Here is a 72,089-nt window from a genome sequence, read left to right on the forward strand (position 1 = left end):
TTTATATGTGAAGCCATTGCTTTGCATAAGATCATTACATGATCTTTCATGATTTTGTTCTTTTATGATTCTTTTCTTTAGATCATGGCATGAAGCAAGGCCCTTAACTAAAACACTCTTTATTACATGACTCAAGACTCGAATACATTGGGGGGGTAACACAAAGCAAAACTCAAGCCTAGATCATACTAAGAACTTTATTCTACTAGAGAAATATAAAACCAAAAAGGACCGAACTAAGAAAAAGGTAAAGGCAAAAGATGTGATGGTGATACAATACTGGGGCAACTCCCCCAAGCTTGGCACAAGCCAAGAGGAGTGCCCATACCCGTGCTTAATTATCTTCCTTCGAAGGTGATGGTGGTGGAGTTGTTGCACAGTTCTTAAACTTGTTTAATTTCCTCATGAGCGCAAGATTCTACTCCTTCAGATCGTTAATTTCCTCCTCAAGCCTCAACATCCTTTGGCACAATTCTTGCTTACTCTCGTGCAAAAGTCGAGAAGGGGTTAACAAAATCTTAGGCTTCTTCCTTGAGTCAGGGAGGCTCGACTTCTTGAACCCTACACGTGTGTTTCCAGATAGGGGTAGAGGAGCCTCCTCTTCATCGAAACGTGTTCCTTCCTTCCCCTTGGGATCATAATCTTCTTCATCATCTGTGGTCCAACCATAATGATCCAAGTCCCCATAGACCTTGGGGTTAGCAAGGTAATCCTCCACATAGCTCTCCCCCTTTGAATTTTAGAAGACATCTTGCCCTAAATCTGCTGCTAAAACAAGCTCGAATTGAAAACAGAGGATATTTGCGTGATACGAGGGTCAGACCTTTCGAGAGAATATATAATGAATTTTTACCGACCGAAAGGAGTATTCCACAAGAAAACAGAGTCCGGGAGCACACGAGGTGCTCACAAGCCACCCAGGCGCGGCCAGGCGGGTAGGCCGCGCCTCGCAAGCGTGTCGCCTCCTCGTGCGCTTTTCGGACTATTTTAATTTTTTCTATTATTCTAAAAATTCCAAAACAGAGGAAAAATTGCTACTGGTAAAGTTTTGGAGTCGGTTTACTTACCGAATCACATACCTCTTTGTTTTTTGAGTCTGAAACAGGCTGATAAATATCCCTTATGTACTCTGATACGTCTCCAACGTATCTATAATTTTTGATGGTTCCGTGCTATTATCTTGTCAACTTTGGATGTTTTGTATGCATGAATATGCTATTTTTAATCTTTTTTGGGACTAACCTATTAACTCAGTGCCAAGTGCCAGTTTCTGTTTTTCCGTGATTTTGACCTTTTTCATAGGAGAATATTAAACGGAGTCCAAACGGAATAAAACCTGCGGAATGATTTTTTCCATAACAGAAGATACGCACGAGACTTGAGAACCAAGGCAGGGGACCTCGGGGGAGGTCACAAGCCCCCTAGCCCCGGCCTGGGGGGCGGGCCTAGCAGGCTTGTTGTAGCGACCCGACTCAATACGAGTCAAGCCTCTCGTGTTTCTGTAACATCCCAAGATCATGCTGGTACACACGCAGTACATCAATGTATATATCGAGAGTTCAATCACACAGCTTTATTAATCGAAATCTCATAACGAGTACTTTATTACAATAATGAATTACAATAAAGTGGCTGAAGGCCATCTCATGAGATATCTAACGAAGGCTAGCGGAAGCATGAGGTAGGCGAGTTCATCCGACTCCAGGGCATGTCGCCGAGCGTAGATCGTAGCCTCACTCCTGGTCCGAAAAGTACTCTGCAACATGATACGTTGCAGCCGTGTAGGTCAGCATATGGAATATGCCGGCAAGTCATCAAAGAGAGGGGTGAAATAAAATCCAACTATTTCTACATGCATATGTGGCAGGTGGGACTATAAGTTTTAGCATAAAGCAAATTTTCTCCTACAACAAGAGAGGGCTGAAAAGCAAAATATTACTACATTGTTTGTTGTTAACGATATGGTTCTGCCAACCAATTCTCGTACCCGAGTTGTCGATAATTCCCACATCATTATTAAGTTGTGTTGAGAGTTCAGGATAATTTCAATGCCTTCGGCTCAAGTTGTCCATGACCGTGGACACGGCTAATCGATTAGGTTTTGGCACTTTGCAGAGTTTTGTACACGTTCCCCACAAGATTTGATCTCCTCCGGGTATGTCCTCGCACTTCAGGGTGTCTGAAGACCGGATGATCAAAACATGGTCTTTCAACGGGTCCCTCTGAATCCCTGTCGGTGCCCATCCAATCCTACCGTTCTTCTACATCTCCTAGCACCGCCTGTCCAGAGTCGCCGTGTTGTCCAACCAAGCCAGAGCCCATAATGACTTGTGGCTGTGCAGGTAAGCCTTGGGTCTTGAAGCCTCCGTCCGTTTCTTCGAGCCTGGGTGAAGCCTTCCGCAATATGTCATGGCACGTCTCCAAGCATCCCGGGGTCGTCCACTGGTTTCTCTAGGGAGCCCGTCAAAACCGTCCTTCACCCAGAGTTGCATTTCTTAACGAGGTCTTGAAAATCTTGACTTAACCGGTCTTGGTTATTTAAATATTCTCGCATCACGCGTGTTATGCACTCAACCATAATCCCGTCTACTCAAGCATAGCAATATGAAATTTGTCGTCCCGGGCCAAGTATCGGGGTTGTTGTGTGCCTACCACATGATACTACAACCTATAACTATAATTTCCAAGTACCTACTCAGCATGCAATTGGGCAAAGGGTGTAACTACCATGCATAGAAAACATAAGCGATAGTAGGATCAAAATGACTTGCCTTGCTGATAGTTGTCTTGATCAAGCGCTTCTAAGTAGCAAGCTTCACACTCCGGGTGATCTACCGATACAAACAAATACACATCATAAGCACTACAATCATCAACAAGTAAAATAACATCACAAGCACAAAGTAGCTATGGCATAAAGTGAAGGAATTCACTTCACCTAACTAAGGCAAAAATTGTTTCCGTTAAACCCCAAGTAAAAAAATATAAACAATTTTGAAATTCATACTACAGAAAGATATAATCACCAGGAAGCAATAGCGAAAAGAATCAAATAAAAATCTATTTTTAAACACCTGGAATAAGCAAAACAAGGTTTAAACTAAATCTGATCGAATTCAAATTTGAAAATTTCAAACCTAGACAAATAATATGTTTTTGATAACTACAGAAAAATTGTGATCTACTGGAACAAGTTTCAACTCCATTGGAATTCTGGATCAAAAGTTATGATAAAAACAAGATTGAAACTTTCTCTATTTTGGAATTAATACAGAAAAAGAAAATCTGAATTCTATCGGATAGGGGTACATGTGGCAGTCTCTGCTTGGTTGCGGGGGTGTTTGCTGCGAGAGTTACTAGCACACGGCTCCAATATAACAAAAACGCTTCGGCTAAGATTAAGTGGGGTAAAAACCGGCTCGGTATTTTAACTAAAACCGAAGGGGTACGGGGTTCTAATCTGCACCGTAGATTAAAGATCTAATGGATACAGGGGAGATGGGGTGGCTCACTGTGGGTTGTAGGAGGCTGGGGTGAACTCCGGCGAGGCAGGAGGTGGTGGTCGATGGGGAGGGGCCACCGGCAGGCTCCGGCGGTGTCTAGGGTGACAGGGACGTTGCGGGGAAGCTCCTCCGTCCTAGGGAAGCGACGGCAAGGCGGGAGATGGCCGGGGGCGTCGTGCTCGAGCTCCTCGAGTTCCTGGTGGCGTCTAACTTCGGCAAGGTTGGGGTTGAGGCGTGGCGGCGTGGGAGCACGGGCTAGGGTAAAAATGGGTTGCGGGGGCAGTGGGGGATCTCGTGGCGGCGTCGGTTGGGGCGGGGAGGCGCGGTGGTGGTCGGGGCGAAGTGGAGTTGTTCCTCTGGTGCGTGGCTCCGGCGAGGCAGCAGGGGGCTGGGGCGAGGCCTGGCGGCGTGGGGAGGAGGGGCCGAGGGGGGCTCAGGGCTGAGGCTTAAATAGGGAGAGGAGGGGCTCAAGGGAAGGAAGGGGTCGCGGATCCGAGTGAATCCCGGTGAGGCAGCAGCTCGTGCCATGGAGGGAAGGAGATCGCGGGGAAGAAAGGAAGGAGACCGAGGGGGAGAGAGATCGGGCGTTGGGCCCAGCGGCAAAGAGAAAGAAAAGAGGGGCTCGGGGGCTCGGTGGCCTATTCCTAAGAGGATTCGGTCCCGGGTCTGAGGGGATCTGGCCAAAGTATCGCCCCGGGAGGTTTCCTTTAACAAAAATTACCTTCCCGTTTTTCGTATTTTCTCAAAAACAGCAAGGAAAAATAAATAAAAGGAAACCAAATAAAATAATTAATATAGGGTATTATATACCAAAATGATCACAAAAATATTTCCTAATTGTTTATCATTTTTCCAAAACCAACATAAAAACTTTAAAAAAAAATGTTTTTTCAGAAAAACCCCTTATGCTATATTTTCTTTTTGGCAAAATATTTTCCCCATAAACTTGGGTTTTTCTTGGCTCAAATATTTTCTAAAGTTCCATTGATTTTGGAGGGTCATTTTTCTCCGCTCTTTCTTGCTTGCAAGAATTATGTCGGGGCATTTCTCGTGGGAAGAAAATAGAAAAGCAAAAGCAAATATTTGAAGGGATTCAAATGCAAAATTTTATTGCAAACAAAATGCATAGATGCTTAGCTACATTTGTAGAACATTCCCAATTAGGAAAATTGGGATGTTACACTTGTGGGCCCCCCGTGGCTCCTCTGCCCTACCTCTTCCGCCTATAAATTCTCTAAAAATCCAAAACCACCAGAGGGAGCCAAGAAAATACTTTTCCGCCGCCGCAATCTTGTGTCTCCGCAAGATCAATTCTGGGGACCGTTCTGGTGCCCCGCCGGAGGGGGATTCGGACACGAAGGGCTTCTTCATCAACACCATTGCCTCTCCGATGATGCGTGAGTAGTTCACCACAGACCTTCGGGTCCATAGCTAGTAGCTAGATGGCTTCTTCTCTCTCTTGGATCTTCAATACAAAGTTCTCCATGATCTTCATGAAGATCTATCCGATGTAAACTTTCTTTTGCGGTGTGTTTGTCGAGATCCGATGAATTGTGGATTTATGATCAGATTATCTATGAATATTACTTGAGTCTCCTCTGATCTCTTATATGCATGATTTCGTATCCTTGTAATTCTCCTCGAGTTGTGGGTTTCGTTTGGCCAACTTGATCTATAATTCTTGTAATGGGAGAAGTGCTTGGTTTTGGGTTCATACCGTGCGGTGTCCTCACCTAGTGACAAAAGGGGTAACGAGGCACGCATCGTGTTGTTGCCATCAAGGGTAAAAAGATGGAGTTTATATCATATTGCATGAATTTATCCCTCTACATCATGTCATCTTGCTTAAAGCATTAATCTGTTTGTTATGAACTCAATACACTAGATGCATGCTGGATAGCGGTCGATGTGTGGAGTAATAGTAGTAGATGCAGACAGTATCGGTCTACTTGTCTCGGACGTGATGCCTATATGTATGATCATTGCCTTAGATATCATCATGACTTTGCGCGATTCTATCAATTGCTCAACGGTAATTCGTTCACCCACCGTAATACTTGCTATCATGAGAGAAGCCTCTAGTGAACACTATGGCGCCCGGGTCTACTTCACATCATATTTTCAGATCTAGACTTTTACTTGGTTGCACTTTCCACCTTCAGTTCTCACCTTGCAAATAATCGTGAAGGGATTGACAACCCCTTTATAGCGTTGGGTGCAAGTTTGTTTGTTTTTGCGCACGTACATTGGTGCCTCATCTTGATACTCCTACTGGATCGATGCCTTGGTTCTCAAACTGAGGGAAATACTTATCGCTACTGTGCTGCATCACCCCTTCCTCTTCAAGGGAAAAAACTACGCAAGCTCAAGAGGTAGCATACTCCTCTAGAGTTATGGTATTAATAATATTGCTTTCATTATTTATGGGAGTACGTGAGATATAATGCTTGATTCTTTGCCCATTTACAACTCTTGGAAAATTACCTTCCGTGTTGTTGATCTTTATGGCGCCGGAACGATATACTTCCTCAACAATGTAAGAACCTTCCCATTTAGAGAGAAGCTTGCCTGCAAAAAATCTTAAACGAGAATTGTATAGCAAGACATAATCACCTACATTGAACTCACGTTTTTGTATCCTTTTATCATGCCACCTCTTAACTTTTTCTTTAAACAACTCGACATTTTTCATATGCCTAAGTTCTCCATTCATCAAGTGAGCTAATATCAAATAACCTCTTCTCACCAGCAAGTTTGAAATCAAAGTTGATCTCTTTGATTGCCCAATAAGCCTTATGCTCTAGCTCAAGAGGTAAATGACATGCCCGTGGGATTCTTATAAGCAGTTCTATAAGCCCACGGTGCATCATCAAGCTTCTTAGACCAATTCTTTCTAGACGTATTAATACTCTTTTGCAGAATTAGTTTAATTTCTCTATTACTTAGCTCTACTTGACCACTGGACTGAGGATGATAGGGAGATGCAATTATATGGTTGACGTCATACTTAGCAAGCATTTTACGGAAAGCACCATGAATAAAATGTGAACCACCATCAGTTATTAAATATCTAGGGACTCCAAATCTAGGGAAAATAATTTCTTTAAGCATCCTAATAGAGGTGTTATGATCAGCACTACTAGTTAGCATAGCTTCTACCTACTTAGTAACGTAATCAACAGCAACTAGGATATGAGTATACCCGTTGGACTTTGGAAAAGGTCCCATATAATCAAAGCCCCAAACATCAAATGGTTCAATAACAATTGAATAATTCATAGGCATTTCCTGACGTTTACTGATATTACATATTCTTTGACATTCATCACAAGGCAAGACAAACTTACGGGCATCCTTGAAGAGAGTAGGCCAATAGAAACCGTATTGCAATACCTTGTGTGTAGTTCTATCTCCCGCATGGTGTCCTCCGTAAGCCTCGGAGTGACACTTCTGTAGGATATGTCCCTGTTCATGCTCAAGTACACAATGTCTAATGACACCATCTACTCCTTCTTTATAAAGGTGAGGATCATCCCAAAAGTAATGTCTCAAATCAAAGAAGAATTTCTTATTTTGTTGGTATGTGAAACTAGGTGGTATATATTTGGCAACAATATAATTTGCATAATCAGCATACCAAGGTGTACTACGTGAAGCATTGATGACATTCAATTGTTCATCTGGAAAGCTATCATCAATAGGTTGTGGGTCATCAAGAACATTCTCCAACCTAGACAAGTTATCTTCTATGGGGTTCTCAGCACCGTTCCTATCAACAACATGCAAATCAAATTCTTGTAGCAAGAGAACCCATCTGATAAGTCTAGGTTTAGCATCTTTCTTTTCCATGAGATACTTAATAGCAGCATGATCAGTGTGAATAGTAACTTTGGAATCAACAATGTAAAATCTAAACTTTTCACATGCAAACACGACTGCTGAAAATTCCTTTTCAGTAGTAGCGTAATGAATAACATTCAATTTCTTATCTACTCTTTGTCCTAGAACAGCACCAACAGCATAATCACTAGCATCACACATAATTTCAAAAGGTAGGTTCCAATCAGGTGGTTGAACAATAGGTGTAGTTATCAAGCCCTTCTTAAGTATTTAGAATGCTTCTTCACAATCATCATCAAAAACAAATGGAATATCCTTTTGCAAGAGATTGGTAAGAGGCCTAGAAATCTTAGAGAAGTCTTTAATGAACCTTCTATAGAAACCAGCATGACCAAGGAAACTTCTTATACCTTTGATGTCTCTAGGGCATGGCATTTTATCGACCGCATCTACTTTAGCCTTATCGACTTCAATACCTCTTTCAGAAATTTTATGTCCTAAGACAATGCCTTCATTAACCATAAAGTGGCACTTCTCCCAATTCAATACAAGGTTGGTATCTTTACATCTCTGCAAAACTCAACAAAAAGACAATAAATGGAGAAGTCATCCATGAAAACCTCAACAATCTTTTCAAAGTCAGAGAATACAGACATCATACATCTTTCAAAGGTAGCAGGTGCATTACATAAGACAAAAGGCATACGTCTGTAAGTAAAGGTACCGAAAGGGCAGGTAAAAGTGGTTTTCTCCTGATCAAATTGTGCAACAGGTATTTGGGAGAAACGAGAATAACCATCTAGAAAGCAGAAGTGTGTGTGTTTAGACAATCTTTCTAGTATGTGGTCAATAAAAAGCAAAGGGTAATGTTCTTTCCTATTGGCTTTATTCAATTTCCTAAAATCAATTACTATCCTATAGCGACAAACAATTCTGTGTGGGATCAATTCATCCTTATCATTAGGGACGACGGTAATACCTCCCTTCTTAGGGACGCAATGCACCAGACTTAACCAATCACTATGAGCAACACGATAGATAATACCTGCTTCGAGGAGATTTAGTATTTCTTTTCTTACTACCTCTTTCATCTTAGGATTTAATCTTCGTTGATGATCGACAACTGGTTTGGAATCAGGATCGATTTTAATTTTATGATGGCATAGAGTGGGACTAATGCCCTTAAGATCATCAAGAGTATATTCAATAGCAGCACGGTGCTTCCTCAGAGTTTTCAATAATTTCTTTTCTTCATGCTCTGAAAGGATAGCACTAATAATAACAAGATATATCTCTTTTTCATCAAGATAAGCATACTTAAGAGTATCAGGTAATTGTTTAAGCTCAAACACATGATCACCCTTTGGTGGGGGTGTATCTCCAAGCAGTTCAACAGGCAAATTATTCTTAAGGATAGGATGTTGTTCAAAGATAACTCTATCTATCTCATTCCTTTCATCCATATGCATATCATTTTCATGCTCAAGAAAGTATTGCTCTAAAGGATGAGTAGGAGGCACAACAATAGAAGCTAGGGAAATATTTTCATCCTCACTAGACAATTCTTTTTCATGAGGTTGTCTACCAAACTTGGAGGAATTGAATTCATGTGACACACCTTAAAAGCCAAAAGTGACAGTTTGCTTCTCACACTCAATATGAGCATTGACAGTATTGAGGAAAGGTCTGCCAAATATGATGGGACAAAAGCTATCTTGTGTGGTAGCAAGAACGAGAAAATCAGCAGGATACTTAGTTTTACCACCCAAGACTTCAACATCTCTAACAATTCCCAAAGGGCAGATATTATCTCTATTGGCAAGCTGAATAGTAACATCAATAGGTTCCATCTCGACAGGTGCAATCTCGTCTTTAATTTCATCATATAAAGATCAAGGTATTGCACTAACACTAGCACCCACGTCACATAAACCATGATAACAATGATCTCATATCTTAACAGAGACAACAGGCATGCCAACAACAGGCCTATGTTTGTCTCTAGCATGGGGTTTAGCAATTCTAGCAGCATCTTCACAGAAGTGAATACCATGCCCATCAACATTGTCGGACAGGAGATCTTTGATAATAGCAATGCTAGGTTCAACTCTAATTTGCTCAGGGGGTGTAGGTGTTCTAATGTAGCCCTTACGTATCACAGTTGGAGCTTTAGCATGATCCTTTATTCTAACAGGGAAGTGTGGTTTCTCAATGTAAGCACTAGGAACAGTAGGATCATTATAAGCAATGACTTTCTCTTCAACTGGATTGGGTTTAACTACATTGACTTCTATCGGAGGATGATATTTAAATCACTTCTCTTTAGGGAGATTAATATGAGCAGCAAATGATTCACATAATGAAGCTACTATCTTAGAGTCAAGTCCATGTTTAGCGCTAAAATCACAAAATGTATTTGTTTCAACAAAGGATTTAACACAATCAAACTTAAGATTCATACCTGAATCCTTACCTTCATCAAACTCCCAATCTTCAGAGTTGCGTTTAATTCTTTCCAATAAATTCCATTTGAAGTCAATATCTCTCTTCATAAAAGAACCGGTACAAGATGTGTCAAGCATCGTGCGATTATCATGAGAAAGCCGATCATAAAAGTTCTGAATAATAATTTATCTCGAGATCTCATGGTTGGGGCATGAATATAACATTGATTTAAGCCTCCCCCAAGCTTGAGCGATACTTTCTCTATCACGAGGCCAAAATTTATAGATATAATTCCGATCACGATGTACCAGATGCATAGGATAAAACTTTTGATGAAATTCCAATTTCAATCGGTTGTAGTTCCATGATCTAGTATCATCACATAGCCTATACCATGTCAATGCTATATCCCTCAAAGATAAGGGAAAGACCTTCTTCTTGACCTCATCCTTGGGCAAACCTGCAAGCTGAAATAAACCACAAACTTCATCTACTGTAAAAGGATTAGCCAACAGTTTCTCTAGCATACCCGAAGGAATTTCATAATAAATATTTCCAGTAGGTGCAGTAGGTTGAGGAGCAACTCCTTGTGCTTCCGTTCGAGGTGAAGATACCCCAAACAAGCTCCTAAAAGGATTAGTTTCCATAGTGACAAGTGACAATAAATTTCAGCACACTATATAAATGTTTCCTTCCCAAATTCCACTTACCAAAGGCGCTTCACTCCCCGACAACGGCGCCAGAAAAGAGTCTTGATGACCCAAAAGTGTAGGGGATCTATCGTAGTCCTTTCGATAAGTAAGAGTATCGAACCCAACGAGGAACAGAAGGAACTAACAAGTGATTTTCAGCAAGGTATTCTTTGCAGGCACTGAAATTATCGGTAACAGATAGTTGTGTGATAAGATAATTCGTAGCGAGTAGCAAGTAACAATAGTAACAAAGGTGCAGAAAGATGGCCCAATCCCTTTTGTAGCAAGGGACAAACCTGGACAAACTCTTATATGAGGTGAAGCGCTCCCGAGGACACATAGGAATTTCTGTCAAGCTAGTCTTCATCATGTTCATATGATTCGCGTTCGCTACATTGATATTTTGATATGTGGGTGGACCGGTGCTTGGGTGCTTCCCTTACTTGGTCAAACATCCCACTTATGATTAACCCCTCTTGCAAGCATCCACAACTACGAAAGAAGATTTAAGACAAAGTCGGACCATAGCATTAAACTAGTGGATCCAAATCAGCCCCTTACGAAGCAACACATAAACTAGGGTTTAAGCTTCTGTCACTCTAGCAACCCATCATATACATATTACTTCCCAATGCCTTCCTATAGGCCCAAATAATGGTGAAGTGTCATGTAGTCGACGTTCACATAACACAACTAGAGGAAAGATAACATACATCGCATCAAAATATCAAACGAATACCAAATTCACATGACTACTTATAGCAAGACTTATCCCATGTCCTCAGGAACAAAAGTGACTACTCACAAAGAATAATTATGTTCATGAACATAGAGGTATTGAATAGCATTAAGGATCTGAACATATGATCTTGCACCGAGTAATCCAACTAGCATCCACTACAAAGAGTAATTAACACTACTATCAACATTACAAGTACCAATCGGAGTCGCGAGATGGAGATTGGTTACAAGAGATGAACTAGGGTTTGGAGATGAGATGGTGTTGATGAAGATGTTATGGAGATGAGTCCCCTCCGATGAGAGGACTGTTGGTGATGACGATGGCGACGATTTCCCCCTCTGGGAGGGAAGTTTCCCCGGCCGGATGGCCGTGCCGAAGCTCTAGTTGGTTTTGCTCAAGTTCCGCCTCGTGGCGGCGGCGTCTCTTCCCGAAAGCCTCCTCCTCCTTTTTTCTGGGATGAAACCCTCCTTATAGCAAAAGATGGGAGCCGGAGGGGCAACAGGGGGCCCACAAGCCACCCACGCGCGGCCAGGAGGGTAGGCCGCGCCTGGCAGTCTTGTGGCCTCTTGGTGGCTCCCCTCCGGTACTTCTTCCGCCCAGTATTTTTTATAAAATCCAAAATAATTCCTCGTTGATTTTCACGGCTTTTGGAGTTGTGCAGAATAGGTATCTCAAACTTGCTCCTTTTTCAGACCAGAATTCCAGTTGTCGGCATTCTCCCTCTTCATGTAAACCTTATAAAATAAGAGAGAAAAGACATAAGTATTGTACCGTAATGTGTAATAACAGCCCATAAAGTGATAAATATCAACATAAAAGCATGATGCAAAATGTACGTATCACCCAACAATGGCATCATGAGCTAGGACTATGCGTAGATGACATCACGAGTAGAACACAAAGGAGATTGTGGGCGTTGATATTCAGATTGCTTCCCTCCTTAATATTTTCTTGGTTTGGCGGTACTATGGGATGAAGCGGCCTGGACCAACATTACTCATCCGTGCATGAGAGACCGGTTCCATCCACAGACATGCAACTTGTTGCGTAAAGATGGTTGGCGGGTGTCTGTCTCTCCTACTTTAGTTGAATCTAATTCGACAGAGGCGGTCCTTGTAGAAGGTTAAATAGCAACTTGCATATCACTGTTGTGGTTTTTGCGTAGGTAAGAAGCGTTCTTGCTTGATACCCTTAGCAGCCACGTAAAACATGCAACAACAAATTAGAGGAAGTCTACCTTGTTTTCTAGGATATGCCCTAATATGATAAGGCCAAAGACATGATCATATATATTTGATGTATAAGATGATCATGTTGTAAGATTTAAATATCGACTTGCATCTCGATGCTACGGGAACTGGCAGGAGCCATAGGGTTGTCTTTAATTATTGTATGACCTTCGTGTCACTCATTAAGCGGTAGGTAATGCTTTACTTTATAGCTAAATGGTAGGAATAATAGTACAAGCATGGTTGGTGATACGTCTCCGTCATATCTACTTTTCCGAACTCCTTTGCCCTTGTTTTGGACTCCAATTTGCATGACTTGAATGGAACTAACTCGGACTAACGCTGTTTTCAGCAGAATTTCCATGGTGTTGTTTTTTGCGCAGAAGTAAAAGTTCTCAGAATGACCTGAAAATTTACCGAGATTTTTTCTGGAATTTATGAAAAATACTGGCGCAAGAATCAGCGGAGGATGTGGAGCGTGGAGCCCACAAGCCCACCAGGTGCGGGCCCCCCTCCCTGGTCGCGCCTGGCAGGCTTGTGGAGCCCACGACGCTCCAACGCCTCCAAATCCAGCTCTATTTAGTCCGTCTCGCCCGGAAATAAATCAAGGAGAAGAGTTCATCGCGTTTTACGATACGGAGGCGCCGCCACCTCCTAGTCTTCATCTCGAGGGCACATCTGGAGTCCGTTCTGGGCTCAGGAGAGGGGAGATCGTTGATGAGGATTGATCCCTAGTATCCACTATGTTCTCAGATTGATGTTGCTACTACTTTGCCATGATTAATGCTTGTCACTAGGGCCCGAGTGCCATGATTTCAGATCTGAACCTATTATCTTGTCGCCAATATATGTGTGTTTTAGATCCTATCTTGCAAGTTGTAGTCACCTGCTATGCGTTATGACCCGGCAACCCCGGAGTGACAATAGCCGGAACCACTCCCGGAGATGACCATAGTATGAGGATTTCATGTATTCACCAAGTGTTAATGTGTTGGTCAGGTTCTTTATTAGAAGGAGAACATTAATATCCCGTAGTTTCCATTAGGACCCGCTGCCACGGGAGGGATGGACAATAGATGTCATGCAAGTTCTTTTCCCTAAGCACGTATGACTACATACGGAATATATGCCTATATTAGATTGATGAACGGGAGGGAGTTACTTATCTCTCGATGTTATAACTGTTACATGATGAATAGCATCCGGCATAATCATCCATCACCGATCCAATGCCTACGAGTTTTTCCTACTGGTCCTTGCTACGTTACTTTGCTGCTTCTGCTATCACCCTATTTGCTACTGATACTTTGTTGCAGATACTAAATCTTTCAGGTGTGGTTGAATTGACAACTCAACTCCTAATACTTGAGAATATTCTTTCGCTTCCCCTTGAGTCGAATCAATAAATTTGGGTTGAATACTCTACCCTCGAAAACTGTTGCGATCCCCTATACTTGTGGGTTATCAAGACTATTTTCTAGCGCCGTTGCCGGGGATGCACAACTATATTCTATGAGTCACTTGGGATTTACGTCTGCTGGTCACTATGAGGAATCCGATAGATCCAAGAACTAAAGTCTTTCCCTCACCTACGAGGACAGGTAAGGAACTGCCATCTAGCTCTGCACTTGATTCACCTTCAGTTATGAGTAAGTTTGCGACACCACCTCCTGCTAGAAATCTTGATATGTCGCTTGTGCTTGATGATTCTACTTCTGCTGCCCATGATGCTTATGATGATGCTATGCTTGATACTCCTTTGCCTGATGATGCTATGCTTGATACTGCTTGGCCACTAGGTGCATTCCTTGATGCACAAATTGCTAGAGTTGCTGCTAGATGTGATGATACTTCTGAAACTGCTGATACTATTGAAGTAGAACCTGCTATTATGGCTGAATTGCCTGAGCGTTATGTTATGGAGGGAGAGATAGCTGAGGATTTTCTTGTGTGTAAGGATAGCTATGATGTTGAGAAATTACTACTCAAGTGGAAAGAAAAGTCTTTGAACGCTAGGATGAAATACGACCCGAAGTTTGCTACTTCGCCTATCTTTGTGACCGATAAGGATTATGAATTCTCTGTCGACCCTGAGTTAATCACTTTGGTCGAATCTGATCCTTTTCACGGTTATGAGTCTGAAACGGTTGTAGCCCATCTTACCAAACTGCACGATATAGCCACCCTATTCACTAGTGAGGAAAAGATCCGTCACTACTATATCCTCAAGCTGTTTCCTTTCTAGCTAAAGGATGATGCTAAGACTTGGTTCACTTCTCTAGCTCCTGGTTGTGTGCGTAGCCCCCAGGATATGGTCAACTACTTCTATGAAAAATATTTCCCTCCCCATAAGAAGCAAGCTACCTTGCAGGAAATATACAACTTTGCTCAAGCAGAAGAAGAAAGTCTCCGACAAGCTTGGGGGAGGCGCGTCGAGCTACTGAATGCTTTGCCTGATCACCCTCTTGAGAAGAATGAAATACTTGATATCTTCTATAATGGACTTACCGATGCTTCTAAGGACCACCTAGATGGTTGTGCTGGTTGTGTTTTTAGGGAACGAACTGTAGAACAAGCTGAGATCCTATTGAATAACATCTTGTGCAATGAGAATGCTTGGCCTATTCCCGAACCACCTCCTACGCCAACTCCAAAGAAAAGAGGTATTCTATTTCTCAGTCCTGAAAATATGCAAGAATCTAAGAAATCTATACGAGAGAAAGGTATTAAATCTGAAGATGTCAAAAATCTAACACCTATCGAAGAGATCCATGGTCTTGATAACCCGATACAGGTAGTAGAAGTAAATTCGCTGCGTAGATTTGATGAGAGTGATATTCCTTTTGATAAACCTGCTAGATTATGCTTGGATGAATTTGATAACTTTGTTGCCAAACAACAGAGTTCCAATGATTATGTTAGCGCACAATTCAAACAGAATGCTCATATGCTTAGTCATTTAAGTGCTTGTGTGGACAGAAATGTCAATGATCTTAAGCTTCTGAGTAAACATGCCTCTATGGTTACTACTCGGGTAGAACGAGTACTTAAAGCTCAGAATGACTTGCTCAATGAGTTGAATGACAATTTCGTTAGAGTCGTTACTAGAGGCGGTAGAATGACTCAGGAACCTTTGTATCCTGAGGGTCATCCTAAGAGAATTGAACAAGATTCTCAAGGAGTTAGCACTGATGCACCTACTCATCCTAGAAAGAACAAGAAAGATGATAGGAACTTGCACGCTAGCAACCCTGTTGCTGCTACACCTGAGAGTCCAAATGAAGTCTGTGTCTCTTATGCTGAAACACAATCTGGTGATGAACATGAGCCTAATGATAATATCAATAGTGATGTTCATGATGATGCTCAGCCTAGCAATGATAAGGATGTGGAGATTGAACCAGTTGATCTTGATAACCCACAGCCTAAGAATAGAAGATACAATAAGAATGACTTCACTGCTAGGAAGCATGGTAAAGAAAGGGAAGCATCGGTTCAGAAACCCATGCCCTTTCCTCCCAAACCATCCAAGAAAAAGGATGATGAGGATTTTGAGTGCTTCGTTGAAATGATTAGACCTCTCTTTCTGCAAGTGCGTTTGACAGATATGCTCAAAATGTCTCTGTATGCTAATTACATGAATGATATTGTGACTAATAAGAGGAGGATACCTGAGGCTAAGATTTCCACCATTCTTGCTAATTATACCTTCAAGGGTGGAACTCCTAAGAAACTAGGTGATCCCGGTGTGCCTAATATACCTTGCTCCATTAAAGGCAACTACGTTAGAACTGTTTTATGCGACCTTGGATCCAGTTTTAGTGTTATGCCTCTCTCTCTTTATCGTAGGCTTGAACTGGATAAGTCGACACCCACTGAAATCTCTCTGTAAGTGGCCGACAAATCAACTGCTTTCCCTATCGGCATTTGCGTGGTTGTGCATGTTGTGGTTGCTAACGTCACCATCTTAACAGAATTTGTTATCTTGGATATTCCCGAGGACGATGCCATGGCGGTCATCCTCAGAAGACCCTTTTTAAACACTGCAGGGGCTGTTATAGATTACAACAAAGGTAATGTCACTTTCCATATCAATGGTAGTGAGCATACGGTGCACTTTTCGAAGAAACAGTATCGAGTACATTGCATCAATACTATCGAAAAAACTTCATTGATTCTTATTGGGAGCTTTGAATGCCCTATTCCTCCTGTTAAAATGAAGTATGATTTGTTTGTTGGGGAGATACACATCCCCATTGAGGTGACCTAGTGACTATTCAAAAATTCTCCGTCTTTTTTGCGATTCGAAAAAGTTTGTCAAGTAGAATTGATCAACCTCATTGACGGATTTCTTTTGATGACCATGAGATGGATGAATCGACGGGTCACAAACCTTTGTTCCAAGCTTTCACCTTTGGTTGCTTAGAAGAAAAATGATAGATATAGTTTAGTTTTCCCTGTTTTCTGTTTTAGCGTCCCATAGAAAAGTACCCCGAAAATAAAAGTTCTCCGAACGTCCTGAATATCAAGTATGATTTTTTCCGGAATTTTTGAAAAATACTGAGACGAAGAGCTGGTTTGGGGGCTACACCAGTGGGCCACAAGCCCTGGAGGCGCGGACACCCCCCTGGCCGCACCAACCTGCCTTATGGGGCCCACGTGCACCCCCTCCACTCATTCTAGCTCTCATCTGCTTCTCCTACCTCGAGAAAAAATCGTTTCGCAACTCAAACCCGTGTTCTTGCTCCTCTTGGTGGGATTCTAGATCTCTTTACTCAAAGCACCATTCTCCGAACTGTTTTGGGGAAATTACTCCTTGGTAAGTAACTCCTCCATTGGTCCAATTAGTTTTTGCTCTAGTGCCTTATACTTCGCGTATTTTTGCTGCCTTGGTGACCATGTTCTTGAGCTTTTCATGCTAATTTTAGCTGGTCCCAAGTAGTTTTGATGCGTAATATGGCCTCAAGGCGCTTATGGGAGTGGTTGTTATGAGTTTCGTCGAGCCTTATTCACTTTTCCTAAGAATCACTAAAAAATTAGAAATTTTTAGAGATAGAAAACGGAAAAGATGAGGAGGTTCTTAAGAGGCTCTTCAAGCTGTGACCCCAAGGATGATGGAAGTGAGAAGAAGCCCAAGTATCCGGTCCCTCGAGTTGCAGAAGTTCGAGCGTGCGAGTGGCCAAGCGATGTGTTCTTACACTCCGCCGGACTTTATGAGGACTTTTACTACTTGGTGGAGAACGCAGGCCTTACCGCCTTCATTGAAGATAAGTGTCCGCAATACCTCCTCCTCACTAATATCTTCGTACAAAGCTTTAACTTCTATCCGAGGAAGAATCCTCCTATGCTTGAGTTCAAACTTTATGATCTCCCCCAGCGCATGTCACTCCAGGATTTTTGCAATGTTTGCAAATTACCTTACGTTGGTTATATTCATGAACCTCGTCCACTGGACTTGGAGGCTTTCATCAATACAATTGTTGTAGGAGAGGAGAGGGGAGTGTATTGCGTTAGAGCTGCTAGCATTCATTTTCCCGTGCTTCGGTGCTTCTCATTATTTGTGGGAAAATGTTTGATTGGCCGTGGGAAAGCTGGGTCACTTAGTTCCCCAGATTTTGCGGTCTTGCGCGAAGCCCTTTATAACGATAAAACTTATAGCTTGGGCGCTATAGTAGCTCAACGGTTGACCACGAACTGTTCTAAAGGCATTGTCTATAGAGGTATCTATGCTACTCGTCTTGCTAGACACTTTGAGATACCTATTAGACTGGACGAGGAAGAAGAGATTCTTCTTCCGAGAGATATCTAGATTACGATAGCATGGTTCGCCATGACTTTCTTGATAGAGATATAAATAGAAGGATGATTTATAACCTGGTGTTTAGTCGGGGTACTCGTGAGACTATTACTTTGCCTGCTCCTTCTTTGTTCAATCTTCATACAGGCAGGTACATTATTATGCCCTCGGACATCTACGCATATTGTGGCTTGGCCCAACCACACGTGCCCGTGCCCAAGTCACCAGTCGTGTACAAGACACCAGTTTATCAGTGGGAGCCAGAGGAGCTCACACAGCAGTGTCATCCTCAGTCCACTCCGGAGTACCCCGAAGCTGGTTATTTCCCTGCGTGGGAGTAGACCAACTTAGGCCAAAAGCCTAAGGTTGGGGGAGTACGTGTTTCTCACCGACTTTACATTCTTGCGTATGCTTTCACTTTGTTCGTCGGTGTTCACACTTTGCCACTGTATCATCCATGCTAGTTTATTTTCTTTTTCTCATTTTCTTTTCGTGTGTCTGTCTAGTTTGAGAAAACCCAAAAAGATTTTCTTTTTCTTCTTTTGCTTCTTGGGAGCTTTCCCGTGTTTGGGTCAAGGTAGAAGACCATGGTTACAATGTTTAGTGGCTCTCGCATGCATACCTGTTTATCTGTTAAAGAGCCATATTACTTTGTCTTGTCCTTTGTGTTTGCCTGCAGATTCCAGCGTAGTCCAATGCACGAGCATGCTTATTATTGTTCACATCATTCGGTCGTGCAAGTGAAAGGCAATAATGAAGATATATGATGAAGTGAATGAGCCTGGTAAAGCTGGTATGAACTCGATCTATTTTGTTTTTGTGTCTATGACTAGCTCATCGTTCCTGATTCAGCTTTGTTGTGAGAGAAACATGTTTGCAATGAAAACTTAGAGATCATAGTTGCTGATGCCATGCTTATTCAGCTAGGAGCTTATAATGGGTTGTCTTAGGTGCCCACATGAATGTTGAGATGACTATGATGTAGTATGATACGATGGTATCCTCCTTTGAATGATTCAAGTGGCTTGACTTGGTGCATGTTCATGCATGTAGTTGAAACAAAATCAACATAGCCTCTATGATATTCATGTTCATGGTGATTTATGTCCTACTCATGCTTGCACTCAATGTGAGTTAATCTCAATGCATTTTGATGACTGTTGTCGCTCTCTAGTTGGTCGCTTCCCACTCGTTTGCTAGCCTTCACTTGTACTAAGCGGGAATACTGCTTGTGCATCCACCTCCATAAACCCAAAGTTATTCCATATGACTCCACCATACCTACCTATATGCGGTATCTACCTGCCGTTCCAAGTAAATTTGCATGTGCCACTCTCTAAATTTTCAAGAAATAATTTATTTTGCATGCCCGAAACGCTCATGTGGTGACAGGGGGCTATCAGTATCTTCCATGCTAGGCTTGTTATCCTCGATATGTGTTTATTCACTATCATTCACGAGAAAGGGGTCGGTAATTGGAATTCCCAGTTCCATGCTCAATCGAAAATATAATTGCAAACAAAACTCCCCCAGGATTAATATTGGTATGGACGGCACCCGAGTATTCGGCTAGTCGTGGAGTGTGATTGATTGGTGGAGGGGGAGTCAAAACTTTACTTTTTTGTTTGGGAACCGCCTATAGCATGTGTAGCATGGAAGATGGTGAGAACTCTTAGTCATTGCATTGACAATGAAAGCATGCCACCCAAAATTATTATCTCTGTTTTCAAAGCTTGAGCTCTGGCACCTCTGCAAATCAATGCTTCCCTCTGTGAAGGGCATGTCTATTTATGTTCCTCTTGAGTCATCCTCTCCTTATATAAGCACCAATTAGAGAGTGCCTCTGTCATTTTTATGCTTTGCTTTTGATTGATATTGAGTATGACTATGACTGGATCTTCATTGCTATGAATTACAATGTTTAGTCAACCCTTGATCTTTGAAAGTGCTCTGCATTTATGTTTTGCGGTCTCAGAAAGAGCTAGCGAGATACCACCTATTCATATTGCTTCATGCTTGTTTTGATTGAATTGTTCGTATCTGAAACTCATTATTATTTGCTCGCTAGCTGATTATGCCATTGATATTAGTTTACCATGAGACCTTTGTGTCACTTGCTTATGTGTTTAACTTCTTTGCCATGAACTACAATGTTTAGTCAGCCCTTGGTCTTTGAAGGTGCTCTGCATTTATGTCTTGCGATCTCAGAAAGAGCTAGCGAGATACCATCTGTTCGTACTGCTTCATGTTGTTTTGATTGAAGTGTTGACGTTTGAGACTTATTATTATTTGCTCGCTAGTTGATTATGCCATTGATATGAGTTTATCGTGAGACATTGATGTCATTTGCTTTGTGGTTTTCTTGTGATCTTGCTGAAATTCTGGTTATGAGTTAGACAGAGTTGTAACAACAAGATCAAACAGAGTTCATCAAAGTTTTTCTTTTGTCTCTTTCAGTTTGTCAACTGAATTGCTTGAGAACAAGCAAGGCTTTAAGCTTGGGGGAGTTGATACATCTCCATCGTATCTACTTTTCCGAACTCTTTTGCCCTTTTTTTGGACTCTAATTTGCAAGACTTGAATGGAACTAACCCGGACTAACGCTGTTTTCAGCAGAATTGCCATAGTGTTGTTTTTGCGCAGAAATAAAAGTTCTGGAATTTATGAAAAATAATGGCATAAGAATCAGCGGAGGATGTGGAGTGTGCAGCCCACAAGCCCACCAGGCCCCCCTGGCCGCGACTGGCAGGCTTGTGGAGCCCACAACGCTCCACCGCCTCCAAATCCAACTCTATTTAGTCCCTCTTGCCGGAAAAAAATTAAGGTGAAGAGTTCATCGCGTTTTACGATACGGAGACGCCGCCACCTCCTGTTCTTCATCTGGAGGGCAGATCTGGAGTCCGTTCTGGGCTCCGGAGAGGGGAGATCGTCGCCATCGTCATCATCAACCTTCCTTCACCGCCAATTCCATGATGCTCTTCACCGTTCGTGAGTAATCTCATCGTAGGCTTGCTGGACGGTGATGGGTTGGATGAGGTCTATCATGTAATCGAGTTAGTTTTGACGGGGATTGATCCCTAGTATCCACTATGTTCTAAGATTGATGTTGCTACTACTTTGCCATGCTTAATGCTTGTCACTAGGGCCCGAGTGCCATGATTTCAGATCTGAACCTATTCTGTTGTCGCCAATATATGTTTGTTTTAGATCCTATCTTGCAAGTTGTAGTCACCTACTTTGTGTTATGACCCGGCAACCCCGGAGTGACAATAGCCGGAACCACTCCCGGAGACGACCATAGTATGAGGAGTTCATGTATTCACCAAGTGTTAATGCGTTGGTCCGTTTCTTTTAAAAGGAGAACCTTAATATCCCGTAGTTTCCATTAGGACCCCGCTGGCACGGGAGGGATGGACAATAGATGTCATGCAAGTTCTTTTCCCTAAGCACGTATGATTACATACGGAATATATGCCTACATTAGATTGACGAACGGGAGCTAGTTACTTATCTCTCCGTGTTATAACTGTTGCATGATGAATAGCATCCGTCATAAACATCCATCACCGATCCAATGCCTATGAGTTTTTCCTACTGGTCCTTGCTACGTTACTTTGCTGCTGCTGCTATCACCCTACTTTGCTACTCATACTTTGCTGCACATACTAAATCTTTCAGGTATGGTTGAATTGACAACTCAACTGCTAATACTTGAGAATATTCTTTCGCTTCTGATATGTCCATTTTGCATCATGCTTTCATCTTGATATTTATTGCTTTATGGGCTGTTATATTACTTTGTGGTATCATATTTTCGCCTTTTCTCTCTTATTTTTTCAAGGTTTATTTGAAGAGGGAGAATTCAGGAAGCTGGAATTCTGGACTTGAAAAGGAGCAAATCTTAGTCCACTATTCTACACATCTCCAAATGCCCTGAAAAGTTACGTGGAATTTTTTGGGATTATATAAAAAATACTGGGCTAAAGAAGTACCAGAGGAGAGCTACCAGGGCGCCACAAGCCCTGCCACCGCCACGCCCTGGTGGCGGCTAGCAAGCTTGTGGGCTCCCTGATGGCCCACTGGCCCCCCTCTTTTGCTATATGAAGGCTTTCGTTCCAGAAAAAATCAATCAGGAGCTTTTTCGTGGTTTCGCCGCTCCCACGAGGCGGAACTGGAGCAGATCCAATCTAGAGCTCCAGCAGGACGATCCTGCTGGGGAAACTTCCCTCCCGGAGGGGGAAATCATCGCCATCGTCATCACCAACACTCCTCTCGTCGGAGGGGAGGCATCTTCATCAGCACCATCTCCTCTCCAATCCCTAGTTCATCTCTTGTAACCAATCTCCGTCTCGCGACTCCGATTGGTACTTGTAAGGTTACTAGTAGTGTTGATTACTCTGTGTAGTTGATGCTAGTTGGATTACTTGGTGGAAGAGTTTATGTTCAGATCCTTGATGCTATTCATTACACCTCTAATCATGATTATTATTATGCTTTGTGAGTAGTTACTTTTGTTCCTCAGGACATGGGATAAGTCATGCTGATAATAGTCATGTGAATTTGATATTCGTTCGGTATTTTGATATGTTGTATGTTGTCTTTTCCTCTAGTGGTGTTATGTGAACGTCGAATACATAACACTTTACCATACTTGGGCCTAGAGGAAGGCATTGGGGAGTAGTAAGTAGATGATGGGTTGCTGGAGTGACAAAAGCTTAAACCCCAGTCTATGCGTTGCTTCCTAAGGGGCTGATTTGGATCCACTAGTTTAATTCTATGGTTAGACGTTGTCTTAATTCTTCTTTCGTAGTTGCGGATGCTTGCGAGAGGGGTTAATCATAAGTGGGATGCTTGTCCAAGTAAGGGCAGTACCCAAGCGCCGGTCCACCCACATGTCAAACTATCAAAGTAACGAACGTGAATCATATGAACATGACAGAAATTCCCGTGTGTCCTCTGGAGCGTTTTTCCTCCTATAAGACTTTGTTCAGTCTTGTCCCTTGCTCAAAAGGGATTAGGCAGTTTCTGCACCGTTGCTACTACTTGTTACTTGTTACTTTTCGCTTGCTACGTTTCACCTCACTACACCATCACTTGTTACCGCTACTTTCACTGCTTGCAGTTATTACCTTGCTGAAAACCGTTTATCAGAGCCTTCTGCTCCTCGTTGGGTTCGACACTCTTACTTACCGAAAGGACTAGGATTGATCCCCTATACTTTTGGCTCATCAAGACTCTTTTCTGGCTCCGTTGCCGGGGAATGAAGCGCCTTTGGTAAGTGCAAATTGGTAATAAAACATCTATATACTGTGCTGAAATTTATTGTCACTTGTCACTATGGAAACTGTTCCTTTTAGGAGTTTGTTCGGGGTATCTTCACCACGAACAGAAGCACGAGGAGTTGTTCCTCAACCTGAGGTACCTACTGAAAATATCTTTTATGAAATTCCTTCGGGTATGCTTGAGAAACTGCTGGTTAATCCTTTCACAGGAGATAGATCTTCACATCCAGACTTGCATCTAATCTATGTAGATGAAGTTTGTGGTTTATTTAAGCTTGCAGGTTTGCCCGAGGATGAGGTAAAGAAGAAAGTATTTCCTTTATCTTTGAAGGATAAGGCGGTTAAATGGTATAGGCTATGTGATGATACTGGGTCATGGGACTACAATCGGTTGAAATTGGAATTTCATCAAAAGTTCTATCCTATGCATTTAGTACATCGTGATCGGAACTTTATTTATAACTTTTGGCCTCGTGACAGGGAAAGCATAGCTCAAGCTTGGGGGAGGCTTAAATCAATGATATATTCATGCCCCAATCATGAGCTCTCGAGAGAAATTATCACTCAAAACTTTTATGCTTGGCTTTCTCATGAAGATCGTACCATGCTTGACACTTCTTGTACTGGTTCTTTTATGAAGAACGATATTGACCACAAGTGGAATTTATTGGAAAGAATCAAACGTAACTCTGAAGATTGGGAGCTGGAGGAAGGTAAGGAGTCAGGTATGAATTTCTAGTTTGATTGCATTAAATCTTTTGTTGAGACAAACACTTCTAGAGATTTTAGCGCTAAGTATGGACTTGACTCTGAGATAATAGCTTCTCCATGTGAATCTTTTGCTGCTCATGTTGATCTTCCCAAAGAGAAGTGGTTTAAGTATCATCCTCCTGTAGAAAGCAACATAGTAAAAAACAATCTTGTTGAGGAGAAAGTCATTGCTTTTAGTGATCCTGTTGTTCCTTGTGCCTACGCTGAGAAACCACCATACCCTGCTAGGATAAAGGATTATTCTAAAGCTCCAACTGTGATACGTAGGGGTTACGTTAGACCACTTGCACCCCCTAACGAGATTAGAGTTGAACCTAGTGTTGCTACTATCAAGGATCTCTAACCGAAGACGTAGACGGGCATGTTATCAAATTCTGTGAGGACTCTGCTAGAATTGCTAAACCTCACGCGAAAGACAAATACGGACCTATAGTTGGCCTGCCCGTTGTTTCTGTCAAGATAGGAGATCATTGTTACCATGGTTTATGTGATATGGGAGCTAGTGTTCGTGCAATACCCCGTTCCCTATATGATGAAATCAAATATGAGATTGCACCTGCTGAGCTAGAACCCATTGATGTCACTATTACGCTAGCTAATAGAGACACTATCTGCCCTCTGGGAATTGTGAGAGACGTAAAAGTCCTGTGTGGTAAGACGAAGTATCCTACTGATTTCCTCGTCCTTGGTACTGCACAAGATAGCTTTTGTCCCATCATATTCGGTAGACCCTTTCTCAACACTGTCAATGCTCACATTGATTGCATTAAGCAGAACGTCACTATTAGTTTTGAGGGTGTGTCTCATGAATTTAACTTCTCCAAATTTGGAAGACAGCCCCATGAAAAAGAGTCGTCTGGTAGAGATGAAATCGTTGCTCTTGCCTCTATTGTCGTACCTCCTACGGATCCTTTAGAGCAATATCTGCTTGAGCATGAAAACGATATGCATATGGAGGAGAGAGATGAGATAGATAAAATTGTCTTAGAACAATATCCCATTCTCAAGAATAATTTGCCTGTTGAACTGCTTGGGGATCCTCCCCACCAAAGTATGCCTATCTTGATGAGAAGGAGACATATCCTATTATTATTAGTGCTCTCCTCTCAGAGCACGAAGAGAAGAAGTTACTAAAAACTCTGAGGAAGCACCGTGCTGCTATTGGATATACTCTTGATGATCTTAAGGGTATTAGTCCCACTCTATGTCAGCACAAGATTAAAACCGATCCTGACTTTAAACCAGTTGCTGATCATCAAAGGAGATTAAATCCTAAGGTGAAAGAGGTCGTTAGAAAATAAATATTAAAGCTTCTGGAAGAAGGAATCATTTATCCTGTTGCTCATAGTGATTGGGTAAGTCCAGTACATTGCGTACCTAAGAAGGGAGATATCACCGTCGTTCCTAATGATAAGGATGAACTGATCCCACAAAGGATTATTACTGGCTATAGGATGGTGATAGACTTCCGGAAACTAAACAAGGCAACCGGGAAAGATCATTATCCTTTGCCGTTTATCGACCAAATGCTACAAACACACACACTTTTGCTTTCTAGACGGTTATTTAGGTTTCTCGCAAATAACAGTTGCACAATCTGATCAGGAGAAAACCACTTTCACCTGCCCCGTCGGTACCTTTGCTTATAGACGTATGCCTTTTGGCTTATGCAATGCACCTGCCACATTTCAAAGATGTATGATGGCTATATTCTCTGACTTTTGTGAAAAGATTGTAGAGGTTTTCATGGATGACTTCTCCGTTTACGGGTCTTCCTTTGGTGATTGCCTCAGCAACCTTGATCAAGTCTTACAGAGATGCGAAGATACCAACCTTGTCTTGAATTGGGAGAAGTGTCACTTTATGGTTAATAAAGGTATCGTCTTAGGACACAAAATTTCTAAAAGAGGCATTGAAGTTGATAAGGCTAAAGTTGATGCAATTGAGAAAATGCCTTGCCCCACAGATATCAGAGGTATACGAAGTTTCCTAGGTCATGCTGGTTTCTATAGAAGGTTCATTAAAGACTTCTCTAAGATTTCTAGGACTCTTACCAACCTATTGCAGAAGGATGTTCCTTTTGTTTTTGATGAGGATTGTGAGGAAGCCTTCGAAATACTTAAGAAGGCTTTCATAACCGCACCTATTGTGCAACCACCTGTCTGGAACTTGCCCTTTGAAATCATGTGCGATGCTAGTGATTATGTTGTTGGTGTTGTTCTAGGACAAAGAGTTGACAAGAAGTTGAATGTCATTCACTATGCTAGTAGAACTCTAGACAGTGCCCAAAGAAACTATGCCACTACGGAGAAGGAATTTTTAGCAGTCATGTTTGCATGTGAAAAGTTCAGATCTTATATAGTTGACTCCAAAGTCACTATTCACTCTGATCATGCTGCTATTAAGTACCTTGTGGAGAAGAAGGATGCTAAGCCTAGGATGATGAGATGGGTTCTCCTGCTACAGGAATTTGATTTGCATGTCGTTGACCGAAAGGGTGCTGATAACCGTGTAGCAGATAACTTGTCTAGGCTAGAGAATGTCCTTGATGACCCATGACCTATTAATGACAGTTTCCGTGATGAGCAATTAAATGTCATCCGCACTTCACATAGTGCACCTTGGTATGCCGATTACGCAAACTATATCGTAGCCAAAGACATACCACCTAGTTTCACCTATCAGCAAAAGAAGAAGTTCTTCTTTCATTTGAGACACTACTTTTAGATGATCCTCACCTTCATAAGGAAGGAGTAGATGGTGTTATTAGACGTTGTGTGCCTGAACATGAACAGGGACAGATCTTGGAGAAGTGTCATTTCGAAGCCTACGGAGGACACCACGCTGGAGATAGAACTGCCCATAAGGTATTGCAATCAGGTTTCTATTGGCCCACTCTCTTCAAGGATGCTCGTAAGTTTGTCTTGTCTTGTGACGAATGCCAAAGAATAGGGAACATCTGTAAGCGTAAGGAAATGCCTATGAACTATTCACTTGTCACTGAACCATTTGATGTCTGGGGCTTTCATTATATGGGACCCTTCCCGAGTTCCAATGGGTATACTCACATCTTAGTTGCTGTGGATTACGTCACTAAGTGGGTAGAAGCTATCCCCACTAAAAATTCTGATCACCACACCTCTATTAAGATGCTTAAAGAAGTCATTTTCCCAAGATTTGGAGTCCCTAGATATTTGATGACTGATGGCGGTTCACACTTCATTCATGGTGTTTCCCGCAAGATGCTCGCTAAGTATGATGTTAACCATAGAGGTGCAACTCCTTATCATCCTTAGTCTAGTGGTCAAGTGGAGTTGAGTAATAGGGAGATCAAATTGATCCTACAAAAGACTGTCAATAGATCTCGAAAGAATTGGTCTAGCAAACTCGACGATGCACTATGGGCTTATAGGACTGCTTATAAGAATCCCATGGGCATGTCACCGTATAAAATGGTTTACGGTAAGGCCTGCCATTTACCTCTTGAGCTGGAACACAAAGCTTATTGGGCAATCAAAGAGCTTAACTTCGATTTCAAACTTTCTGGTGAGAAGCGGTTGTTTGATATCAGCTCATTAGATGAATGGAGGGCCCAGGCATATGAGAATGCCAAGTTGTTCAAGGAAAAGGTTAAGATATGGCACGACAAACGAATACAGAAACGAGAGTTCAATGTAGGTGATTATGTCCTGCTATACAATTCTTGTTTAAGATTCTTCGCAGGCAACCTTCTCTCTAGATGGGAAGGTCCTTATGTTATCGAGGAAGTATATCGTTCCAGTGCCATCAAAATCAATAACACGGAAGGAACTTTTCCTAGAGTGGTAAATGGGCAAAGATTCAAGAATTATATCTCCGGTACTCCCATAAATGTTGAGAGCAATATCATCAATGTCATAACTCCACAGGAGTACATAAGGGATGTTTATCAGCCTGTTTCATACCCTGAAAACGAAGAGGTGTCTGTTTCGGTAAGAAATTGGACTCCCATGCTTTTCCAATAGGAAATTTCCTCCCTTTTGGAATTTTTGGCAAATTATAAAAATAAAAAGCAGTCCGAAGAGCGCACGAGGCGTCCACAAGCTTGGAAGCCTCCACCTACCCCCCCTGTTGGCGGATGGAGGGCTTGTGGGCACCTCGTGTGCCTCCCAAACTCCATTTTCTTGCGGAGCACTCCTTCTGCCCCAGAAAAAATCAATATATATTCGCCCGAAGGTTTTGATCTCCGTATCGCGCAGTTTTCCTCTGTTTTCGTTTCGAGCGTGTTGTGTGCCGCAGATTTAGAGCAAAGATGTCTCAGGAATCTGTTGGGGAGAATAATCTTCCCCAAGTTCATGAAGAAGTAGATGCTGATCTAAAAAGGGTAGAAGTCACGGAAGCCAGAGACCAAGCTAAGGAGAAAACCCAAGCTAGGGAGGAAGTTCAACCTATGTTCAACATTGAAGACGTTGAAGGAGTATATTTTCTCCAACCCTTCCTCCACGTCTGTCTCCATCCTTTATTGAACTCTTGAGGTTTTGCGAAACAACTCGTGCTCGCAATATTTCCCTTTCTCGTGAAGTTGTTTTGCTGGAAAACCATGTCACAGATCTCAAAGGTATAAATCAAAGATTGATAGCTCTCTTGGACTCAAAGGCAACAACTCCACCACCATCACCACCAAAGGAAGACAACTAAGCATTGGTATGGGCAATCCCCTTTGCTTTTTCCAAGCTTGGGGGAGTTGCCCTTGTGTCGTATCACCTTTATATCTTTTGCTTTTACCTTTGTTTTAGTTCTTTCCTTTTCAGTTTTTATTTCTTCTCTTAGTGGAATAAGTATTTAGTGTTTAGTTTGAGTCTTTTGCCTTGTGTCTCCCCCGATGTATTCGAGCTCGTGAACTATATAGTAAAGAGTATCTTAGTCAAGGGCTTTGCTTTATGTCGTGATCAAAAGTATGAAAAGAACGATAGCTCGAAAGATCATGAGATGATCTTATGGGAAGTGATAGCTTCACATATGACACGTATGATGATTGAAACTTGTTGAGAATAAATCAACATAGACCTCAGTCATTGTTGCAATTAATAAGAAGTAATAAGGAAAGAGAGGTTCACATATAAATATATCATCTTAGACACTTTTTACAATTGTGAGCACTCACCAAACTATTACATGCTTAGGAGTAGATGTTGGACAAGGAAGACAACATAATGAATTGTGTTTGCTTGGTTCCAAACAATGTTACATGATTAGAGATCCCTTAGCATGCGATGATTGCTTCCACCTCATATTAGCCAAAACTCCCGTACCAAGTAGAGATACTACTTGTGCATCCATAAACCTTCAACCCAATTTTGCCATGAGAGTCCACCATACCTACCTATGGATTGAATAAGATCCTTCAACTAAGTTTTCATCGTTGCAAGCAATAAAAATTGCTCTCTAATATGTATGATCTATTAGTGTGTGGAAAATAAGCTTTGTACGAACCTGTGATGAGGAAGACATAAAAGCGACAGACTGCGTAATAAAGTTCTTTATCACGGGAGGCAATATAAAGTGACGTTCCTCCACACTAAGAGGACACGCATTCAAACCTCAAACGCGCCTGACAACCTCTCCTTCCCTCTGCGAAGGGCCTATCTTCTACCTTTACTTTTTGCCCTTGTAAGAGTCATGGTGATCTTCACCAATTCCCTATTTTTGCCTTTGTCTTGGCTACCGTCACATGCTTGGGAGAGATCTATATTCATATATCAACTTGGAGTTGAGAACTTATGCTTTATTATTGTTGACTTTACCCTTGAGGTAAATAGTTAGGAGGCAAAACTTTAAGCCCCTATCTTCCTCTGTGTCCAGCTGAAACTTTGACACCATGAGTACCATGTGAGTTGTAACAATTGTGGAAAACAAAAGAGATGATTGAGTATGTGGGTTTGCCTTACAAGCTCTTATTTGACTCTTTCTGATGTTGTGATAAATTACAATTGCTTCAATGACTTTGGACTCTTGTTGGTTACTTCTCGGTAAGGTTTTTGCTTCATGCTTTGCTTTGTGAAGGAATTGTTACTTTCCCATAAGAATCTTTAGGATGTATTGCTGTTCTATGTGTGATCATGATGCCCTCATGTTCGTATTATGTTTTTTCGACACCTTCGTCCCTCAACATGTGGACATGTTTATGGAACTTGGTTTTCGCTTGAGGACAAGCGAGGTCTAAGCTTGGGGGAGTTGATACATCCATTTTGCATCATGCTTTCATGTTGATATTTATTGCTTTATGGGCTCTTATATTACTTTGTGGTACCATATTTATGCCTTTTCTCTCTTATTTTGCAAGGTTTATTTGAAGAGGGAGAATTCAGGCAGCTGGAATTCTCGACTAGAAAAGGAGCAAATCTTAGTCCACTATTCTGCACATCTCCAAATTCCGTGAAAAGTTACGTGGATTTTTTTGGGATTATATAAAAAATACTAGGCTAAAGAAGTACCAGAGGGAGGTACTAGGGCGCCACAAGCCCAGCCACCGCCACCCCCTGGTGGCGGCTAGCAAGCTTGTGGGCTCCGTGACGGCCCACTTGCCCCCCTCTTTTGCTATATGAAGGGTTTCGTTCCAGAAAAAATCAATCGGGAGCTTTTTCGTGGTTTCGCCGCCGCCACGAGGCGAAACTGGAGCAGATCCAATCTAGAGCTCCGACAGGACGATCCTGCCGGGGAAACTTCCCTCACGGAGGGGGAAATCGTCGCCATCGTCATCACCAACACTCCTCTCGCCCGAGGGGAGGCATTTTCATCAACATATTCATCACCACCATATCCTCTCCAATCCCTAGTTCATCTCTTGTAACCAATCTCCGTCTCGCGACTCCGATTGGTACTTGTAAGGTTACTAGTAGTGTTGATTACTCTTTGTAGTTGATGCTAGTTGGATTACTTGGTGGAAGAGTTTATGTTCAGATCCTTGATGCTATTCATTACACCTCTAATCATGATTATGATTATGCTTTGTGAGTAGTTACTTTTGTTCCTGAGGACATCGGATAAGTCATGCTGATAATAGTCATGTGAATTTGATATTCGTTCGGTATTTTGATATGTTGTATGTTGTCTTTTCCTCTAGTGGTGTTATATGAACGTCGACTACATAACACTTCACCATACTTGGGCCTAGACGAAGGCATTGGGGAGTATTAAGTAGATGATGGGTTGCTGGAGTGACAGAAGCTTAAACCCCAGTCTATGCGTTGCTTCGTAAGGGGCTGATTTGGATCCACTAGTTTAATGCTATGGTTAGACGTTGTCTTAATTCTTCTTTCGTAGTTGTGGATGGTTGCGAGAGGGGTTAATCATAAGTGGGATGCTTGTCCAAGTAAGGGCAGTACCCAAGCGCTGGTCCACCCACATATTGAACTATCAAAGTAACGAACGTGAATCATATGAACATGATGAAACTAGCATGACAGAAATTCCCGTGTGTCCTCGGGAGCGTTTTTCCTCCTATAAGACTTTGTTCAGGCTTGTCCCTTGCTACAAAAGGGATTGGCCACTTGCTGCACCGTTGCTACTACTTGTTACTTGTTACTTTTCGCTTGCTACGTTTCACCTCAGTACACCATCACTTGTTACCGCTACTTTCAGTGCTTGCAGTTATTACCTTGCTGAAAACCGTTTATCAGAGCCTTCTGCTCCTCGTTGGCTTCGTCAGTCTTACTTATCAAAAGCACTACGATTGATCCCCTATACTTGTGGGTCATCAGCTTCCCCTTGAGTCGAATCAATAAATTTGGGTTGAATACTCTACCCTCGAAAACTGTTGCGATCCCCTATACTTGTGGGTCATTAGTTGGCGCGACAACCTCGATAGCAGGACAATGATGGAGATCATGATGATGGAGATCATGGTGTGGTGTGCGTGACGATGGAGATCATGCCGGTGCTTTGAAGATGGAGATCAAAAACACAAGTTCATGGCTATATCATGTCACTTTGTGATTTGCATGTGATGTTAATCCTTTTGTGCACCTTGTTTTGCTTAGGACGATGGTAGTTATAAGGTGATACCTCACTAAAATTTCAAGATAAAATAGTGTTCTCCCCGAGTGTGCACCGGTGCGACAGTTCGTCGTTTGAGACACCACGTGATGATCGGCTGTGATAGACTCTACGTTCACATACAACGGGTGCAAGAGAGTTTTGCACACGCGGAACACTCGGGTTAAACTTGACGAGCCTACCATGTACAGACATGGCCTCAGAACACAAGAGACCGACAGTTCGAACATGAGTCATATAGTTGATATGATCAACATGAAGATGTTCACATTGAAACCAACTCATCTCACGTGATGATCGGACTTGGGTTGGTGATTTCGGATCATGTACCATTCAAATGACGAGAGGAATGTCAAATTGAGTGGGAGCTCTTATGTAATATGATTAATTGAACTCATTATCATGAACATAGTCAAAAATATCTTTGCAAATTACGTTGTAGATGATTAGCTTGCACTGTAGCTCCCCTGTTTTTGATACGTTCCTAGATAAAATTAAGTCGAAAGATGATAGTAGCAAGTATGTGAATTGGGTCCGTAAACTGGGGATTGTCCTCATTTCTACATAGAAGGCTATGTCCTCAATGCACCGCTCGGTGCGCTACCCGAAGCATCGTGTGTGGATGTGACGAACATCTGACATACACGTTTTGATGACTACTTAATAATTCAGTGTGCGATGCTTTACGACTTAGAATTGAGTGACTCAAGATGTCTTGAACATCGCGGAACATATGAGATGTTCCAAGAGCTGAAATTGGGATTTCAGGCTCGTGTCCGTGTAGAGAGGTATGAGACATCGGACAAGATTCTTTGCCTGCAAAGTAAAGGAGAAAAGCTCAATCATTGAGCATGTGCTCAGATTGTCTGAGTGCTACAATTACTTGAATCAAGTGGGAGTTGATCTTCCACACAAGATAGTGACTGACATGGTTCTCCAAAGTCACTACAACCAAGCTACTGAGCTTTGTGATGAACTATAGCATACCAGGGATGGAGAAGATGATCCTTGAACTATTCTCCACTATGTTTGATATCATGAAGGTAGAAATCAAGAAGGAGCATCAAATGTTGATTGTAAGTAAAAACCACTAGTTTGAAGAAGGGCAAGGGAAAGAAGGGAAACTTCGAGAATGACAAGTCAGTTGTCGCTCCAATGAAGAAACCCAAGGTTGAATCCAAACCCAAGACTATGTGCTTCTATGATGAGGGGATGATTGATACGTCCATTTTGCATCATGATTTATTGTACCTTTTTACTTTGTTCATGTCCATTATTCCAAATTGTTATGCAATTCTTATGCCTTTTTCTCTCTGATAATGCAAGGAATATCACAATGAGGGAAATATCTCGAAACAAGGATTCTGGACCAGAAAATGGAAGAATAGGCAAAGAAATCACCACACTCCAAATGACCTAGAATTTCATGGAGAATATTTTTGGAATATTTAAGAATTTCTGGAACAAAAATACACCACACGAGGGCTGCCAGCTGGGCACAAGCCAACATAGTGCGGCCCAGCCCCTGACCGTGCCCTGATGACTTGTGGGGCCCTTGCTGGCTCGCCAGCGTCCATCTTTATCATATATGGTGTGTTTTACCCTAGAAAAAATCAAGATATTAATTTCGGGACGAAGCGCCGCCGTCTCGAGATGAAACCCAGGCAGAGGCCCTTTTTCTCTCGGGAGGGGGAGATCAAAGGCATCGTCATCACCAACACTTCCTCCTTCGTGGGAGAACCAATCTTCATCAACATCGACACCAACACCATCTCATCTCGAACCCTAGTTCATCCCTTGTATTCGATCTTTGTCTCAAAACCTCAGATTGGTATGTGTGGGTTGCTAGTATTGTTGATTACATCTTGTAGTTGATGCTTGTTGGATTAATTGGTAAAAGATATTATGTTCAGATCCTTTGTCACCATCATTATACCTCTGATCTTGAACATGTTGATGAGGTGTGAGTAGTTACTATTGTTCCTGAGGACATGGATAAGTCTTGTCACAACTAAGCATGTGAAGTTGGCATTCCATCGATATTTTGATGATATGTATGTTGTTGCTTCTCTTAGTGGTGTCGTGTGAACGTCGACTACACGACACTTCACCATGTTATGGGCCCAAAGGAAGGCATTGCAGAGTAACAAGTGGATGATGGGTTGCGAGAGTGACGGAAGCTTAAACCCCAGGTTATGTGTTACTTCATATGGGCCTGATTAGGATCCACATGTTTCATGCTATGGTTAGATTTATCTTAATTCTTCTTTCGTAGTTGCGGATGCTTGTGCGAGGGGGTAAACATAAGTGGGTTGTTTGTTCAAGTAAGAACAACACCTTAGCACCGGTCCACTCACATATGAAATTATCAAAGTAGCGAACGTGAATCAATTCAACATGATGAACATGACTAGATAAAAATCCCCATTTGTCCTCGGGAGCACTTTCTTCACATAGGAACACTTTACGGCCTGTCGTTTGCTGTAAAAAGGATTCGGCTACCTTGTTGCACCTTAGTTACTATTGTTACTTGTCACTTGTTACAAAATATCTCGCTGCTAAACTATCTACTACTGTCACTAATAGAACTTGTAGAGAATAACTTGCGAAAAAGTGGCTATCATTTCCTTCTTCTCCTCATTGGGTTCGACACTCTTACTTATTGAAAGGACTACGATTGATCACCTATACTTGTGGGTCATCAATGATCACTCACGCGGAACTGCCCTAGACACTTGGTAGATAAGAAGGGTGGCGACGTCAATAGAAGTATATTAGCTATACGTTTTATTGACGTGTACTTTACTAGTACCCCTAGTAGCACATGAGTATTAGATACCGGTTTAGTTGCTAAATGTTAGTAACTCGAAATAAAATCTACAGAATAAACGGAGACTAGCTAAAGGCGAGGTGACGATGTGTGTTGGAAGTGTTTCCAAGGTTGATATGATCATCGTCGCTCGGTCCCTCTACTTTCGGGATTAGTATTGAACCTAAATATTGTTTGGTGTTTGCGTTAAGCATGAACATGATTGGATCGTGTTTATTGCAATAAGGTTATTTATTTAAATAGAATAATGGTTACTTTGTTTACTTGAATAATATCTTCAATGGTCATGCACCTAATATGAATGGTTTATTGAATCTCGATCATAGTGATACACATGTTCATAATATTGATGCCAAAATATACAAAGTAGTAATGATAGTACCACTTATTCGTGGCACTGCCAATTAAAGTCATATTTGCGTGAAACGCACGAAGAAGCTCCATGCTGATGGATCTTTGGACTCACTCGTTTTTTAATTCGAGACATGCGAACCATGCCTACTAGTGTAAACGCATTCAGAAACTCCATGCAGATGGATCTTTTGGACTCACTTGATTTCATATCACTTGAGACACACAAATCATGCCACATGGGCAAGATGACTGAAGGCCTCATTTTCGAGTGAGATGGAACGAACAAGTGACTTATTGGAAATAATACATTTTGATGTATGCAGCCCAATGAGTACTGGAGCATGTAGTGGATATGGTTCTGTTCTTCCTTGACTGATAATTTGAGTAGATACATATGTATTTACTGGATGAATCATGAGTCTCAAGTGTTGAAAAGTTCAAGCAATTTCAGAGTGGAGTTGAAGATCGCCGTGACAAGAGGATAATATGTCTATGATGTGATCGTAGAGATGAATATCTGATTTGCGAGTTTGGTATTCATTTAAGACAATGTTGTAATATAGTATGTATTATGAAATAATAAATTTGAACCTATTTATGATAGTACTTAAGGTGTTTGATCTCCTTACTATTCTAGGAGATCTCATGAGGTTTTTGTTTAGTTTTGTGTGTTGAAGTTTTCAACATTTGGGTGAGATCACGATAGATAAATGAATAAGGAGTGGAAAGACCCTAAGCTTGGGATGCCCAAGGCACCCCAACTACATATTCAGGAAGACCCAAGCATCTAAGCTTGGGGATGCCCACGATGATTGATACGTCAATTTTGCATCATGATTTCCTATTGATATTTATAATGTTTCAAGCATTATTTCACTATATGATGAAATACTTATTCATTTTTACATAGGATTCCAAGTGACCTAAAAAATTATCAAGATTTTTTGTGAAATATACAATAATTATTCGAGCAAAGAAGTACCATAGGCGGTGCACGACGTGCCCATAAAGCAACAGGGCACGACCACCCGTGGGCATGCCGTGATACCTTGTGGGTCCCACGGGTGCTCTCTCATGCCCATCTTCTTCTATATGAAGGGTTTTGACCTAGAAAAAATAATAAGAGGAATCCTTTTAGGACGAAGCACCACCATCTCGAGGCGCAACCTGGGCAGGAGCACTTTTGCTCTCCAGCACAGCGATTCTGCTCGGGAAACATCCCTCTGGGAGGGAAAAATAGAAGCCATCGTCATCACCAACACTTCCTCGTTTGTGGGAGGACAAATATTGATCAACATATTCACCAACACCATCTCATCTTAAACCATAGTTCATCTCTTGTATTCAATCATTGTCCCAAAACCTTAGATTTGTACTTGTGGGTTGCTAGTAGTGTTAATTACATCTTATAATTGATGCTAGTTGGTTTACTTAGTGGAATATTATATGTTCAGATCCTTAATGATATTCAATACTCTTTTGATTTTGATCATGAATATGCTTTATGAGTAGTTACCTTCATTGTTGAGGATATTTGATAATTCTTGTTGTAAGTAAGCATGTGAAGTTGGTATTCATTCGATATGTTGATGATATGCACATTTCTCTTACTTTAGTGGTGTCATGTGAACGTCGACTACATGAAACTTCACCATACTTGGGCCTAAGGGAAGAAATTGTGGAGTAATAAGTAGATGATGGGTTGCTAGAGTGACAAAAGCTTAAACCCTAGTTTATGCATTATTCCGTAAGGGGCTAATCTGGATCCATATATTTCATGCTATGATTGGATTTATCTTAATTCTTATTTCGTAGTTATGGATGCTTGTGAGGGGGGTAATCATAAGTGGGTTGTTTGTTCAAGTAAGAAGAACACCCAAGTACCTGTCCACCCACATATCAAATTATCAAAGTAGCGCACTGATGACCCACAAGTATAGGGGATCAATCGTAGTCCTTTCGATAAGTAAGAGTGTCGAACCCAACGAGGAGCAGAAGGCTGTGATAAACGGATTTCAGCAAGGTAATAACTGCAAGCACTGAAAGTAGCGGTAACAAGTGATGGTGTAGCGAGGTGAAACGTAGCAAGCAAAAAGTAACAAGTGACAAGTAGTACCAATGGTGCAGCAAGTTGCCCAATCCCTTTTGTAGCAAGGGATAAGCCTGATCATACTTTTGATCATGGCACAAAGCAAAGCCCTTGACTAAGACACTCTTTATTATATAGCTCATAAGCTTGAATACATCGGGGGAGATACAAAAGCAAAAGACTCAAACTAAAAACTAAAGACTTATTCCTCTAAAAGAAGAAGAAAAAACTGAAAAGGAAAGAACTAAAACAAAGGTAAAAGCAAAACATATAAAGGTGATATGATACCAGGGCAACTCCCCCAAGCTTGGCAGAAGCCAAGGGGATTGCCCATACCAATGCTTAGTTGTCTTCCTTTGGTGGTGATGGTGGTGTTGTTGTCGCCTTTGATTCCAAGAGAGCGATCAATCTTTGATTTATACCTTTGAGATATGTGACATGGTTTTCCAGCAAAACAACTTCACGAGAAAGGGTACTATTGCGAGCACGAGTTGTTTCGCAAAACCTCAAGAGTTCAATCAAGGATGGAGACAACACGTGGAGGAAGGGTTGGAGAAAATCTACTCCTTCAACGTCTTCAATGTTGAACATAGGTTGAACTTCCTCCCTAGCTTAGGTTCTCTCCTTAGCTTGGTCCCTGTCTTCTGTGACTTCTACTCTTTTCAGATCAGCATCTACTTCCTCATGAACTTGGTGAAGATCATTCTCCCCAACAGATTCCTGAGACATCTTTGCTCCAAATCTGCGGCAGAAAGAGGCTCAAAACGAAAACAGACGAAAACTGCGCGATACGGAGATCAAAACCTTCGGGCGACAATATATTGATTTTTTTTCTGGGCCGGAAGGAGTCCTCCGCAAGAAAACGGAGTCCGAGAGGCATACGAGGTGCCCACAAGCTTGCCCTCCGCTACCAGGGGGTAAGGGGCGGTGGCAGGGCTTGTGGCCGCCTCGTTCGCTCTCCGGACTGCTTTTTATTTTTCTAATTTTCCAAAAATTCCAAAACGGAGGAAATTTCCTATTGGAAAAGCATCGGAGTCCAATTTCTTACCGAAACAGACACATCTTCGTTTTCAAGGTCTGAAACAGGTTGATAAACATCCCTTATGTACTCCTCTGGAGGTATGACATTGATGATATTGGTCTCAACATTTATGGGAGTACCAGAGATGTAATACTTGATTCTTTGCCAATTTACCACTCTAGGAAAATTTCCTTCCGTGTTATTGATTTTTATAGCACCAGAACGATATACTTACTCGATAAAATAGGGACCTTCCCATTTAGAGAAAAGCTTGCCTGCAAATAATCTCAAACGAGAATTGTATAGCAGGACATAATCACCTACATTGAACTTTCGTTTTTGTATTCGTTTGTCGGCCATCTCTTAACCTTTTCCTTGAACAACCTGGCATTCTCATATGTCTCGGCTCTCCATTCATCTAACGATCTGATATCAAACAACCGCTTCTCATCGACAAGTTTGAAATCAAAGTTGAGCTCTTTGATTGCCCAATAAGCTTTGTGTTCCAGCTAAAGAGGTAAATGACATGCTTTACCGTAAACCATTTTATACGGTGACATGCCCATGGGATTCTTATAAGCAGTCCTATAAGCCCATGGTGCATCGTCAAGTTTGCTAGACCAATACTTCCGAGATCTATTGACGGTCTTTTGTAGGGTCAACTTGATCTCCCTATTACTCAACTCCACTTGAACACTAGACTCAGGATGATAAGGAGATGCAACTCTATGGTTGACATCATACTTCGCTAGCATCTTGCGGAAAACACCATGAATGAAGTGTGAACCGCCATTAGTCATCAAGTATCTAGGGACTCCAAATCTTGGGAATATGACTTCTTTAAGCATCTTAATAGAGGTATGGTGATTAGCATTTTTAGTGGGGATAGCTTCTACCCACTTAGTGACGTAATCCACAGCAACTAAGATGTGAGTATACCCATTGGAACTTGGGAAGGGTCCCATATAATCAAAGCCCCAGACATCAATTAGTTCATAGGCATTTCCTGACGCTTACTGATGTTCCCTATTCTTTGGCATTCGTCACAAGACAAGACAAACTTACGAGCATCCTTGAAGAGAGTGGGCCAATAGAAACCTGATTGCAATACCTTATGGGCAGTTCTATCTCCAGCATGGTGTCCTTCGTAGGCTTCGAAATGACCCTTCTGCAAGATCTGTCCATGTTCATGTTCAGGAACACAACGTCTAATAACACCATCTACTCCTTCCTTATAAAGGTGAGGATCATCCCAAAAGTAGTGTCTCAAATCAAAGAAGAATTTCTTCTTTTGGTGATAGGTGAAACTGGGTGGTATGTATTTGGCTACGATATAGTTTGCATAATCGGCATACCACGGTGCACTATGTGAAGTGCGGATGACATTTAATTGCTCATCACGAAAGTTGTCATCAATAGGTAGTGGGTCATCAAGAACATTCTCTAGCCTAGACAAGTTATCTGCTACAGGGTTATCAACACCCTTTCGGTCAACGACGTGCGAATCAAATTCCTGTAGCAGGAGAACCCATCTAATCAGCCTAGGCTTAGCGTCCTTCTTCTCCATGAGGTACTTAATAGAAGCATGATCAGAGTGAATAGTGACTTTGGAGTCAACTATGTAAGATCTGAACTTTTCACATGCAAACACGACTGCTAAAAATTCCTTCTCTGTGGTGGCATAGTTTCTTTGGGCACGGTCTAGAGTTTTACTAGCGTAGTGAATGACATTCAACTTCTTGTCAACTCTGTGTCCTAGAACAGCACCAACAGCGTAATCACTAGCGTCACACACGATTTCAAAGGGCAAGTTCCAGTCAGGTGGTTGAACAATAGGTGCGGTTATCAAAGCCTTCTTAACTATTTCGAAAGCTTCCTCACTATCCTCATCAAATATAAAAGGAACATCCTTCTGCAAGAGGTTGATAAGAGGCCTAGAAATCTTAGAGAAGTCTTTAATGGACCTTTTATAGAAACCAGCATGACCTAGGAAACTTCGTATACCTCTGATATCTGTGGGGCAAGGCATTTTCTCAATTGCGTCAACCTTAGCCTTATCAACTTCAATGCCTCTCTCAGAAATTTTGTGTCCTAAGACAATGCCTTCATTAACCATAAAGTGGCACTTCTCCCATTTCAAGACAAGGTTGGTTTCTTCGCATCTCTGTAAGACTCGATCAAGGTTGTTGAGGCAATCATCAAAGGAAGACCCGTAAACGGAGAAGTCATCCATGAAAACCTCAACAATATTTTCACAAAAGTCATAGAATATAGCCATCATACATCTTTGAAAGGTGGCAGGTGCATTGCATAAGCCAAAAGGCATACGTCTATAGGCAAAGGTACCGAAAGGGCAGGTGAAAGTGGTTTTTCTTGATCAAATTGTGCAACAGGTATCTGCGAGAAACCTGAATAACCGTCTAGAAAGCAAAAGTGTGTGTGCTTTGCTAGCCTTTCTAGCATTTGGTCGACGAACGACAAAGGATAATGATCTTTCCTAGTTGCCTTGTTCAGTTTCCGAAAGTCTATCACCATCCTATAGCCGGTGATAATCCTTTGTGGGATTAGTTCATCCTTATCATTAGGAACGACGGTGATACCTCCCTTCTTAGGTACGCAATGTACTGGACTTACCCAATCACTATGAGCAACAGGATAAATGATTCCTGCTTCTAGAAGCTTTAATATTTCTTATCTAACGACCTCTTTCATCTTAGGATTTAATCTCCTTTGATGATCAGCAACTGGTTTAAAGTCAGGATCGGTTTTAATCTTGTGCTGACATAGAGTAGGACTAATACCCTTAAGATCATCAAGAGTATATCCAATAGCAACGCGGTGCTTCCTCAGAGTTTTTAATAACTTCTTCTTTTCATGCTCTGAGAGGAGAGCACTAATAATGACAGATTATATCTCCTTCTCATCAAGATAAGCATACTTAAGAGTATGAGGTAACTATTTAAGCTCGAACACAGGATCACCCTTTGGTGGGGGAGGATCCCCAAGCAGTTCAACAGGCAGATTATTCTTGAGAATAGGATATTGTTCTAGGACAATTTTATCTATCTCATCTCTCTCCTCCATATGCATATCATTTTCATGCTCAAGAAGATATTGCTCTAAAGGATCCATAGGAGGTACGGAAATAGAGACAAGAGCAATGATTTCATCTCTACCAGATGACTCTCTTTCATGGGGTTGTCTTCCAAACTTGGAGAAGTTAAATTCATGAGACACACCCTCAAAACTTACTGTGACAGTCTGCTTAATGCAATCAATGTGAGGATTGACAGTGTTGAGAAAGGGTCTACCAAATATGATGGGAAAAAAGCTATCTTGTGCAGTACCAAGGACGAGGAAATCAGTAGGATACTTCGTCTTACCACACAGGACTTCTACGTCTCTCACAATTCCCAGAGGGAAGATAGTGTCTCTATTAGCTAGCGTAATAGTTACATCAATGGGTTCTAACTCAGCAGGTGCAATCTCATCTTTGATTTCATCATATAGAGAATGGGGTATTGCACTAACACTAGCTCCCATATCACATAAACCATGGTAACAGTGATCGCCTATCTTAACAGAAACAACGGGCAGGCCAACTATAGGTCTGTGTTTGTCTTTCGCGTGAGGTTTAGCAATTCTAGCAGAGTCCTCACAAAATTTGATAACATGTCCATCTATGTCTTCGGCTAAGAGATCTTTGATAATAGCAACACTAGGTTCAACTCTAATCTCCTCAGGGGGTGCAAGTGGTCTAATGTAACCCCTACGTATCACAGTTGGAGCTTTAGAATAATCCTTTATCCTAGCAGGGTATGGTGGTTTCTCAGTGTAAGCACAAGGAACAACAGGATCACTAAAAGAAATGACTTTCTCCTCAACTAGATTGGTTTTGGCTATGTTGATTTCTACAGGAGGATAATATTTCAACCACTTCTCTTTGGGAAGATCAACATGAGCAGAAAAAGATTCACATAGAGAAGCTATTATCTCATAGTCAAGTCCATACTTAGCGCTAAAATCTCTAAAAGTGTTTGTCTCAACAAAAGATTTAACGCAATCAAACTGGAAATTCATACCTGACTCCTTACCTTCCTCCAGCTCCCAATCTTCAGAGTTGCGTTTGATTCTCTCCAATAAATTCCACTTGTGATCAATATCCTTCTTCATAAAAGAATGGGTACAAGAAGTGTCAAGCATGGTACGATCTTTATGAGAAAGCCGAGCATAAAAGTTTTGAGTGATGATTTCTCTCGAGAGCTCATGATTGGGGCATGAATATAGCATTGATTTAAACCTCCCCCAAGCTTGAGCTATGATTTCCCTGTCACGAGGCCAAAAGTTATAAATAAAGTTCCAATCCCGATGTACTAAATGCATAGGATAGAACTTTTGATGAAATTCCAATTTCAACCGATTGTAGTCCCATGATCCAGTTTCATCACATAGCCTATACCATGTCAACGCCTTATCCTTCAAAGATAAAGGAAAGACTTTCTTCTTTACCTCATCCTCGGGAAAACCTGCAAGCTTAAATAAACCACAAACTTCATCTACATAGATTAGATGCAAGTCTGGATGTGAAGATCCATCTCCTGTGAAAGGATTAGCCACCAGTTTCTCAAGCATACCCGAAGCAATTTCATAAAAGATATTTTCAGTAGGTACCTCAGGTTGAGGAACAACTCCTCGTGCTTCCGCTCTTGGTGAAGATACGCCGAACAAACTCCTCAAAGGAACAGTTTCCATAGTGATAAGTGACAATAAATTTCAGCACAGTATAAAAATGTTTCCTTACCAATTTCCACTTACCAAAGGCGCTTCACTCCCCGGCAACGGCGCCAGAAAAGAGTCTTGATGACCCACAAGTATACGGATCAATCCTAGTCCTTTTGATAAGTAAGAGTGTCGAACCCAACGAGGAGCGGAAGGCTTTGATAAACGGATTTCAGCAAGGTAATAACTGCAAGCACTGAAAGTAGCGGTAACAAGTGATGGTGTAGCGAGGTGAAACGTAGCAAGCAAAAAGTAACAAGTGACAAGTAGTAGCAACGGTGCAGCAAGTGGCCCAATCCCTTTTGTAGCAAGGGACAAGCCTGAACAGAGTCTTATAGGAGGAAAAACGCTCCCGAGGACACACGGGAATTTCTGTCATGCTAGTTTCATCATGTTCATATGATTCGCATTCGTTACTTTGATAGTTTGCTATGTGGGTGGACCGGCGCTTGGGTACTGCCGTTACTAGGACAAGAATCCCACTTATGATTAACCTCTCTCGCAAGCATTCGCAACTACAAAAGAAGAATTAAGACAACGTCTAACCATAGCATTAAACTAGTGGATCCAAATCAGCCCCTTACGAAGCAACGCATAGACTGGGGTTTAAGCTTCTGTCACTCCAGCAACCCATCATCTACTTACTACTCCCCAATGCCTTCCTCTAGGCCCAAATATGGTGAAGTGTTATGTAGTCGACGTTCACATAACACCACTAGAGGAAAAACAACATACAACATATCAAAATACCGAACGAATATCAAATTCACATGACTATTACTAACATGACTTATCCCATGTCCTCAGGAACAAAAGTAACTACTCACAAAACATAATCATAATCATGATCGAGCTGTGATGAATAGCATCAAGGATCTGAACATAAACTCTTCCACCAAGTAATCCAACTAGTATCAACTACAAAGAGTGATCAACACTACTAGCAACATTACAAGTATCAATAGGAGTCGTGAGACGGAGAATGATTAAAAGAGATGAACTAGGGATTGGAGAGGAGATGGTGCTGAAGAAGATGTTGATGAAGATGCCTCCCCTCCGACGAGAGGAGTGTTGGTGATGACGATGGCGACGATTCCCCCCTCCGGGAGGGAAGTTTCCCCGGCAGGATCGCCCTGCCGGAGCTCTAGATTGGATCTGCTCAAGTTCCGCCTCGTCGCGACGACGAAACCACGAAAAAGGTCCCTCCTGAATTTTTGTGGACCAAGACGCTTCATATAGAAAAAGAGGGGGGCTAGTGGGCCGTCAGGGAGCACAAAAGCCCTCACTTCGCCACTAGGGGGTGGTGGCGGTGGCAGTGCTTGTGGCGCCCTCGCAGCCCCCCTCCAATAGTTCTTTCGCCAGTATTTTTTATATAATCCCAAAAAAATCCAAGTAACTTTTCACGGCATTTGGAGATGTGCAGAATAGTGGACTAGGATTTGCTCCTTGTCCAGTCCAGAATTCCAGCTGCCTGAATTCTCCCTCTTCAAATAAACCTTGGAAAATAAGAGAGAAAGGGCATAAATATGGTACCATAAGTAATATAACAGCCCAAAAAGCAATAAACATCAACACGAAAGCATGATGCAAAATGGACGTATCACGCACGCAAATCAAGTAAACATGATGAACATGAATAGACGACAATTCCCATGTCTTGGGGATATAACCCTGAGTTATAACCCACCCTATTGGCCCGGGTCATAATATGACGGCTTAAGGACTACACTCAAGGTGGGCCTTGGTGCTCCTAGAACAGTGTTATAAGGCAGCTTAGAGAGTAAGTCGGCAGGCCGCCCAAGACATGAAGATGGCGACAGACAGCCGATGAATCGGAGAGTCGCCGAGAGTTACCTTACTTCGGAGGAAAGGCGACTTAGAGACATATCGGGTCACAAATCATAACACGAACCGTACACTTCTAAAGCCCTGGGTCTCGACCTGTATATAAAGGCCAGCCCCTGAGGTCAATAGGGTTAAGTTACAATCCATCGATAGCTAGGTCAAGCGAATCCACTCCCTTGTAATTAATTCCATCATTCATATACACAAAGCAGAACGTAGGCTTTTACCTCCATCGGAGGGGCCGAACCTGGGTAAACTCGTCTCTCGTTCCCGATCAACCCCTTTGATTCGCCACATAGTTGCGATGACTTCATCACTAAGTCCTTTCACGAGGACATCTCTCGTGACAAAACCACGATACCATGTGTCCTCAAGACCACTTTGCTTTATATAAGGGAACTTTTCGGCTTGTCATTTGTTATAAACATGATTTTGCCACCTTGCTGTACCTTTATTACTATTGTCACTTGTTACAAATTATCTTGCTACAAAACTATTTATCATTGTTACTTACACCACTTGCACAGAATACCTTGGTGAAAACCGTTTGTCATTTCCTTGTGCTCCTCATTGGGTTCGACATTCTTACTTATCAAAAGTATTACGATTGATCCCCTATACTTGTGGGTCATCAAGACTCTTTTTTGGCGCCGTTGCCGGTGAGTGAAGCACCTCGTGTAAGTGGAAATTGGTAAGGAAATATTTTTCCTAAGTGTTGACATTTACTGTTACTTGTTGCTATGGACGGTCACCCTTTGAGTGGCTTGTTCAGGGCATCTTCGCCTCGAAGGGAAGTGGAAAAGGATGCTCCTCAGCCTACTGAACCGACTGAGATTATTTATTATGAGATTCCTTCTAGTTTGTTAGAGAAACTACTAGCTAGGCCTTATGATGGTACAACTCATCCTGATTATCATTTAATATTTGTTGATGAAGTTTGTGGACTCTTCAAGGTTGCAGGTTTGGCTAGAGACAAAGTTAAGAAAAAAGTTTTCCCTTTATCTTTGGACAGAAAAGCAATGATGTGGTACATGATATTGGATGATATTGGATCGTGGGACTGGAATCGCTTGAGGCTGGAATTTCATGAGAAGTTTTATCCTATGCATCTAGTTCATCATGATCGGGATTTTATTTATAATTGTTGGCCTCGTGAAGGAGAAAGTATTGCTCAAGCTTGAGGGAGGCTTAAATCTATGATGCACACTTGCCGCAACCATGGACTCTCAAGAAAAATTATTATACAAAAATTTTATGCTCGACTTTCTCATGATGATCAAGTACTACTCGATTCTTCTTCTACTCGTTCCTTTACGAATAGGACTATTGAATTCAGATGGGATCTCCTGGAAAGAATCAAATGCAACTCTGAATATTGGGAAGTTCACAAAGGTAAAGAGTGAGGTATAAGCCTTAAGTTTGATTTTGTTATATCTTTTGTGGAAACTAATACCTTTCGTGAGTTCAGTCATAAGTATGGATGAATCTGAGATGGTAGCTTCTTTCTGTGAATCTTTTGCTACTTATGTTGATCTCCCTAAGGAGAAGTGGCTTAAATATCATCCACCCACTAAGAAACAATTAGTGGAACATGTTAAGATTAAGAAGGAAGAATTAATTGTTAGTCATGTGGACCCAATTTTTCCTACCACTTACATTGAGAAACCACCTTTCTGTGTTAGAATTAAGGAACATGCTAAGGTTACAATTGTTGTAAATAAGAGCTACATTAGAACACCTACACCCTTTGAAAAAATAATTGTTGAGCCTAATGTTGTTATGGTTAAAGATCTTCTAGTTGATAATTTGATGGTCAGGTTATCTACTTCCATGATGAAGCTGCTAGAATTGCAAAACCTGTTAGAAAAAAACATCATGAGCTAGATAAAAATAAACCAGTTATTGGCATGCCTATTGTTTCAGTTAAAATTGGAGATCATTGTTATCATGGCTTGTGTGACTTGGGAGCTAGTGTTAGTGCCATACCTATTTCCCTCTATGATGAAATCAAGAATGACATAACACCCTATGAACTTGAATCTATTGATATTACTATTAAACTTGCAAATCGAGACACTATTGCATCGCTTGGGATTGTTAGAGATGTTGAAGTCTTGTGTGGAAAAATTATGTACCCAACTTATTTCCTAGTACTTGGTTCAGAACAAGATAATTTTTCTCCCGTTATATTTGGTAGGCCTTTCTTGAGTACTCTTAATCTTGAAATTAATTGTTTAACTGAAAAAGGTTAAAGTAGAATTTGGCGATGTATCTTATGAATTTAATTTCTCCAAGTTTAGTAAGAAACCTCATGATAAGTAATTACCTAGTAAGGATGAAATAATTGGTCTTGCCTCTATTCTCGTGCCTCCTACCGATCCACTAGAACAATATTTGCTAGACCATGAACATGATATCCATATGAATGAAATAAATGAGATAGATGATATATTTCTTAGACAAACACCTATTCTTAAACATGACTTACTAGTTGATATTTTACGGGATCCCCCTCCACCCATGGGAGATCCCGTGTTTGAGCTAAAAACTTTACGTGATACCTTGAAATATATTTATATCAATGAGAAGAAGATATATCATGTTATTATCAGTGCTAACCTTTCACAGCATGAAGAAATGAAATTACTTAAAACTCTGAACAAGCACGGGGCTGCTATTGGATATACTCTTGATGATCTTAAGGGCATAAGTCCCACTCTATGCCAGCACAAGATTAATATGGAGGCACATGCTAAACCTGTCATTGATCATCAATGCCGCTTAAATCCCAAAATGAAAGAAGTGGTGAGAACTGAAATACTAAAGCTTCTCGGGACATGTATAATCTGTCCTATTGCTGATAGTAAATGTGTAAGTCCCGCTCATTGTGTTCCTAAGAAAGGAGGTATAACAGTTGTTCCTAATGATAAGAATAAACTTATTCCACAAAGAATTGTAACTGGTTATAGGATGGTGATAGATTTTAGGAAGTTAAATAAAGCTACTAGGAAAGATCATTACCCCTTGCTTTTTATTGATCAAATGTTGGAAAGATTATCTAAGCACACACATTTTTATTTTCTTGATGGATATTCCGGTTTTTCTCAAATACCTGTGTCTAAGGATGACCAAGAGAAAAATACTTTCACGTGCCCTTTTGGAAATTATGCTTATAGACGTATGCCTTTTGGTTTATGCAATGCACCTGCTACCTTTCAAAGATGTATGACTATTATATTCTTTGCCTTTTGTGAAAAGATTGTAGAGGCTTTCATGGACGATTTTTCCGTTTACGGGACTTCCTTTGATGATTGCTTAAGCAACCTTGATCGAGTTTTGTAGAGATGTGAAGAAACTAATCTTGTCTTGAATTGGGAGAAGTGCCACTTTATGGTAAACGAAGGTATAGTACTTGGGCATAAAATTTCTGAGCGAGGTATTGAAGTAGATAAAGACAAAGTTGATGCAATATAGAAAATGCCTTGCCCAAAAGATATCAAAGGTATAAGAAGTTTCCTTGGTCATGCTGGTTTTTACACGCGCTTCATTAAAGATTTCTCAAAAAATTCTAGGCCACTGACTAATCTTCTTCAAAATTATATTTTGTTTGTTTTTAAGATGATTGTATGGAAGCCTTTTAAATACTTAGGAAAACCTTGATTACTGCACCTATTTTCCAACCACTTGATTGGAATTTACCGTTTGAAATTATGTGTGATGCTAGTGACTACGTTGTTGGTGATGTTCTATGGCAAAGAGTAGACAAGAAATTGAATGTTATTCATTATGCTAGTAAGACCTTAGACAATGTCAACAAAATTATGCCGCCACTAAGAAGGAAATTTTAGTAGTTTTGTTTGCTTGTGATAAATTTAGACATTACATTGTTGACTCAAAAGTTACCATTCACACTGATCATGCTGCTATTAAATACCTAATGGAAAAGAAGGATGCTAAACCTATGCTTATTAGGTGGGTGATTTTACTATAGGAGTTTGACTTGCATATCGTTGATAGGAAGGGAGTTGAAAACCCCGTAACAGATAACTTGTCTGGAACGGAAATGTTCTTGATAACCCACTGCCAATTGATAATAATTTTCCTGATGAACAACTTGTTGCTATAAATACTTCACAAAATACTCCTTGGTATGCTGATTATGCTAATTATATTGTCACTAAATACATACCACCTAATTCACATACCAACAAAAGAAAAAAAATTATTCTATGATTTACGACATTACTTGTGGGATGACCCACATCTTTATACAGAAGGAGTAGATGGTATTATTAGATGTTGTGTACCTAAGCATGAATAGGGACAAATCTTACGGAAATGTCACTCTCAGGCTTATGGAGGGCACCATGCTGGTGACAGAACTGCACACAAGGTATTACAATCTGGTTTTTATTGGCCTACTCTTTTTAAAGATGCTTGTAAATATGTACTTTCATGTGATGAATGTCAAAGAATTGGTAACATTAGTAGACGCCACGAAATGCCTATGAATTATTCACTTACTATTGAACCATTTGATGTTTGGGGATTTTATTATATGGGACCTTTTCCTTCCTCTAATGGCTACACACATATTCTAGTTGTTGTTTATTATGTTACTAAGTGGGTAGAAGCTATTCCTACTAGTTGTGTTGATCATAACACTTCTATTAAAATGCTTAAGGATATTATCTTCCCGAGGTTTGGAGTCCCTAGATATTTAATGACTAATGGTGGTTCTCATTTTATTCATGGTGCTTTCCGTAAACTCTTAGCTAAATATGATGTTAACCAAAGAATTGCATCACCCTATGACCCTCAATCTAGTGGTCAAGTTGAATTGAGTAATCAAGAAATAAAGTTAATTTTGCAAAAGGCGGTTAATAGATCTAGAAAGAATTGGTCTAAGAAACTTGGTGATGCTCTATGGGCTTATAGAACCGCCTACAAGAACACTATGGGGATGTCCCCTTATAAAATGGTTTATGGGAAAGCTTGTCATTTACCTCTTGAGTTGGAACATAAAGATTATTGGGCAATTAAATAAATTAACTATGACTTTAAGCTTGCGGGTGAGAAAAGGTTATTTCACATTAGTTCACTAGATGAATGGAGGACACAAGCATACGAAAATACCAAGTTGTTTAAGGAAAAGGTTAAAACATGGCATGACAAAAGAATCCAAAAACGAGAATTCAATGTAGGAGACCTGGTGCTTTTGTACAATTCTCGTTTCAGACTTTTTGCAGGTAAGCTTCTCTCCAAGTGGGAAGGCCCTTATGTGGTTGAAGAGGTCTATTGTTCAGGTGCTATAAAGAATGATAACTTCGAAGGCAAAAACCCGAAGGTGGTAAATGGTCAAATAATTAAGCACTATATCTCAGGTACGCATATTTCAAGTTATGACTCCGAAAGAACACATAAGAGAGACCCTCCGGAACGCTCCAGAATGCTGAAAGGGGTAGGTACAAGATACGGTAAGTAAACTAACTCCAAAAGTTCCAAAAAATTAATTTCTATCATTTTTCGTATTTTAGAAAAATTACAAAAATAAAATGGAATCAGGAGGACTCACGAGGGAGGCACAAGCCCTTGGTTGCGCGTTGATGGCTTGTGGGGGCCCATGTGCCCTCCGGACTCCGATTTCTTCCAAAACACGTATTCTGGCCTAGAAAAATCATTATATATACTCCCGTATGTTTTGACCATCACATCGCGAGTTTCTCCTGTGTTCTTGTTTCGAGTTGTTTTTTTGACAGATTTAGATCGTTATGACTTCACCAAGGCCATCCAAGGACAAGTTTTTCGAGAAGGTCATCAACCCCTACCTATCGGAGGTGATGAAGCACCCTCAAGCGATTGAGATGAGTGATGGGTTGCTTCACATCCGGGATGTTCAAGGTCCCAAGAAGGAGGGAAGCGAGAAGGCGAGGCCTGGAGCGGTGGAGCAGGAGATCTTCAAGTGCCAAGGGATGGTTGAGCGCGGTCTGAGTGCTAACCACTCCATGACCACAAATTTCATCTCGGAGAACAAGCTGGACACAAAGAGCGTGGGGGAGGTTCTTTCCAAGCTCCAAGAACGGATTGACCGCCTCCAAGATGAAATCTATGAACTCCAACTCCAGAACTGTGAGTATGAATCTAGGTTTAAAAGGATGAGCTTCGCCGCTGATTTCAGGATCCCGGAGACGAGGGTTTCTTTCTTGTATGGGGAACCTATGCCTTGGAAAATGGATGAACGCATTTTACCACCACCATCATTGAAGAACACTTGAGTACATGGATATGGGCACCACCTTTGGCTCGTTCCAAGCTTGGGGGAGGTGCCTCGGTATCGTATCGCCATCGTGTTTTATCACCACTATCTATTTTAGTTCAATCTTTAGTTTTTTGGTGATTTAGAAAGTTAAAATTTCAGATTTGCTTTGTTTAGAGTTTTTGCTTTGAGTTCTACCTATCCTTGTAATCGAGTGCGAGAGTTATATAATAAAGTTAGTTGGGATCATGTGTTGGAAATGCCCTAGAGGAAATAATAAAATAGTTATTATTATATTTCCTGTTTCAAGATAATCATTTATTATCCATGCTATAATTGTATTGCATGGAAACACAAATGCATGTGTGGATATATAGATAAAACAATGTCCCTAGTGAGCCTCTAGTTGACTAGGTCGTTGATCAAAGATGGTTAAGGTTTCCTAGCCATAAACAAGTGTTGACAGTTGATAACGGGATCACGTCATTAGGGGAATGATGTGATGGACAAGACCCAAACTATAAATGTAGCATGTGATTGTATCATTTTGTTGCTGTTGTTTTCTGCATGTCAGGTATATGTTCCTATGACCATGCGATCATGTAACTCACTGAGACCGGAGGAATGCCTTGTGTGTATCAAACGTCGCAACGTTGTTGGTGAATATAAAGTTGCTCTACAGGTATCTTCAAAGGTGTCCGTTGAGTTAACATGGATAAAGACTGGGATTTGTCACTCTGTATGACTGAGAGCTATCTCGGGCCCACTCGGTAATACAACATCACAAACAAGCCTTGCAAGCAATGTGGCTAAAGAGTTAGCCACATGATCTTGTATTACGGAACGAGTAAAGAGACTTGCCGGTAACGAGATTGAAATAGGTATAGAGATACCGACGATCGAATCTCGGGCAAATAACACACTGAAGGACAAAGGGAACATTATACGGGAGTAACTAAATCCTTGACATAGAGATTCAACTGATAAGACCTTCGTAGAATATGTAGGAGCCAATATGGGCATCCAGGTCCCGCTATTGGTTATTGACCAGAGAGTGTCTCAGGTCATGTCTGCATAGTTCTCAAACCCGCACGGTGTGTACACTTAAGGTTCGGTGACGTTTCGGTATAGTTGAATTACTGATGTTGGTAACCGAATGTTGTTCGGAGTCCCAGATGAGATCCCGGACGTCACGAGGGTTTCTGGAATTGTCCGAAAATGAAGATTGATATATAGGAATGTTGCATTTGGCATCCGGAAAGATTTCGGGCATTACCGGTAAATTACCGGCAGTGATGAATGGGTTTCGGGGTTTTAACGGGAGGGGCCACCCACCCAGGAGACGATCTAATAGGCCCGTGGGTGGTGCACCTGCCCTTAGTGGGTGATGAGGCCAGCTCAATAAACCTTTTTCGGGTGAAAGCAAAAAAAAGGAAAAGGAAAAAAAGGAAGGAGGTGGACAAGTTGGGAAGGAGTCCTCCACCAAACCGAATTGCAGGTGGACTCCTCCCTTATAGGATCGGCCGAAGCTCCTCCTTGGAGTAGGAGCCAAGCCAACCCTCCCTCTTCTTCCTCCTATATATAGTGGAGGTTTGAGAGACTTTTTGCACCCCAAGCCATTGTGCAGCCCTCTCTCCCTCCACCACATCGTGACACCCCGTAGCTAGTTCAGTACGGCACGACGAAGCCCTACCGGAGTAGCTCCACCACCATCACCGCCATGCCGTTGGGCTACACGGTAATTCTGCTACCTCTTCGTCTCTCTTGCTGGATCAAGAAGGCAGAGATCGTCATCGAGCTGTACGTGTGTTGAATGCGGAGGTGCCGTCCGTTTGGTACTAGATAGGGATGGAGTTCGTGGGACGCTTGTGATTCGGATCGCGAAGATTTTCGACTACATCAACCGTGTTTCTTAATGCTTCCCGCTTAGCAATCTACACGGGTATGTGGATCCGATCTCCCCTCTCGTAGATGATCATCACCATGATAGTTCTTTCATGTGCGTAGGAATTTTTTTGTTTCACATGCAATGTTCCCCAATATCATGTGCCTCTCCCTCACTTGCACCCATCATCTTAGCATGGCAATAAAAATAATATAAAAAGATCATATGCTTATCTCATGAGGAGTAATGACTTCACATAGAAAAGTGGTACGAGCAATAAGAAGTGTTCAAAACTAACAAGCGTTTTGTTAGTAATTGGTATGATCTATGCAAAAGTATGATAGAGAAGAGGAGATTTACATATAAATACACTATTTTGAACACCTGCTATGATTGTGAGCTCCCATCAAAATAGTATATAATGACCAAGTGTTGAAGTGGGACATGGAAGACAACATAATGATCATGGTTGTTTTCATTTTCATAGGAGTTATATGGTATTGAATCCTTTAACATGTGATGCTTTCTTAAGATCTTTCACTAGCTCTAGAGAGTTGCACTAAGTAGAGGTACTACTTGTGCATCCATAACCTTTAGACCCAGTCTCTTGCCATGAGATTCCACCATAGCTACCCATGGATTGAATAAGATCCTTCATGTAAGTCGTCATTCGTGCACAAGGCGATAAAAATTGCCACTAATCATGTAAGATTTTTTATTGCAAGGGAAAGAATGCTTTGTATGATCTCGTGATGGTGAAGCAATAAAATCGACGAAGTGCATAATAAAGTCTGCTATCACAAGAGGCAATATTAAGTGATGTTCCTTTGCATTAAGAGATTGAACATATCAAACAAATAAAAGCTCATGACGACCTCTGCTTCCCTCTGCGAAGGGCCTATCTTTTACATTCTTACAAATTTTATATTCTTCAACTCTTTAGCGGCAAGCATTATGTGTTAAGTAAAGATTCAAACAAATATATCAACTTAATGTAGATGATCATGTTCCATTACTGTTGACATTATCCTTGAGGTAAGTAAGTTCGGTGGCAAGAATAATAAAGCCCCCATCTTCCTATGAGTCCCACGGAATCACTTGTCCCAAAAATATACAATGTGTGTTAACAATCATAGAGGGCTACATTATAGTTGAATATGTGAACTTGCTAGAAATGCAAAGCTCTTACATAGACTCTTCTCTCAAATACAAAATCTATGATTATCCCAATAACTAATTGCATTGCTTGTTGGTTCTCAATAAAGATTATGCTTCCTGTTTCGTTAGTTGTGAATAGAATATTACTTGTTTAAGAGAAGTTATATGATGAAAAACTTGCTACTAAGATGTTATTATTGATGCTCTCATGCTTGTATTATGTTTTTATCGACACCACTGTCTCAAATTATGAGGACAAGTGAGGTCTAAGCTTGGAGGAGTTGATACGTCCATTTTGCATCATGATTTCTTGTACCTTTTTACTTTGTTCTTGTCCACTATTCCAAATTGTTATGTGATTCTTATGCCCTTTTCTCTCTGAATATGCAAGGAACATCACAATGAGGGAAATACCATGGAGAACATTTTTGGAATATTTAAGAATTTCTCGAACAAAGATAGACCAGAGGAGGGCTGCCAGCTGGGCACAAGCCAATAGGGTGCGACCCAGCCCCCGGCCGCGCCCTGATGGTTTGTGGGACCCTGTTGGCCCTCCGACGTCCATCTTCTCCTACATGGTGTGTTTTACCCTAGAGAAAAATCAAGAGATTACTATCGGGATGAAGCGCCGCCGTCTCGAGGCAAAAACCTGGGCAGAGGCCCTTTTTCTCTCCGATAATGCGATTCTGCGAGGGAAATTTCCTGTCGGGAGGGGGAGATCGAAGCCATCATCATCACCAATGCTTCCTCCTTCGTGCGAGAGAAAATCTTCATCAACATCAACACCAGCACCATCTCCTCTCCAACCCTAGTTCATATCTTGTATTTGATCTTTGTCTCAAAACCTCAGATTGGTACATGCTGGTTTCTAGTAGTTTTAATTACATCTTGTAGTTGATGCTTCTTGGATTAATTGGTGAATGATATTATGTTCAGAACCTTTGTCACCATCATTAGACCTCTGATCTTGAACATGTTGATGAGGTGTGAGTAGTTACTATTGTTTCCGAGGACATGGGATAAGTCTTGTCACAATTAATCATGTGAAATTGGCATTCATTCGATATTTTGATGATATGTATATTTTTGCTTCTCTCAGTGGTGTCGTGTGAACGTCGACTACACGACACTACACCATGTTATGGGCCTAAGGGAAGGCATTGTGGAGTAACAAGTAGATGATGGGTTGCGAGAGTGACAGAATCTTAAATCCTAGTTTACGCGTTACTTCATAAGGGGCTGATTTGGATCCACACATTTCATGATGGGGTCAGATTTATCTTAATGCTTCTTTCGTAGTTGCGGATGCTTGTACGCGGGGGTAATCATAAGTGGGTTGTTTATTCAAGCAAGAACAACACCTTAGCACCAGTCCACCCACATATCTAGTTATCAATGTAGCAAACGCGAATCAATTCAACATGATGAACATGACTAGATAAAAAATCCCCATGTGTCCTCGGGAGCACTTTCTTCATATAAAAACACTTTCTGGCATGTCCTTTGCTGTAAAAAGGATCGGGCTACCTTGTTGCACCTTAGTTACTATTGTTACTTGTCACTCGTTATAAAATATCTTGCTGTAAAACTATCTACTACTGTCACTAATAGAACTTGCAGAGAATACCTTGCTGAAAACTACCTATCATTTCCTTCTGCTCCTCGTTGGGTTCAACACTCTTACTTGTCGAAAGGACTAAGATTGATCCCCTATACTTGTGGGTCGTCAATGATCACTCGGGCGGAACTGCCCTAGACACTTGGTAGATAAGAAAGGTGGCAACTCAAAAGAAGTACATTAGCTATATGTTTTATTGATGTATACTTTACTAGTACTCCTAGTAGCACATGGGTATTAGATATCGGTTTAGTTGCTAAATGTTAGTAACTCGATATAAAAGCTACAGAATAAACGAAGACTAGCTAAAGGCGAGGTGACGATGTGTGTTGGAAGTGTTTCCAAGGTTGATGTGATCACCATCACACGCTCCCTCTACCTTCGGGATTATTGTTGATCCTAAATATTGTTTGGTGTTTGCGTTGAGCATGAACATGATTGGATCGTGTTTATTGCAATAAGGTTATTCATCTAAAGATAATAATGGTTACTCTGTTTTCTTGAATAATAACTTCAATGATCGTGCACCTAATATGAATGGTTTATTGAATCTCGATCATAGTGATACACATGTTCATAATATTGATGCCAAAAGATACAAAGTAGTAATGATAGTACCACTTATTTGTGGCACTGCCACTTGAAGTCATATTTGCATGAAACGCATGAAGAAGCTCCATGCTGATGGTTCTTTGGACTCACTCGTTTTTTAATTTGAGACATGAGAACCATGCCTACTGGTGTAGACGCATGAAGAAACTCCATGCAGATGGATCTTTTGGACTCACTTGATTTCAAATCACTTCAAACATGCAAATCATGCCACATTGGCAAGATGACTGAAGGCCTCATTTTCCAATGAGATGGCACGAATAAGTGACTAATTGGAAATAATACATTTTGATGTATGCAGCCCAATGAGTACTGGAGCACGCAGTGGATATGGTTCTGTTCTTACTTCACTGATAATTTGAGTAGATACAGATGTATTTACTTGATGAATCATGAGTCTCAAGTGTCGAAAAGTTCAAGTAATTTTAGAGTGAAGTTGAAGATCTCCGTGAAAAGAGGATAATATGTGTGCGTAGAGATGAATATCTGAGTTGCGAGTTTGTTATACATTTAAGACAATGTGGAAATTGTTTCACAATTCAGGCCACCTGGAACACCATAGTACGATGGTCTGTCCCAACATTGTAGCAGCACCCTATTAGATATGGTGCATAATATGATGTCTCTTGTCGAATTACCACTATCGTTTTGGGGTTATGCATTAGAGATAACCACATTCACCTTGTATAGGGCACCATATAATTCCATTGAGATGACACTGTGTGAACTATGGTTTGGAAACAAACCAAAGTTGTCGTTTCTTAAAGTTTGGGGCTACAATGCTTATGTCAAGAGGCTTCTGCCTGATAAGCTCGAACCCGAACTGGATGAATGCATCTTCATAGGTTACTCAAAACAGTTGGGTATATCTCCTATCTCATATCCAAAGGCAAAAGTGTTTGTTAATAAAAACGGGGCCTTTCTCGAGAAAGAGTTTCTCTCGAAAGAATTGAGTGGGAGGAAGGTAGAACTTGATAATGTTAATGAACCGTCATGTTAGTTGGATGGTAGCACGACACAGAATGATGTTTCTGCGGCGCCTACACAAAATGAAGAGGAAGCTAATGATGATGATCATGAAACTTCAAATCAAGTTACTACCAACCTCGTAGGTCGATAAGGACACGTACTCCTCTAGAGTGGTACGGTAATCCTGTTTTGGAGGTCATGTTGTGGGACAACAATGAACCTACAAGCTATGGAGAAGCAATGGTGGGTCTGGATTCCGAAAAATGGTTGGAGGCCATGAAATCTGAGATAAGATAGGATCCATGTATGAAAATAAAGTGTGGACTTTGGAAGAACTACTTGATGGTCTTAAGGCTATTAAGTACAAATGCATCTTTAAAAGGAAGACAGACAATGATGGTAAATGTCACCATTTAGAAGCTCGACTTGTCGCAAAGAGGTTTCCGACAAGTTCAAGGAGTTGACTACGATGAGACTTTCTCACTCGTAGCGATGCTAAAGTTTGTTGGAATTATGTTGGCAGTTCTGCATTTTTCGATTATGAAATCTTGTAGATGGATGTCAAAACATTGTTTCCTCGACGGTTTCCTTGAGGAAAGGTTGTATGTTATACAACCACAAGGTTGTGTCAATCCTAAGGATGCTAACAAGTATGCAAGCTCCAGTGATCCTTCTATGGACCGGAGCTAGCATCTCGGAGTTGGAATATACGCTTTGATGAGATGATCAAAGCTTTTGGGTTTATGGAAAGTGTATGAGAACTTGTATTTCCAAGAAAGTGACTGTGAGCACTATAGAATTTCTGATTAGTATATGTAGTTGACAAATTGTTGATCGGAAATGATGTAGAATTTATGGAAAGCATATAGGGTTGTTTGAAAAGTGTTTTTCAAAGGAAAACCTGGATTGAGCTACTTGAACATTGAGCATCAAGATCTATAGAGATATATCAAGACGCTTGATAAAACTTTCATTGAATACATACCTTGACAATATTTTGAAGGAGTTCAAAATAGACAGGTCAAAGTAAGAGTTCTTGGCTGTGTTGTTTGGTGTGAATTTGAGTAAGACTCAAAGATCGGCCACGGCGGAAGAAAGAGAAAGGACGAAGGTTGTCCCCCATGCCTTAGTCGTAGGCTCTATAGTATGCCATGTGTGTGTACTGCACCTGATGTGTGCCTTGCCATGAGTTTGTCAAAGGGTACAAAAGTTATCCAGGAATGGATCACCGGACATCGATCGAAATTATCCTTGCTAACTTGAAGACTAAGGAAATGTTTCTCGATTATGGAGGCGATAAAAGAGTTGGTCGTAAAGGGTTGTGTTGATGCAAGCTTTGACACCAATCCGGATGACTCTGAGTAGCAGACTGGGTTCATATAATAGAGCAGTCCTTTGGAATAGTTCCAAATGTATCATGGTAGCAGCATCTACACGAAGACATAGATATTTGTAAAGCATACACGGATCTAAAAGGTTCAGACCCGTTGACTAAAACCTCTCTCAGAACTGAAAGTTTGTTATATCGATCAGTGTTGCCAGTACAATTTCATCACTGAGGAAATTCCTCACTGATGACTAACTTACAGCGGAAACAGTAAAGGATCAGAAGTGCAAAGTTTCACAACAGCAGTTTTTCAGAGTGAAGAATGTGAAAACAGATTGCACACTGAGGAGGCACGCAGAATACAGATGTGGATTAACTGACGTGAAGAATTTGGGGTTGAGGAAATTCAGAGAAAGCCTTCAGCAAATTCTTCAAACAGTTGCAATGAAAGTCATCAACACATAATACGAGAAAAGTAAGGAGTTGAGGAATTAGAACCCGTTTCTCAGTGAAGACAATCGTTGATGACCCAGTTCCAACTGTTGTGACAGTCGTACATCTGGTTTGGAGCGGCTTGGTATTGAAACCAAAGGACACACAGTCCCTACTGTATTCTCCTTGATCTAAGGACACACAGTCCTCGCCCAACACTCGTGGTAAGTCTTCAGGGCAGACTTCCAAACCCTCACAAAATTGGTCACCCGGCGATCCACAATTGACTGCTGGAAAGCTCTAGACCTTGACGCCTAACCGTCTGGAGTATGCACCATCCTCAATGGTAAAAGGCTTCAGTCCCACACAGGAACAACTTCTTCAGTGATGCTCAATCACTAGATTTGGTTTGTGGTTTCGGTGTATGGCGTATTTCCTCACTGATGAATTACTCTTGAAGACTCTGAGGAATTGGGTTGCTCTTATGACAAGTGTCAGTTTCTAATGGAGCAGCCAACCAGCTAATGGTTGTGGGGGTGGCTATTTATAGCTTCGGAGCATCCCGACATGATTTGACACTAATGCCCTTAATAATATGACCGTTGGAGTGGATAAGACCAGTGACTTGGCGTGGCTATCGAAACGGTCGGGACCCTCAACTGTGAGAGTCCTCATGTCACTTGTATTCCTCACTTGAGGCTTTTGGTAGGATTTAGGCTTGGGTTGAGCATCATGAGGAAATTCATTCCATAGTGTAACTTCGACCCCCTTTAACAGTACGGTGTTCCTATTACTCAAATGCGAAGAAAATAAAACAGAAAGTGTTAATCTTCATGCTTCAAATTCTTCAGAGTGATTTTCTTCAGGACACAACGGACTTCTCAATATCAGTATCTTCATGCAGAATATCAATTTCATCGCAGATTCCTCGCGATTTATTTCTTCAGCTTCAGACCAATTTCTTCAACTCAAGACATACATTTTTAGGGGTCGATATTCTTCAAATATCTCAAACTCCTCAATGACTTATAGATCCTGTGTACACTCACAAACACATTAGATACTTAACCTATAAGTCTTCAAACCACCAAAATCACTAAGGGGCACTAGATGCACTTACAATCTCCCCCTTTTTGGTGGTTGATGACAATTAGGTTAAGTCTTCAACAGGGATCAAAAATATGAAGTGTAAATACTCATTTGAGGAATTTGAAATCAAGATTCAGAGAGACTCCCCCTGAAGATGTGCATATCTTGAAGATTTGCTTTTCACACCAAATGCACATTGATGATTTATATCATGGAGATCTCCCCCTGAGTCTTGTAAATCATGCGTACATGTAACATCTCATATGAAGAAAATGAATATGCATGATGACAAATGGTATCTGACGAATTCCAGCATGCATGCATTAAAACTTGAGGAATAAGCATGCGAAGAAAAACTTTCAAAAGCGTCAGAGTACCATCGGGCTTAAGTTACAACGCATTACATAAAAACTTCACAAGAGCCAAGAGTTTGTAACTTAAATATAGTTCATAAGCCCCAAAAATATCCCGCTTGAAGACTAACTCTCAAGTTTCTCCCCCTTTGTCATCAAGTGACAAAAAGGGACAAACCGAGGACTAACGTCCGTGAAGATTTCACTTCGTGGCAGTTGAGGAAGAGTCGTGATGCTTCTTGGGAGTAGTCTTCTTCCTCGGACCGGTAGCAGTGTCGAGTTGTTCTTCATCAGTTTCAGCAGTGCGGAATGAAGAAAAGGAGCTGTCTTCAAGGTCTGGCACTGGAATACGCCTGAACTTCTTCTTGGGAGGCCACGACCATTCAAAGTCTCGCTCAAAGTCCATTTCTTCAAGCTCAGTCTGAGTCTTCAGATGTGCAAGTGTAGCCCAGGTGCGATCAAAAACCTCATGCAGATACTGATGGTTGAGCTTCACAGAGTTCTGTGTTTCAGTGAGGGTTTTCACAATGGCGCCAAACTAGCGTTTGACCCACTTGTGATTGCGATCCACCTTCTGGTGAAGACTGAGGAGGAGCTCTCTTGTATTCATCACGCGAGGAGGAACGGGGCTTGCCGGACGAGTCTCAGTATCATCCCATGAGGAATAAGCTTCTGGCTCTCTAAACTGATCATTAAGGGGCCTACTGCCTTCTTCAATCACTGATTTGCCTTTTCCTTCAATGGGCTCGAAAGTCTTCTTGTTGACCCGGATAGGAGGCATGTAACCAACATGGTTTTGGCACTCAGCATGGAAGTTGATGTCTGTCCTTGTCCTGATGAATCTCATGATCCATGGGGCATATATCTTGTGATCAAAGGGACACATACCACTGTCGGCCAAAGTCCTCAAGAAGAAATCATGGATGTTGATAAGAATACCATGGATAATGTCGAAGAGGATATTCTTCATGAGGCCTACAACATCTTCTTCATCATCATAGCCTTTGATCGGTGCGAGCACACTGCAAAGGATTCTGTAAACAGAAATGGGTGTGTACTTGAGCTCGTGGACGAGGAAGGTTGTTCTTGGAGATTTTCCTTCAGCCAAAGGTTTCATGAGGACTTCCATCATCCCATTGGGTAGCTCACGCTCACCATAAAGCTTCACAGCCTCTTCTGAGGGAATTGGTACAGGCAGTTCTCTAAGAAGTTCAGTAGCAGGACCCTTGTAGTGAGTGTTTTGTGTCATCCAATCAAACACCCAAGTGTTAATGTCTTCAGGGTTGCCGGATATGTGAAGAGTGGCATAAAACTGAAGAATTAGCTCGTTGTTCCAGTCAAAGATGTCGGAGCACATTGGGAGTAAACCAGCATCATGGAGTACACTGAGGACTGGCTCTAAGCACGGTATAGCTTCAAGTTCAACATCAGGAATATGCCTGTGCTGGAATATCTTGTTTCGTCCACATAGCATAGAGGCATAGTAGTTCATCTGAGTCCTAGTCCAAAACTTCAGATGCCTCATTTGAGGCTTGTCATATGGGTTTTCTCCAATGAAGTACATGCGTTCTTCAAAGAAGTTTTCCTTTTGAAACTTAGGACGCTTGGAGAATGGCCAACGCTGAACTGGCTTAAGATTTTGCTGAGGAATTGGAGGGGAGACAACAATGGCCGTCTCTGAGTTGAGCACGATGAATGCATTGTCTTGGTCAGGTGCATTCTCCTCAGCATTTTCCTCAGGGTGAGGAATTTCAGCGGCTGGTTCTTCAGGCTGAGGGGCTTGCTCTGGCTGTGAATTAGGCTGAGGAATAGCTTCTTCTTGCTCAGTTTGAGGAGTTGGGTCGGCACGTTCCTCATCTTGAGGATTCTGCTCAGAGCGTTGAATTTCATCAGCTTGAGGATTTTCAGTTTGTTCTTCCTCAGCTGGCTTGGTGGCAGATGCAGTTTCATCAGCTGATGCAGCTGATGCTTGAACAGTGTCTTTCTGAGGAATGAGAGGTTGAGGACTTTCGTCTATCTAAATCTCCTCATGAGTGTGTTCCTCAAAGGGGGCATCCTTCATTTCCTCGTCTGCTTTTTTCGCTGGATCATCAATGATGACCATTTCATAGGAAGGAGCGACATTCAGTGGCACAGGGTCCAGAGGAGCAGTTTCTTCAAGTGCTTTGAGGCGCTTGGCCTCTGTTTCTTCTTCTGCTGAGGAGGCCTTTCTCTTCTTGGCTTCCTTCTCAGCAGCCCTGGTTTTCTTCACGTGATGCAGACAGAGTCATCTTCTTCACCGTTGAAGCTTTTGGTGAAGGGGTTTTCTTGACAGATTCTTCAGCTGGTATTGAGGAACCAGCTGGAACAGAGTCATCAGCTTGCTTTGGCGAAGCAACTGGGTCAGGGGCAGTCTCATCAGCTGCAGCAAATTCATCAGCAGGAGTTTCCATGATGATTTCTTCAATAGCCGGTTCATCCACACGGCTTTCTTGATGTACTTCCTCAGCTTGAGGAGTTTCCTCATCATGAGGAGATTCATCTACTATCTCCTCAATCAGGGGCTGAGAAGTTGGTGCTGGGGGTGCGGCCTTCTTATTGTATTCATCAACAGCAGTAGTGGCCAGCTTGATGAAATTGCTCTTGAGACTTTTGCGATCTGACAGCTTGGAGTACTTATCAGTCAATTTCTTCAGCTCTGCCTCTGTTGACACCAGTGCATCAGGAGCTAATTTGAGGAGATTCTGCTTGATGAATTTCTCCTTTTTAATCTTTGCAACTTTGGCCTGCCTGTCCTGCTGTTCTTTCCACTTGGCTTCATTGATGAAAGTGGTCACCATGTGGCTAATGCCAGGGGGAAGTTTAAAATCATCAAGCGGAGTGTTTGGGTCCTCATACCAGATGTTGATGTAGTCAAGGAGGACCTTGGGGTCCATGGCCAGAGGAATGGCACTGCCTGATGCTTGAGCTACTCTTTCCTGCTTGTTTCTGATGATGGCTTGCAGGGTTTGGTCATCATATTCATCACTGCCCTCTGATGCAGACGGGACGGTGATGATTTTGCTAGGCTTGGCAGAGTTGCACGTTCACCAGACACCTGAGTCTTCACAGGAGGTGGTGAAGACTTTGTCTCTGAGCTGGTTGCAGCTGGGAGTGAGGATCTGGAGCTGGCGGTCATAGGCTTCATGACTTGCTTCTGTACTGGTTTCTCTTGAGGCTTTGGTGGTGGTGCTGAGGATTTTGAAGCTGAGGAGACTGGCACTGAGGGTTTTGGCGCTGATGGTTTTGGTGTTGAAGGTTTTGGTGCTGAGGGTTTTGTGACTGAAGCCTGAGCAGACTTCTCTTGAGGCTTTGGAGCCCTTGGCTTTGATGGCACAGAGTGTGGTTGAGGAATTGCTGAACCAGAGGTCTCAGCGGCAGAGGAAGTAGCAGCAGCTGAGGATTCATTGAATTTCCTCACTGCAGCTTCTGTCTGCTTCTTGAGCTTAGCCAGATGCTTTTCCTTCTCATCTGGACAGTCATCAATGGTCTTGAGGCTCGAGGGATGTGCTACTTGATGATCCTCAAGTGGGGCCCGTCTGCCAGGGGGCTTCAGAGCGAATTTCTTCGCATACTTGGCAGTCACAAACCTATATTCCTTCCATTCCTTTGCCCATCGGCGTTCTATCTTCTGCAACCGTATTTTTCTCTTGGCCATTGTCTCATTTTCATCAGGTGTGCAATAGTCCAAGTAAATATCCTCAGGGATATCCACAGCTGTGTTTTGCTCAAGTTTCTTTCCTCCCTTCTGTTTTCTGTCATCCTCCATTTTCTTCAGCTGAGGATTTTGCTGATGAGATTGAACTCTTGAGGATTCTGATGAGACCTGAAGATTTTCTTCCAGAAACGCTGCAAATGAGTTAATGTAATGAGAACCGAGAGATTCATCAGCTGACATGTGTGTACCTGTGAACAGAGTATAGTTGCGAGGAATTTGGAGAGGTCATATGCATTCTCAGATTTGAGGAAAATGAAAAAGTTTGACAGTTTGAGGAATATAACCAGTGGTTGAGGAATTTGCCTAAGCATACCGTTCTTGGGTTCTAGAGTTGTACAGATCCGAAAATTCGCACAATTGAGGAATCTCGTGAAAATCTTAGATGCTTAGCATAGTTCATCAATGATGTGGTGATAGGCAGTGTTTGAGGAATCAAGTGCTTATCGTTTCTTGAGGAAAAACAGATTTCACATAGAAGATGTAAAATTTTAGATCTAACTTGCTGTAAAAATGGGATTTATTTACCCTGAACGGTGTGCACGAAGAATACAGAAAGGTGTGTGTGGAGAAGTTCTTCGGTCGCGTGTCCAATGCACCATAACCCGGCGACAGAGGACGTCTACGGCGGCGGCGGACGAAGATGGTCCGACTCCGGCGTGGTTCCGGCGACGGAGAAGTCGAGGCAGTGAAGCTCTTCCTCACCGGCGACGAGACTACCAGCGATGGCGCTAGGGTTTGGTGGTGTATGTTGTGGCACGAGAACGATGGAGCGAAGAAGAGTATGCCGAGGGGGATAAGGACATATTTATAGCCAAAAGTTACTGTTGGCGCGAAAATTTCAGACCAAACCGCCCCTGCCTCTATCTCTCCGCACGACACGTTTAGCTCCCGAATAGTGTGGTGGAGATAGTGGAGATCGTGGTTATCCGATCGTGTGAAGTGGGGTTCGGTTACAGTGTATTAAAGAAACAATTTTTGAAGATTTGAGGATTTTCGTTACAAAATCATCAGCTCACACAGACGCAGTGAGGATTTTGAACAAAGTTTCAAGTAGAACGCATATGAAGACTTGAATAGACTGGATGAGTATAGCATAGAGGGAATGTAGGGTCCGATCACATTCACTTAGCAAAAATATCAACTTGAAGAAATAGCAATAAGTGAATGATGTTGAGGACTTGAAATCACAGTCTATCTAGTCAAATGAAAGTCATCAAGTGTTTTTGAAGATTTTGTGATAAATCATCACACTGAGGAACAACTATTTTGAAGAAAAACACATTTTGAGGAAATAGAACACTTGAAGAAAATCAACTTGAGGAATTTCACATTGGGCGGTGGCGTGACCCACCATATAAGAATGTTGATTACACACGCCGCGTGCAATTGTCGTAGGGCCCTAAGAATCAATTTCTTCGTTGATTTCTTCACATTCAGAGTGACCTTCTTCATTAGTTGAAGAAAATTGATTCATCATGTGCTGCACATCTAAGTCATCAATTTTGCATAAGTGTTAGGATGTGTGCATGTTTTTACAAAACATTTGAAGATTCTAAGATATTTAGCTCACACCGCAACTTGCAAAACCTTTTCTAATCCAAGGGCTTAGTGAAGATATCTGCCAGTTGATCATCAGTCTTCACATGGTCGATGAGGATATTGCCCTTGAGGACATGGTCCCGAAGAAAATGATGTCGAATCTGGATGTGTTTGGTCTTCGAGTGTTGTACTGGGTTGTATGCAATCTTGATAGCCCTCTCATTGTCACAGTAGAGAGGCACATTCTTCATCTTGATGTCGTAGTCCTTGAGGGTTTGCTTCATCCATAGTAATTGAGCACAGCAAGAACCAGCAGCAATGTACTCAGCTTCGGCAGTGGAGAGTGATAGGCAGTTCTGCTTCTTTGAGGACCACCAAACTAGTGATCTTCCGAGGAAATGGCATGTGCCAGAAATTGACTTGCGATCCACACGGTCACCAGCATAGTCAGAACCAGAATACCCTACCAGATGAAGATTTGAGCCCTTGGGATACCATAATCCTAGTGTTGGTGTGTGAGCTAAGTATCGAAGAATATGTTTCACAGCCTTATGGTGTGATTCCTTCGGTTTTGCTTGAAAACGTGCACACATGCAAACACTAAGCATTATATCTGGCCTAGATGCACATAGATACAATAAAGAGCCAATCATAGAACGATATACCTGCTGATCGAAATCTTTACCATTTTCATCAGTGCCGAGGTGGTCGTTGGTAGGCACTGGAGTCTTGGCACCTTTGCATTCATGCATGTCGAATTTACTCAGAACATCCTTGAGATATTTCTCCTGTGATATGAAGATTCCATTGCTTTGTTGACAAATTTGAAGACCTAAGAAGAATTTCAGCTCCCCCATCATGGACTTCTGATATTCTTCACTCATCATGTAAGCAAATTCATCACTGTATCGTTTGTCAGTACAGCCAAATATAATATCATCGACATATATTTGACACACAAATAGCTCATTATCATAGGATTTAGTGAAAAGAGTTGGATCGAGTGAACCAGGTTTGAAGCCTTTCTTCATGAGGAATTCCTTCAATGTATCATACCATGCCCGAGGGGCTTGCTTGAGACCATAAATAGCCTTTTTGAGTCTGAAGACTTTGTCTGGATTCTTTGGATCCGCAAAACCTGGGGGTTGAGCAACATATACTTCTTCCTCAAGCTTACCATTGAGGAATGCACTTTTCACATCCATTTGATATAAGATGATGTTATGAGATTAGCATAAGCAACTAGTATTCGAATAGCTTCAAGTCTAGCAACAGGTGCAAAAGTTTCATCGAAATCTATCCCTTCAACCTGGGTGTAGCCTTGGGCTACAAGTCGTGCCTTGTTCCTCACCACTTGACCTTCCTCATCTTGCTTGTTTCGGAAAATCCACTTGGTGCTGATGATGTTGTGCTTGCGAGGATCTGGTCGTTTGATGAGCTCCCATACGTCATTCAGCTTGAATTGAAGAAGTTTGTCTTGCATAGCTTGGATCCACTCCGGTTCCAGAAAAGCCTCAGCAACTTTTGAGGGTTCTGTGATGGATACAAAGGAGAAATGCCCACAAAAGTTAACTAAGTGTGAATCTTTTGAGCGAGTGAGAGGACCTGGCGCGTTGATGTCGTTGAGGATTTTGTCAAGTTCTACTTCATTTGCAATCCTCGGATGAGCTGGTTGAGGATTTTGTCTGGGCTGAGGAAGTGGTGCTGGTGCAATTTCCTCACGAGCATCTTCTTGATTTTCATCAGTGATGGGGATCGTTTCTTCATCAATTTCCTCAGTTGGAACAATGTCTTCAGTAGGCTTTTGCTTTATTGCTTCCTCACGAGACAGCATATCTGGATCAGAAGGTAATTGTTCTCTTTGCGAGCCATTAGTTTCATCGAACCGCACATCTACAGTCTCAACAACTTTGTTGTGATAGTTGTTGAAGACTCTGTAAGTGTGCGAGTCCTTTCCATAACCGAGCATAAAACCTTCATGTGCCTTAGGTGCAAAGTCTGAGCTATGGTGAGGATCTCTAATCCAGCATTTTGCACCCAAGACTTTGAAATAACTTACATTGGGTTTCTTGTCAGTGAGGAGTTCATATGAGGTTTTCTTGAGGAATTTGTGAAGATATACCCTGTTGATGATATGGCATGCAGTGTTGATTGCTTCAGGCCAAAAGCGACGAGGAGTCTGATATTCTTCAAGCATAGTTCTTGCCATTTCAACCAGAGTCCTGTTCTTCCTTTCGACGACACCATTCTGCGGAGGAGTATAAGGAGCAGATAATTCGTGAGTAATACCAAGTTCATCAAGATAATCATCAAGACCAGTGTTTTTGAACTTGGTTCCATTATCACTCCTGATATGTTTGATCTTGATGCCAAAGTTCGTCGAGGCCCTTGAAGAAAATCGTTTGGAGATTTCCTACACTTCAGTTTTATACACTATGATATGCACCCAAGTATATCTGGAATAATCATCAACTATGACGAAGCCATATAAAGATGTTGCATTGGTTAGTGTGGCATAGTGAGTAGGTCCAAATAGATCCATGTGAAGCAATTCGAATGGACGTGTAGTGGTCATGATAGTCTTCGAGGGATGCTTGGATCTGGTCATTTTCCCAGATTCACAAGCACCGTAGAGATGATCCTTGAGGAATTTGACTGATTCGATGCTGATGACATGCTTCTTCTTCACGAGCGTGTGCAAATTCCTCATGCCTGCATGACCTAGTCTTCGGTGCCACAACCAACCTTCTGAGGTTTTTCCTAGTAAGCAAGTGGCTGGTTGAGGACCTGTAGAGAAATCAACAATGTACAAATCCCCTATTCTTACACCTTCGAAGACTTTGGATCTGTTAGATTCCATAATGACTACACATCTATATCTACCAAAGATAACAATCATATCAAGATCACAGAGCATCGAGACTGACATCAGGTTAAAACCAAGGGATTCAACAAGCATCATTTTGTCCATATGCCTATCCTTGGAAATAGCCACTTTGCCAAGTCCCAATACCTTGCTTTTACCTTTGTCAGCATATGTGATTTGCTTCAGAGGTGATGGAGTTAGTGGCATATTCATCAGTAAGCTTTTATCACCAGTCAAGTGATGTGTGCAGCCACTATCAAGAACCCACTTAGTATTCTTGGGTTTGTCATCCTGCAGATGAATTTGTACAGCTTACCATCTCATATGCTTCAGATTTGAAGAATATGATACTAGTTTCATCAGATCAGTAATTTCATCATAGCAGAAATGTAAGGACGTTTGAAATATTTCTATTTCATCAATCATTAGCTTGCATCCTATCAAGCATTTCTTCAAGTCTCCATCAAATTCTTCAGATGATGATTTTCATCTGGAGACCTGACCTGCATAAGTGATTAGTTCGATTTCTTCACCACCCACATCTGAAGGGGTGGCAAAGCATTCATCATCGTGCGAGCACCATATGAGAAAGGTGGCATTGAGGCCAATGCACTTCTCTTAACAGTAGGGGGATTAAAGTACTCATATGGATATGCAGAGAACTGTTTAGAGGATTTATGAACATAATGATTTGAGGAGTAACGTTCATATTCATATTCCTTGTAGTTTTCCTGCATGTTAGACGCATTAGCACGTGTACGAGCATAGTTTTGACCAGTTGAGGATTTTGATCCTCTTGAAGACTTTGGTCCTCCTGAGGAATTTGATCCGGGGTTCAGATTCTTCAGTGGTGGTGTCATGAGGAAATTCACCTGAAGATTTTCAAGACAACTTTTGGGAACCCATATTTTCCTCAGGGGAGGGCCATTCCTGCAGTTAGTTACAACATATCGAGCAAATACTTCACCAGATTGATTTTTGAACAGTTTATAGTTGGAGTCAAATGACTCATCTGAGGAATAGGATAATTCACATGAAAAACCAGTTAGATTAGATGGATCAGAAAGAGGCCCAGTAGCAGCAACCCATGAGGTTTTGGGATACTGCTCAGGTTTCCAATAAGATCCATCAGTATTTAATTTCCTCTCAAAGGAAATTCTTTCTTTCCTCGGGTTCATGTTCAAGATCTGTTTTTTGAGCACATCACAAAGGGTTTGATGTCCTTTGAGGCTTTTGTATATGCCTGTCACGTACAATTCATTCAACCCTGCATTTTCATCAGTAACATTTGTGTTTTCCTCAATTGAGGAAATAGACACAACAGGTGCAGTTGAAGAATTTGTAGCAATAGTAGCATTTGATGATTCTGGTGAGGAATTAGCAGTTTCACGTTCAATGCATTTAAGACATGGAGGAATGAATTCAACTTGACCAGCGCTGATCTGTTGAGATAGTAATGAATCATTTTCCATATGAAGATCATCATGAGACATCCTCAGCTTCTCATGATCAAGCTTCCTTTAAAGAAATTCATAGGAAAGCTTCTCATGATTAGTGAGGAGTGTATCATAACGATCCTGAAGATTATCAAATCTAGACTGAAGACTTTTCACATCTTCAGTGAGGATTTGGGTAAGATTCATTTCATCATTCAACAGATCATCACTTTTATCTAGCAGTTTCTAAAGGTTTTCTGGAGCAGTTTGTTGTTTAGTGGCAATGATAGCAAGTTTAATGTAACTGGGTTTCTTATAATTATCAGGTTCACAGTCACTTGAATCAGAGGAGGAGGCATTACTTGGTACCTTTGAACCTTTTGCCAGGAAGCAAAAGGTTGGAGCAAAGTCATCAGCATAGTCATCAGTGCAAATGGTGCTATCATTTTCTTCAAGGTTGAAGATTGAATTGCTGACGAAAGTGGTTGCCAGTGCAAGACTAGCCTGTCCTGATTCTGAGTCTTCATCAGAACCCTCTTCTTCATTACATTCCTCTGATTCTGCCTCGGAGTCCATTTCCTTGCCAATAAGTGCCCGAGCCTTTCTGAAACTAGTCTTCTTGTGCGATGAGGGCTTTGAAGATGAGGATTTTGAAGGTTTCTTCTTCTTCCTCGAGTCATCAGAACTGTCATCCTTGTATTTCTTCTTCTTTGATTCCTTTCCCCAACGGGGACAATCAGCAATGTAATGACCTGATTTCTTGCACTTGTGACAGGTTCGTTTCTTGTAGTCCTGAGATGAAGATTCTGATTTCCTCATGTCTCTTCTTGAAGATTTACCGAACATGCCACGTCGTGTAAATCTCTGGAATTTCCTCACGAGCATTGCAAGCTCCTGTCCAAATTCTTCAAGGTCACAAATGTTGTCATCTGTGTCTTCGTCTTCAGATGAGGAAATTGCTCTAGCCTTCAGAGCACGTGGTCTGGAATAGTTTGGTCCATATAGATCTCTCTTTTCTTCTAGTTGGAATTCATGAGTATTTAGCCTTTCTAGTATATCAGCTGGATCAAGCATCTTGTAATCTGGTCTTTCTTGAATCATCAGAACTAAAGTATCAAATGAAGAATCCAAAGATCTCAGCAGTTTCTTCACAACTTCGTGATCAGTGATGTCTCGAGCTCCCAGTGCTTGCAGTTCATTTGATATGTCAGTGAGGCGATCAAAGGTGTCTTGGTAGCTTTCATTGTCATGTCTCTTGAAGCGATTGAAGAGATTGCGAAGAATATCAACACGAGAGTCACGCTGGGTTGATACTCCTTCATTTACCTTGCACAGTCTCTCCCGGATCAGTGTTGCAGAGCCCAAAGCACTTCCTCTTCCAAACTGGCCTGGGTCAGATGGCCACAGATGATGTGCTTCGCTTGAGAATCGAGTTGCTTGAATTTCTTCACATCAGCAGCAGCAGAGACACTGGCAGAGATGATGGGGACGCCATGTTCCACAATATAACAGAGATCATTATCAATTGCTTGTAGATGCATTTGCATTTTGTTCTTCCAG

This window comes from Hordeum vulgare, chromosome 2H (genome assembly GCF_904849725.1).
Source record: "Hordeum vulgare subsp. vulgare chromosome 2H, MorexV3_pseudomolecules_assembly, whole genome shotgun sequence".
In the NCBI taxonomy this organism is placed as follows: domain Eukaryota; kingdom Viridiplantae; phylum Streptophyta; class Magnoliopsida; order Poales; family Poaceae; genus Hordeum; species Hordeum vulgare.